Source organism: Chiloscyllium punctatum, chromosome 44 (assembly GCF_047496795.1).
Source record: "Chiloscyllium punctatum isolate Juve2018m chromosome 44, sChiPun1.3, whole genome shotgun sequence".
NCBI classification, from domain to species: domain Eukaryota; kingdom Metazoa; phylum Chordata; class Chondrichthyes; order Orectolobiformes; family Hemiscylliidae; genus Chiloscyllium; species Chiloscyllium punctatum.
The window spans coordinates 56,664,467-56,725,414 of record NC_092782.1 but is presented as its reverse complement, the minus strand read 5'-3'; the positions used below and the strand labels follow the sequence as shown (position 1 = coordinate 56,725,414).

Below are 60,948 nucleotides of genomic sequence, written 5' to 3'. Positions count from 1 at the left end.
ACGCTAATTAAGATTGCTAATTCGATGTTTATTGCACTACACGATTACAGACTCGTACAACAGGTCACTAGGCGGTTAGACTTTTTTTGGGGAGATTTCCTTATTGTAAAACCAAACTGTTTCTCCCGGTTCCAGGTTGATTATTATGAACGAGCTTACTTAAACTGCCGTTCTGTGCTGGCTTCAAACGATTGTCGCTCTTATTTATTGAAAAGATGTAAAGTGTATTTTTACTGGAAGGGTTTTGTGTGTGTGTGTGTGTGTGTGTGTGTGAAAGGGAGAGAGAGAGAGACATGGGGCGGGGGGGGGGGTGTTAAAATAAGACCCAAAGTGGAAACCTGTTCAGTGGCCGATGACTTTGTGGCGACCTTTTTGAGAATGGCCTATGCATGCGGAATAATGGTCTCCTTACAGACATGGAAATGGCTTAGTCCTATCGCTTTCTCCATGGCAACGATCAAAGTCATAATCTAGGAGGGATAAATGAGTTATGAAAACGCAGAAGTGAAGACGGGATTAACCCGATCCGTGGTGCAGGATGTCAATCAAGGAACCTCGCGTCGTTATTAGCTTTTTTCCCTAACTCGTCTGGTTTTAGTTAGTTATTTGGGGGGGGGGGGGGGGGGGGGGATCCTCACGATCCCAAAGGATCGTGCACTCATCCCTCCCGAATGCACGGTGTCAGGGCCCGGGGTGCTGTCAAAGCCCTTACAATCTCCCATATGAGCCTTTTACAAACCAGTATACCGACAGATTCGCCCTTTATTTATTGGAGATTCTTTAGATCATTTAAAGCTTACGGCGCTGGGAGCCCACCATATCCCCACACTCTGAGGGAAATTCTCGGAGCTCTGCAGTCGGATCTTGCTCCAGCTAAGTCAAGAGAGTGCCTTGTGTAAAACAAAACCCGGCCCATCCACATAGGATGCGTTGCCCTAAATGAAGTTCTCCCCGTTACCAGTGCCAGTCCTGGGTTTTAGTATGTTGATTGAATGTGAATCATTGACTGATGATCGGTAATACATGCCTGTTGGGGGGAGGACTGACCGGCAGTGAAACACTCAGAAAGCTAATTGAGTGGATCTGCAAAGGAATTATTGTCTGTGTGCCCCCTCGATGGTCACCGTGATCCACACACAGGGTGTGCTTTACGCTTGGCAAAGCGAATTCTTTGCTTGCCCTGTCCTGTTATTTGTGTATCATTCCCGCCAGAGGACCCTATCCGCTTCTGAGATAAATTGGGACGTTCGGTCGACACGCCAGTAATGAATTCATCTATTAAATCGATGAAGATATTTAAACCAGACAGAAGTCTGCACATGTTTTCCCGATTTTTAAAATCTCCTTTAAAAAATGCGTGTTCCAGTAGAGTGTGTGTAGAATGTAGTTGCAGCAATCCCAGTGAATAAGCGTGCAATCCTATCACTGGGTAAAACTATATGAAGCAGAAAAGTGTGGGGGTTTACTCCAATAATTTATATCCAGATGAAAAAAAATCAAACTCAGATAAAATTCCTGCTTCCTTGTCAAGAATCAAATCATAAACTTCCAATAATGTCAAAGATACCATGTCAGTACGTAAACATTCCTCTTTCCAAATTTGTCGTAGAACGGGAATTTCGAATGTGCGATGTTCACTTACAGTAAATGAGACCAATTAAAATACTGACGAGTCTATCTCTTTCAACGTAAATCATTCTGTTTATTTAAAGGAGTTCCAATTTAAGACAGAGCCACGCACAGGCAAAAAAAAAGGAATTAGTTTAACCCCCCCCCCCCCCCAATTTGATATTGGGGTCTTTGACTCTCATAAAGGATTTCACAGCGGTAAGTGAAATTCGGACAAGCCACGTCTGTAACCAAAACCTCGTGAAATGGGGGCCATCAGTAAAATCTGATAGCCTCCAAGTTTGTTTCTGTAAAGAGTTGAGGACATTTTAGCCGTGTGGAAAGGCAGATTCCGAGCAAACCACCGACAAGACGTCGCCAATTGGGGTGTAAACGCTAAACGACCTGTATTTGTTCCAGCGATTGCAGTGAAACCGAGTCCCTTTTCAGTGGAGTTTCCCGACTCTCCACAAACAGCCATTCACTAAGCCGCTTAAATACTCTCTAATAATACTTTAATGAATTCCCGAATGGAGTAAAACTGAAAGCAGCCAGCACTGTGCGGACAGCAGCAACATCAAAATCACAGCATTGTTAGTGCTGCACCAATCACAATTAGTCTATTAATTTTAAATGTTGAATATTTAAACTTCTTTTCCAAACTTAGTTTATCAACACAGGGCTACGTGAGCTTTTGTAAACAAAAAAGTACCTATATCACTTTGTGCAATTCTAATGTTACTACATCCTATTTAAATTCGTGAGAATTATGTAAAGGCATTTCAGATAAAGCGAGATTATACGACGATGAAATATTGATCTAGTTATCTCGTGTTTGAGCTTTAATAATGTTTTCCTTTTCATTCCAGTGTGAACACTGCATTTATCTGCCTCTGTGTATTAAAGTTGAGTGTCCCCGTTAGCCTGTGCGTGATGCAAACTTTTCTTGAAACGTACTGTCCAACATTAGCAATATGTTAGTGGGGGGTGGGTGAGTAATTGCTGCACATAATTGCATTGTCCTGTTTGTCCCTACGGTTACCATTACACCTAGGGTATATTGGTCAGTTTTCGTTACATAGGATGGGCATGGTAATAAAACGACCACCTCATTTGGTAAAGAATCTAACTTTGGGATGCCCCTCAATGCTGAGATCAACAACTCTGCCAGCCCCATATGGAGGAGAAACCAACCAACCAGCGACTCCAGTGCAATCAGTCTGATTTGGACGCGGGTCTGTCAATTAATAGATTGTCATCGGGAGTGTGGTGCTGGAAAAGCACAGCAGGTCAGGCAGCATCCGAGGTGCAGGAGAATCGATGTTTCAGGCCAAAGCCCTTCATCAGGAATGGATTGTCACACTTTGGGGTTAACCTCCCCCACACCATCCCCATGTAGGATTGGGGGAAGGATATCCAGTATTGAGATGACGAGAAGCCCACCCTACAGCTCGAACTGGGACAATGTACTGAAGTCTTGAGGTTCTCGCTTAGCTGAGATCTAATTCACCCCCGGATTCCCTCTGTGACTTTCACACAACTATATATAAAACCAGTTGTAGCACCGTATTCAATGACCGACTTGGTGCAATAGTTGCTCGCACCTGCTGGGACATCTCCTTAAGACAGTCCACAGCGGTGATCTGATAATGCTCAGGGCGAAATAAAAGTCCTTTGTCCCTTGATTTTGTGAAATTAAAATCAAATGCAGTGAAAACTTTGGTGTCAAATACCCCAATTGCTGAGAGATTATTGTCACGGAAGCTCGCCTTTGTTTTAAATGCATACACGCTCTCGTGTGTCTGGGGAGGGTTCCGGGGGAACAACAAACGCTGGGATTTTAAAGAGGAGGAGAGGGAAACTGGAAGGTGTGCTTCCAATAATTAAAGTTGCAAATACCATGCAAATTTATTGCTGGCGGAGGGACGAAAATGCGGGTTAAATATGTGGAACTAATGTTAAAAACGGGGCATGGACAATGAATAAACATTTTCTCCTTTGTGGGGGTCGCGGGAGGTGGTGTTTGTGTGGTCCAGGGTTCGAGCGACTCTCCTCAGCTCTGACAAACTGATGGGAGACGGTAACCGAAATGGGCCAGATAGATCTCAGAATCTTCCTTCCTCTGCATCTTCCTAAAGTCGGTGCTGATGTTAGCGAACAGAAAGCACTGGAGTGTGCAGTTTGTGTGCATTAGCGTTGAACCGCACAGTCAATGCGACAACCCGAAACGGGCAAATACTGTGCGGATGTAATGTTTAAACTCGCTTGGAGCTGCTGGAATAAATGCCTTCATGATGTAGGGGAGAGAGCTGCATGTTCTAAACCCAACCCCTGTTGCCCGGGATTGCTTTTGTTTTCACAGGTCGTGCCAGCCTTTTTATCCATAACCACCAGTCAATCAGACAAGAAATTGTCAGCACACCGTTTGAAAATGTGCCCATAAACGAAAACTTTACATTTTTAATTAAAAAAAATCAAACCGAGACAAAATTTCTCTGGGAGCTTGGCACCAAAAACATTCAGTGTAATGGAAAACGCCGCTTCCTCCACAGGGATCAATAGATTAAGAAACAATGATTTTGGCAGTGCGTTTCCTACAGTAAGTGCGGCTAGACTTGTCCAATTTTTTTGACAAAACCTATCTCCAGATCTCGCCTGTATTTTGACATATATGTCTCACAATGATCACCGAAATGGTACAAGATAGGTCTATAGACATTTAACGATTTTAAGAGTCGAGATTCTATACATTTTCATTCTATATATGCGCTTATATATCGAGTCCATAATTAATTTGTGGAGCATCAGATAGATTTTATGCCGTTTTATGGGAATGTAGATGTGATGATATTTGTGTAGGTTTATTCCTGAACACTAAAAGCCGATCAATGTGAATAAATAAACGCTGGAGTTTGGGGGTGGGGTGGGGGTGGGGGGGGGGGGGGGGGCGGGAGAGAGAAAATATATTTAGAAAGTTAGCCAACCCTTTATTTTAAAGTTCAAATTATGTGCGCGCGATCTTTTAATGGTGCGCCCTATCCCCAATGCTTAAGATAATAATCATCTTTTTTATTCTTCATTTTTGTAAAAGCGCCAGTATTCTCGACATCCAATTTGATGAAAATATCTTGCGGTGTTTTGGGGAAAGGGGGAAAGGCGCACAATTTCAGGTCGATCTTGTTAATTTCAGGTTGGAAATTGACACACTAATTAAACAGCACTAGACCACTCAAAGCTAGATTATTGGCCTTATCAGATCGACTATATTTTCCCAATTAAAATCGTAAGGCATTTCACTAGCCTGTGGATGAAAAATAGGAGACTTTACAACGGTGACCATCGTATTTTTACATCAGATTCATTGTGATGTATTAGATGCAATAAATTACCCGATGTAACAAAACATTGGGAGTTGAAAGGCTGATTATCTGCAGCACAGAGATAAGGCTGCATTATTCGAAATCATTATGAAACCGACGTTGGCGCTGACTTCTTTCTTAATCAGACCTTCTTATCCTGGCTCCGTGAGCAGCACCGATAAGGAGCAAGTAATTTATAATTCGCCACCTTCACTAATATTTAAAAAGTCAAACCCAAGAACGCCATAAAAAAAATCCGAACGCAGCCCAGATGAAAAATTGTCGGTATTAACACAATTTAATTAAATTTGCAGCTTCGGTATTACGGAGGGAGGTGTGGAGGAGGGGGGGAGGGCGGGAGAGAAAAAAAATGACTTATTTTTGAAGATGTGACTGTGATCATTTTAGTTGTGCCTGGGTGCTGTTTGGAGAGACTTTCAGACCATATTAACATTTTCATAAATCAGATGCCCACGGTTTATTACATCACTGGGCACGGTGTTAGATCAAGATAAAATAAATTGGAAGCTAAGATATCCGTGGTGTCTTACCTTTATGGGGGACTTTATCTTTCCTACTCTCCCCCGTGCCTGTTAAACCCATTTGGTTTTGGTTGTAAAATTGAGTGCTATTAAGGATGAATTGTTTAAATAAAATTATAAAAGCTTCTATTTTTAAGGGTAGTTGCAAATGATTATCAATCATAAAACTGCTGATATCGAAGCCTTTCCAAACATTGCTAATTGTTTCCGCTTAGCAGACCTGGTCATTTTGTTATCGCTGGTTGTGTTTCATTGATTTAATAATAAAATTGTTAATCAGCTCGTACAGAAAAACGTGTTCTTCCTTTTGGAGTAAACCGCCTGATCTAAACAGTGGGACGATTATTATAGTACTTTTTAAAAGAGTAGAATTCTATATTGAAGCAAATCTGATATGTGGTTACACATTATAAGTGTATAATCTTAATCCATCCTGTCCCAGCCCCGTTTGCTTCGTTGTTATATCCCTCTATAATATGAATTTGCACCAAGCGGTGTATCTATGAGAGAGAACTCGAAATGTGTTTCTGATTCCATTCTGTCTCTCTCGTGAGTCATGTAATGTCCACTGGAAACACCCAGAATGTTTATTTCTCAAAAAGCAGATAAAAAGCAAACAAGACTGACGGATTAGTGGGCGGTTGTCACAACATCAAGGAGCGGTGCCTGGTGTATTGGATACACTGTCTAAAATCTTACCCATATTAATATATGTCAACTGGTATTAGTCAGATAGCCCAAATTGGATTTTTTTTTCACAAAAACGACATATTGTATTGGCAAAGTAAAATTCTTCACTGCCTCTGTCTCCGTTTGCAACCAAAGAAAGGGGTTTTTTTTTCGCAGTTTCCTCACCCATGCGTTCAAGCACCGGTCTTCTACTGCATTCCCATTTGGTCTCCAGAGATAGTACTGATAGCTCCACCGATCGATTAAGGGAGAATGGGACCGCGATAAATGGCAAACGCCTCAAACTCCTGCCAGTTCCATCCAGGTTGACGGAAACAAAATTATTTGCGAAAAGGTGTTGCAGAAAATGAATATTCAGTCAAATGAACACAGATTGAAACGCTGTTGTTTCCCTCCCCCCCCCCCCCCACCCCCAAATATGTTTATTTGTTTGGCTCTTAGAACCTCACTGTGATTCTGTGAGATCAATTTAAAGTGGACAATTATGATAAATAAAGATATTGTGTATACTTGCTAACAATGGAATCGGGAGAATAGTGCCCGTGTAACGGAGCCCGTCACTAGACGCGTCATCTATTTTATCCAGCATAATTGAGGAGGAGGGAAACAGATATTTCCTTCATTGTAATATACCCTACAATAAACATAGTCAGTTTCTTCCATGTCAGCTCCTCACTTCCTCGGAATTATTTCTTTTTTTTGGAGGGGCAGAAAGAGAATCAGTAACTCGTCCTTATTGTTTCTGAATGTTACCATGTCATGTTAGTGACTTAATTATCTTGAATCTATTAGCTTGATTGAATTCGCTCAGCGAAGATAGAAATTGTAGCGATCAGTTTACAAGCAGATACAATGAATGATATTAAAGTCCCTTTCATCAGTCCAGTGCGGTTTTAACCATCACCCCCCTCTCCCGCCCCATTTATACAAGCCTTATATAAAGTAACAAACACTAGGAGGGAGTGAGCCCGTGTTTGTCGGGGGGGGGGCGGGGGTAGTGGTGTAACCAGGTCCAAAACCAATATTTAATTAATCGTTTTATTAATCAAGGGGAGGTGAGATCATGTCCCCCTCAAAATTCAGTTTGAATATCGTGTAGAAAAACCAAATCCCTACTCTCACTGTAACAAAATCGTCACTTTTTTTTCTTTGCAAAGATACCATCAGTCAGCAACACTTTTGAAAGATTATCTTTTCATTAAAGACATCGATTCCAAAGCAGTGCATTTAGGAGCATTCCCCTGTCCGTTTGACGGATACCTCCAAGAACACTGTTAGCTTAAAGGGCTCTGCCTTCTCAAACACGGTCACACTCCCAGTATCTGAACATGCTCCCTCAGAAAGTTTGGTGTGAATAGTCAGGTAAAATCCTGCAAATACTAAGGACCGGCCCGTGTATTTCATTCACTCGTGTCTTCGTTTAAGGTAGAGTGAGATTTATGCTCGAGAGCAGGTAAGTGATGTAGAGATTACATTAAATAATCAAAAGCATCAATGTGGATTTGGTGAGAAGGTAGATTCCGCTAATAGAACTGACAAGACCTTTCGCTCCTGGACATTTTAAACCCTGTCTTTCTGCTTTTGCAACATTGAAATGACAGTAAACAAGCAGCGTGAAATTATTTGCATTTGGAAGATACCAGTTCTTACATCACCAACGCGTTTATAAAACGACATGTTTGCTGGATTTTTTTCTCTCTGCACCAACAGCTCCCCCCGCCAACCCTTCCCCGCCCCCGTCTATTTGAATACCATTTAACTGTGAATTTAGTCGTTTTTCGTGGATGGTCAGTCAGCGACTTGACCTGGGCTACCTTAACAACCCGGAAGAGAACTCGAGAGGCTGGCTTTACGGCTGAATGCAGAGTTTGGTCTGATTGAAATAGCGAGTCGAGCTATAATTGCACATTGCTCGTCTGTCTGTCACGAGGCGATAAGTTTTGGGAGAGGGATCAGGGGAGAAAAAAAACACAGCGAGTTGCTAGCGCCAGACTCCACACAAGAGCTCAAGAGGTCAGTAAATATTTATATTTTTTCAACGTCTTCCCCACGTGGAGTGAGGCCGAACTCCACAGGCACTCAAACGGAGGGATGACATTCATGAACAGTTCGTTAAATCGTGAATAATATAATCGAGAATAAGGTCCCTGACAACGACTGAGATCGCACTGTATTCTGTTCCTCTGAGCGTCAGGAACACCCCCCCCCCACCGCCTCGTCCCCACTTGCTGTATTGTTGCTATTGCTGTGAATTCCGTTCAGAATTAAATTGTCAGTCCAAGGTCGATTTCACAGTTTGATTCGGGAGTCAGTTCAGGATATCAATTACTTTGCAAACCAACCAAATGATGCGATTTACACCTAAGTGGGTTTGGTTGGAATTAAGGCGCCAATACTCAAAGCTAACAGTGAAAATACGCTCAGAGTGCAATTAATCTGGGACAACACGGCATTATGTGTCTTCCACCTCCCCCCCCCACCCTCCTCCAGAAATAAAAGCAGCGTTTGAGTAATTATGTGCGTTAGGCGAAACTCATGGGAATGAATTTCTGATTTTGACCTTCGAATTAAATCTCGTCAGAACTTCATTTGAATCCAGCAATGAATACCTTTCCCCAACATAACTGATCTCATCAATATCCATTGCCGAACTGCAGTGGGCGAAAATAGCCTATATTTGTTCATATTTGCTCGAAACTACTCGAATTGGGACGCTCTAGAAATTGCTCTCGTATTAAATAAATATTATACAGTACGTGCATATGAGAAAGCGGGGTAACTGCTGCGGAGTGGAGGCGGGGATTGGGGGTTAGACCACATTCTCCTGTTTTGGAAGGGACCACCATTAATGAACATTGAGGGGTGAGATAAACAAAGTTGCAGATAACAAAAAAATCCACTGTTAGAACAGCACGGGGGTAAGGAACAGCTTAATTAACTTGGCCTCTAACCTGAAAGATACAGCAAAACGCTCATAAGGCATTGACTGTCGCCCGTGCTGGTGTTACTTAACATACGAGTCATTCATTTTAACTCCATCTCGAAACTATCCTCAGATTAGAACCTCGGCAAATTGTTTTTTTTTGTGGATGATGAATATTAGAGTCTGATTGATCCTAATGGTATCCCACGGCGGAATTTATGAACCGGAATTAAATCTAATTTGGGAGGGGGGTGGTGGGGGAGACGGTTAGCAGGTAAATTGCGCTGCCTGTCGCCAGGCACGCTGTCAGCGAATGGTAAAATCCACTGCGGCTTGTTCAGGAGCCTTCCTGCTGTGTGACAATGAGACATTTTCTGTTAAATGCTCCTCAGACTGGGAGCTGCTCCGGACTGGGCCAGTAGCCCTGACGGAGCAAGAGAAACTGGAGGTTGAGGGTCACGCTGCAAGGTCGTCACCTCACAGCCGTACTGTCTCCTTGCAAACAAAAATATACTGATCAATTTCATGTTCATTTCACTCTTTCAGAAAAGCGCTCTCTACCTCCTCGTTGCAGACTTGTCAGCGGGAACATCTGTAAGTGGACTTTACATTTATTCTGTATCTGCTTGTGTATGTGACTTGTCGACAATCCTCATGTGTGTGCATTGACGGATGGATTTTGGATTCCTCGGTGTTAAAATGTGTACACATAATGTGCGGAGACAAACATGTCCATTTGCATGTGTGTAACTTTTGAAATATCATTCCTGAGGATAAAATAATATGGTAATGGGGCATATAGATTTGAATTGCTATCGGGGATTTCAATTTATCATCATTTAGGGCAATCGTGGTTCATCGAATTTAACAAAACGTTCCTCGTTTATCTGGTTAGTTTGGAAAGAATGAAGCCATTGGAATGGAAGGCAGTGTATCTGGTTATTCCCCCGCTCCCGTCTCTTTCTGAAGTCTCACACACAGCTATCTCTGCACTTCCACCTTCGACTCAGCCTTTTATCTCTCTCTCTCAGCTGCTGTTCTTCTGACATTACAGGAGTAACACTTGTGTGTGTGTGTAAGTGTGTGTGTGAGTGGGAGATGCTGTTTGTGAAACTGCAAACTTACTGTGGCGTACAGATCAAAATAAGGGGGAAATGAATGAGCACAGACACATAACAGAGTTTTTTTTCTTTGAAATCTAACCCAGAACAGATAAACGATCAGTTCGCCGTGCTCCTGATCTGGCCGGCAATCTGACCGCTTATCCTTTAAATGTATTAAGTATTTCTGGTTAGTTTATTTTTAAAATTGGACGCTGTTAAAATGTCATTGCTTAAATGGCTGTCTTGGGAAACAGCAAAGAATCCCGTGAATAGACTGCGGAGTCCCAGCGCATCTGGAGAGAATGTGGAAAAAGACTGAGACAGATGCAGCTTTAAGTCAAAACCACCGAAATTGCTGGCGAAAGTCAGCATTTACAGATGTTGCCAGACCTGCTGAGTTTCTTCAGCAATTTCTGTTTTTGTTTCAGATCTCCAATATCCGCAGTTCTTTTGTTTGCTGGTAGCGCGAGCTCATTCACCAGTCAAACTTTACGATAAACCGTGCAAAGTCTGCGGAATAATAGAGCGTGCACTTCTCTCTTGCCATTCGGTCGAACTTCTTAAAATTGAGGATAAATTAAAAACGGAGAGAGAGGTGGGGGTGGGGGTGGGGGGGGGAATGTTCCAATTCTAACTGTCGGCGCTTTCATTCTCTAACCTGCCACATTAAACATACACCGTGTCACCTGTGAGAGGCGATAGGTCCTTCCGAATACTCAAGGGGGGGAACACTTGAGTTCAGAATCGACTGTCGGAGTTATCTCCGCGCAGTCATTGGCCGCTATCTCAGTATATGCCAGGTCGAGTCTTCTACCTGACAAAGCCAGAGAGATGTCAATAGCTCCGACCAGCTCCCCTCCATCGCTCATTCTGTCAAAAGGAAACACAATGACGAGCTGCCCCGTGACAGTAAACCGGACAACTTAAAACAAAACATCAGCTCAAATACGTATTAAGTGTTTCAGGGAGGGCGAGAGACAATGCTGGGACACAATATTAATGCCATATGTTGGGACTTAGGACGAAGTATTTGTTTTTCCGAGAATGCTCGTCTTTCAACAGAGAGTCAAGAGTTGTTCTGGACGCAGGCAGCCACTAGAACAATTCTATTGTCTTTTAAGACAATATGGTGAAGAAGGAGCTGACACATCCTGGCTCCATTCTCACACAGAACGTAGTTCTGCTTTTGGTTTAAAGCACTTGCAAAATTGTAAATTGATTATTCTGGAAAATTGTGGAAGGTTGTGACTCAACGCGATTCTTCGCCCTCCTCGGTCCAAACTGATCCAATACCAAAAAGATACCATCGTGTGTGGGTTAGTTCAGCTTCCAGCAGGATTTCCAGACTTCTACCCAATTTCTCAGGCACTGCTCACCAAACTTTGAGAATATCAATGACTTTAGCAACGCTCCCATCAGCACAATGAACATGGTCAGATCTGCTCTTTTATATCACTGATAGGACAAAGAACTGTGGCTAGATTTCCCTTTACCAACACGTTACTCAATCCAAAATCGAACTGACCTCAAAACTCCCCCTTCTTGTTTCTTAAATTTACTTCTTTAGATGAGAGAGGCTGTCTTTCTCTTCGCGTTAAAAAAGCAACACTTTTTGTTTTAACAAAGAGAAACTGTTATTAGGAATCTGCGGTAAATCCAACCTAAGTTGGTATTAATAGAACGCTCGCTACCTTAAGATAGAAACAAGTCGGAGTGAATCAAAGAGTGAAACTCACCGGAACTTACCAACGTGAAACCTGAAATTGACAAGTCATTGCTTTGAACGTTCACATGCACAGGGAAGGGGTTTACACACACACATAGATACGCACATAGATACGCATATAGTCTCACACATTCCCCTCCTTATGCACACATAGACAAACGCAAGTATATGTACAGGCACATAGAGTCACACAGCTAATCACACACACACGCACATATATACACAGATACGTACACGCAGGCACACGGACACAGGCTTACACAGCCATACACGCGCATATACACACAAACATACACACGGGTGGATTCAAACGGGCACACATACACATAGACACACACATACACTCTCCCTCACACACACAGGCACACGTGTGTACACACACAAACGCACTCACCCTGGATCCAGACGGTAACTCATCATTATAGGCACATTTTCACAATATCTCGAACATTTCTTTCTCTCTGTGAAACTATGGTACAATCACCGATTAGTCATTTTGCGCTGCTCCTTTTTTTATTTCGTCTGAACATCGCGTTGATCAATTTTCTGATGAAAACGCGTTTCTCCTGTGTGTCACCCATTTAAGTATAAATCTATCAGCATGGTAACACCTTTACTCCCTCTGTTAGTGATAAATCTGATAAGAATTGAATTAGCACTTAAATAAGAATGTTCTGGCGAAGTGAGGTGGACAATAAATAACAGCCTGTCCTTTGTGCCTACAGATGTCTCGTTTTCTTTAACCAAACCGTTCGCTTGTGAATGTCAGATCAGTTCTATAAATCTAGAAAACCCCTGGTTTATATCATTGGTCGCTTTAGAAAGAGATGTGCCACTGAACAAACTAACGAAAGGACGCTGTAATTAAAATCCGAAAGAGAATATATGACACTCAGGGAAGGACTAACGAATTGTACGATCTCATTTTGTTTTAAAAAGCTTTACATATATTAAAAAACACTTTAAAAGAGATACTGATTATAATCTGTCAGTTATATCAATAACTGGTTTTAAAGTATTCCACCCTGTATCTTAGATGCCAACTAAGCCCATTCATTGGTTTGAACGGATCTCAGTCATTAATATAAGTTAGCCTCCACGCCTGAAGTTTTTCTTGCTAGTTAACTCTGCCTTGAGGCCAGGCTCTGTGTCCCCAGTATAACCCTGTGCGTTCGCCACGGGCTATTTTTATAACTTTACCTGTACGGGGAGCGGTGATTGAACCGAGTATCAGAGGAAGATTGAGACAGAAGATCAAATCCGACCGCAAACAGCACAGGGCAACTGTGAGTCGGTTAATTAAACAGTCATTTCTGACGAGTCAGGATCGGCCCCGGTTTACACGTGGTCTATCTCCGCTACGGTGCCTGATCACAACCCAACAATAAACATGCTGCTCAGGTTTTACGAAAAGATCGATGTGAATCGAAGAATAATGTTCCCAAGGCGTCTTGTGTGTGTGTGTGTGTGTGTTCTTTGGAGTGGGAGATATCACCGGTATCAATTGCAGTGGCGCGCCTTTTCAAATTCAAATCAAAATGAAGCATTTCCTCCCCCCAAAAATACACAATTGTATGTTTTTTTTGCGCTTAATTGTTGAAACAATGGCGCACATTAACTCTGCTTCTGTCAATCAGCACACACCATGTAACTGGGCGGGATTTCAGAGACAGCGAAAGCATATTAACCAAAGACACACACACACAAAGGTCTTCTTCAGAGACTTGTTAAAGTTATAATTGCAATGAGAGTTCAAAAAACACGGGGAAATGCAACATTTCCTGGTCGCGAGCCACCGAAATGACCAAATTTGTTTGTCTTGCCCAAATGGTGTGTGGTCGCCTCAATAAATTATGGTCCATAGATTGTAATTACAGTACCGGCTGTTCCCGTTGACAAAACTCATCCATAAACCTCTCCTTTAACTACTAGGGGCTTGCTAACTTTACTGAGCTACTACCTGCAGCGTGAGGATGGGCAGGAGGTTAAACAGATCCCCCACACAATGGTCAGCATTCAGTGAGGAAGTGGTGCATTAGGGAACGGGTAGATTCACTCGTCCCGAACCCTGGGCTGGACTCGGGTTTATAGAATCCATTTAACTTACACTCGACACACAAGGGGGCATGAGCAAGTTAACACAAACGTGACAACTTTACGGGCATCTGTTTGGCCTGTGGAGCGCTTCGCGAGATCTTTAGCTTCACTCGGTACCATTTGCTGGCCTGGGAAGGTTTCTGAAAACACGATAGAGAGGTGCGGCGGGGGATACACAAAAGATCATAATGAAAAAGAAAAGCTCACTAGTGCGAAGACCTCTTGGCAAATAGAGCAGCGGTCCCTTTACTAAAACAGACCTTTGAGAGCATAGGCAGTAAAGATGCACTGTTTGTAACGGTGTATCACGGGTAAAATCAACCGTGATATTAATCACCTTCCAAAGGGTTATTCAAATTAATTAAAAAAGGAATGTAAAGATTTTTTTGAGAGGACAAAATGGTGACATGGTCACGCGAGTTTTGAATGATGATTTTGAAAATTGGTTGAAATAAATGGCATTTATGTAAACATTTTTTGTTGGCTGACCGGGCCCTCTGTGCAGTGACTGAATTCGAACTGGGTGTTATTTGTGTTCGCCACTCACTGTACAGTGAAGTTCACATGTCTCAGAAGGGACAGGGGGGCGGGGTGGTGGGGGAAAAAAAAAGCACCAGTGCATTTTCGGCTCCTAAATTGTCCCCCGTTGGTTCTTAATCAGTGAATTGCAATCTGGTCAAATGATTGTGGTTGGTTAACAAATGATGCATGTCAGAATCTCCAGATGCCGGTGCGTTAAGGGGGCTTGTGGACACAAGTCAACTTTGGGAAAGTAAAATCCCACTACCCCCCACGAAAAAAAAGAGAAATCTTTGATCCAAGTGAAGAATATTCGCTCTCTGACCTAAACAAATTTTTGTTATATGTTCTGTGTCATGTCGCTTCCGCTGGCCCTTCTGACTGAAATTCCCTCTTCACTGCCTCATTTCCTGGCTATTTATTCAGCTAATGACGTCACGGCAAGTGGCGTCGGCATGGCTGGCCATTTCAGTAAAATGCAGAGCATCAAAAGAACAACCTCCCATTTCCCCAATTACATACTGTCAGCCCGTGCAGCCGGCCTGGGAATTAGACTCTAAATACCAGCCCGCGGCCCTCCTATTCTGATGCAGTCAACTGGAATGATTCCCCCATTGCTAGGCACTGTGCCTACCTGACACGATTCAATCCCGAGAGAACAGTGGGCTCCCAATCACCTGTCATTTCATATACGGACCTTCAGTGCCTTTCCCAATTTCGAAATAAAGTGATTTTCCCTCTCATTCCCGATGCCTTGATTCTGTCTGTCGCTACCTACTCCTGTTGGCGCAGTGTCCCTACCTTTGAACCAGGAGGTCTGCGTTCACCTGCTCCAGACACGTGTCACAATATCTCCGCATCAGGTTGGCGAGGGAGTCTATCTCTCCCCGCAGCATTTACGGCTTGGTATTCCATCTCTTTCCCCTCGCCCCTCCCCCCCCCCATCCCCCTTCTAAGTCCTTCCATCAAACCTACCTCATTGACCAAGATGTTGGTTACCTGCCGTAATGTCGTTTCACGTGGAGGTCTCTCTGTCGATCTTGTGCTTGACAAAGCTCCCGCCAGGCACAATGGGACGCTTATCGGCTGAAAGGCGCTACATAAATGCAAGTTGCTGTCGCTCTCCCGATTTCTGACAGGCAGAATCTGACCTTTGCCTGTACGACAGTTACCTGCCATTTACAGTGCGTCTGTTCACACGTGAATTAATATTTTATTACTTTCTTCACATGTGAATGTATACTTGTCTTTTTGTGTCGGACCTGAATTCTCATGGATTTTAAAGCGCCCAGATGCTGCTCATTATAACTGGAGAGATTTAAAGAGATTTAAATCTCTACGTGTTCGGAGTACATCTCCGATAAGAAAAAAATCCCAGAACGAACAGTCTCTTCTTTTTTTAAAAAGGTCTTTTAAATTAAAGATGATCATTTTTGAATGACTTTTTGGTGGGGGGTGTAGAGGACGTTGGGACAATGTTACATTGCGGAAGCGGTTTGATTGGCATTTGTAGTTTACCAATAAACTCTGACTTCTGTAGCCACCCCACCGTCCCCAACACGCCACAAACCTTTTCCATTAATCAACTCTGCCTCTGGAGGAGGAGACTTCCTCTGATTGTTCAAAGGGAGAGGGGGAAAAAAAACCCTCCATTCGGCCCCTCCTCATTCCAACCCTCTGACAGTAGCTGCCAAGGAGTAGCCAATGGGTGGGCTTGGAGGGGGAAAGGGGGCGGGCCTTTCCTTCCACCAATGGGGAGGGCCCGTGGACGGACCAATCAGGAATGGGGTTGTGCGTGGGTGGGCGGGGCCTGAACCCCCAAGATGCTTGAGGAGGGGGGGTGTAGGAGGGCTGTGATTGGCCGCGAGGGGGTGGGTTGTTTTTAAGATCCGACGCGCCGTGCATTGAGAGCCGACTGGCGCCATCCGCCAGTTCAGAGAGAATGCCTTCACTGTGAAAAAAAAACTGGGACATAAACACCATCTGATCAGCTCAGGCTCCTCCAGCCCTAGCTCATGTGCGCGACTGACACAACCTCCTGAGAGACAGCGAAGGAGCAGCTAAGGTTCGTTCTCCGCTTCTTACTCGTCCTTTTGAAAACCCCCAAAATAACAGAACCAACCAGCCCATCTCTCGAAAGGGCGAATGCGTTGCGGAATGGTTCATTTATTGGGAAAAAAAGAATCAAATATTACAGCACAAAACTGGAATTAAACAGCGTTAAGGCTTAAATTTAGCAGCCCCTTATTGATTAGGGATTTACATGGTTAATGTTTGGTTAAAGGTGTTTAGGGGCTGTATTGGATACCAAGTGGATTCAGGCAATGGAACTAATGACATTTTTTTAATGTTCCTTGTTCAGTTAATAACTTTATTCGCATTCAGCGATGCGGGACCTTCAGTGTTCTCGGTCGTTTTAAATTAGTTTCGATTTTAGACTTACTTGTTTTTCTCTGCCCCCCCCCCCAACACTTTAGGAAGGGTCAGGTGTCAGTTTCGAATAAAGTAACCTTCGCTTTTCTCTCGTCTCTCTCTTTCTCTCTTCCACCCCTCCCCACCCCACCCCACTGTACAGGTGTATGAGAAAGCAGCGCCGAAGGATCTAATTTAAGTGGATTCTGTAAACTGAAAAAAAAAGAGAGACTTGGAAAGGGGACCGGGACTGTAATCACAGAGAGAGACACGCCAAAGGCACAAAAAGGGGTTGCGTTCGAAGGTTCACCGCGATGGAAGTGGATCAGCCTCGCTGGATGACTCACCATCATCCCGCCGTGTTGAATGGACAACATCCTGACTCTCACCACCCCGGCTTGGGGCATGGGTATGTGGACTCTGCGCCCTATCTCCCGTCCGAAGAAGTGGATGTACTTTTCAACATTGATGGCCAAGCGAATCACGTCGCATCTTACTATGGAAACTCGGTCCGGGCCACCGTGCAGAGATATCCACCACCGCACCACGGTGAGAAGTTAGCAGTTTACGCGTTAACTGTCGGGCTGCATTGTCCCTGTAGCCACACACACGTTTCAGTGTAGAGAAGAGCAGACGCATCAGTTTGCCTTTTGAGTGAGATTTATTTTTGAAGGCCTCCACTGATAACTTGCAAACTGACACCTCTGACAAGTTTTTTTTAATTCGCTTTCCAACTTTATTCCAGCAACTTTTGCTAATCACTGAGGATATAGAAACAAAATGAATTGTGCTGCCCTTTCTTGATCCGAACGGTCGAAATGTTTAGAAAGAGGGGCGAGTTTAGTGCGAGTTCTTCCCGGATGTAATAGTCTTTGAGACTCTACACAAACATCCCATTCCCAAGTTTTCCAGTCGCCTGGGGATTATTCCATTTAGTGTTACTTATCTCGAAATTTGACATTTCTGAGCTTGTAATGTGCTTTTTTTTTTGCGACCATTTTTGCAGCGTGGGCGTTCATTCCGTGACTTGTTGAATACGTTTAAATAGTTGCGGTGTTTGTCCGTAACAGGTTTAGTTGTGGCTGGGTGAAAACTGTGTACATTGTAAACTGAAGGTACTCTTTCTGTCTACCCTCCATCCTCATCAGCCTCCCTGTCAGCAGGACACTCCAGCCCTCACCTCTTCACCTTCCTTCCTACCCCTCCCAAGGATGGGCTTTTATTTCTGAGTTCCCACTTTGAGTGTTTTTTGTGTGTGTGTGACGCGCACACCAAATATTATACAAACGGCATTTGGATCTAAAATGATATATCTGGATTTCACATTGGTCAGTTCTTCCCAAGCGAGTGAACGACCATAGTCGGTGCAGTACACTGTATAAAAGAATGCTTATGGTCAAACAGAATGCAATACAAAGTGCTTAGCTTTGTTCAAAATGAAGCAAAAATGCTTCTTTGTGTCAACTCATTGTGCTTGATTTCTTTTTTGAAAATGTAGTTAAGGATGAATTTGGGATAATGAAAACCAAGTAGTGAAAAAGGCTGACTAATTTTAATGGAGAAAGTGAGGACTGCAGATGCTGGAGATCAGAGCTGAAAATGTGTTGCTGGAAAAGCGCAGCAGGTCAGGCAGCATCCAAGGAGCAGGAGAATCGACGTTTCGGGCATGAGCCCTTCTTCAGGGATTCCTGAAGAAGGGCTCATGCCTGAAACGTCGCTTCTCCTGCTCCGTGACTAATTTTAATATAAACTATCAAAAGCTAAACCATTTATAGGTGCAAGAATTGAAAAAGAAGTTGCTAAACTTGGAATTGTGCTGTCAATGATATGTCAGTTTAGGGGTTTGGATGAAATGCTATGTTTACTGATCCACAATTTTATTTTGTCATTTTAGGGAGTCAGGTTTGCCGCCCTCCTCTGCTTCATGGCTCTCTGTCCTGGCTTGATGGAGGAAAAGCCCTGGCCTCCCATCATAATGCTTCTCCGTGGAATCTGAGTGCATTCAGCAAGGCTCCACTCCACCACGGCTCCCCAGGAGCTCTTTCTGTCTACCCTCCATCCTCATCAGCCTCCCTGTCAGCAGGACACTCCAGCCCTCACCTCTTCACCTTCCCTCCTACCCCTCCCAAGGATGTCTCCCCTGACCCAACCATCTCTACCCCTGGGTCAACCAGTTCCAGCCGCCAGGAGGACAAGGAGTGCATCAAGTACCAGGTGTCCCTGGCTGAGGGCATGAAGTTAGAGACAGGATCCTCTCACCCCAGAAGCAGCATGGCACTAGGAGGGTGCTCATCCTCAGCCCATCACCCTCTGGCCTCTTACCCACCTTACGTCCCTGAATACAGTTCCAGCCTCTTCTCATCTGGCAGCCTGCTAGGAGGATCTCCCCCGGGCTTTCCTTCCAAATCAAGACCAAAAGCACGTTCCAGCACAGGTAAGCTTTACTCTGTTTCTTACCGAACAAGACATCTAGCTATGTGGTGCTCACAGAAACATCTGGAGGCACTGTGAAATCAAGGTTACTATATCAAATTGATCAACTTTCTTGCATGCTTATCACGTAGAAATTTAGTTAGATAATTATGAGCTAGATATTAATCCAGAATTATTTAAGATAATGTGAACTCATGATTGGAAGAACAAGTGTTTAACCATTGGAAAAGGGTGCACAAACAGATGTCAATCGCTTAGAAAGCTACACTGGCGTGATTCAATAAATGCATGCAATGTGTAAAATACCTGCCACTTTAAGGGACCTAAAGTCCCAATCTGACTTACTTTTGAATTAAACTGATTATTTTTTTAACCAATTGAAAATTTCCTTTGAATTTGTAACAAGTAAACCATTACACTCACCAATAGGGGTTAGTGTTCACTTACAATTAAAAGGAAATAGGGCACATTTGCAGTAATACAAATCATCCTGTGATTATATCATTATTAGTAATAAAACCTAGAAAGGAACAATCTTGTTCTGAATGGCTAGAAGTTGAATCCTAAAATTCCTCCAAATACTTCCACAAATGCACACACGAAAACTTATGCACATGTAAATACTAAACTATTTTAGTGTGGAATACAATAATGAATATTATTGTATTGATCCAACTTTCAAACCTCAACACTGAAAATAAATAAGCTATCTGTGCTAAAATCAAGTCACACCTCCCATTTCCTGATTGAGCAGCACAGGTATAGTCAATCACAGATTGGTTGTCAATTGTAATGGGCGCTCAGATGTCAGTTTGTTACTCGACCAACCTGAAGACTTTGAAACAGAAAAAACGTCTTTCCCATTAAACTTTGCACCTTGCAAAAAAAAAAACAAAACCGCAGCCGGTGATTTTTAGCAAGCCTATTCTATGATGTGCCTTTTTACTGCTGGATTTAATCTAGTGCTGGTTTTGCTGTGAGCCAGCGATCCTGGTGATTTCGATCGGGCTTCCCTGAACTCTATCCGCGGAGCAGTTAATGGGACTGGGACAAGCAGACTGGCCCTTTTCGGGTTTCTGTGTTTTAGTTAATCCAATTATTTTCAGACTGATGCACGCGACAGTTTCATTGTTTATCCAGAGCTGTGAACTTTAATAGATTCCGCCCGCTACAGGCACAGGCCAAACTGCAAAGCAGTTAAAGAGAGAGAGAGAGAGGGAGAGGTGGATGTGGGTTGGTGGGGGGGGGGGAAGACTTATACAACTATTAACTGCCATACTGTCGGTGATTGAATAATCAACTGAGCCTCAGATCATGCAGGCGGCTATTGACATTTGCTGTAATTAAGGCAGGAACCAGACATTGAGAGTGAAAGAACAAAGTAGAAAAATGAGCATTTATGGGCGAAATTGAATGCTACATGTCTCCATTAAGACCTCTACTTGTTAAGTAATAACGCGTTAGGCAATGGGTAGAGAAACCACAGTAGATCCCACAGAAGAACATAGAAGTGGTTTTTCTGCTCAGCAACTTTTTTTTTAGGTATTGTTATTTCTTTAGCGATATGAGGAGTTTGTCAAAACACGAATTGGAACAATGTTTCAGAGCGTTGTCCGGAGGGTGTCACCAACATGTTCCTCAACAGTCCTACAATGGACGTTGCTGGGATAACTATGAGATTAATATCTATTTGTCTGGGAGATTAGATCCTGGGGCTAATTTATTGAAAATGACTTGCATCAGCAGCATTTCGACAAAGCCGTTCTTGTCGTGTTGTATGTGGCAGCAGACAGGCGTAAGTTGATACACACTAGGAGAGAAAAAAACATGTTTAAAAATAGGTCACTTTTGTCCTCAGTCTGATGTATTTTTTTTTCACAGTGCTTATGGGAGACTTTTAAAATGCATAGGTTAGGTATTTGCGGTTTGGAAAAACCAAATCGAGAGCAGGTTTTTTGCGCAACAACATTCTCTTCCTTTTTTTTCTTTAAAGAAAATGGATGCTAATAGTTGAAGGTAAAAGACCAGGAGTGTTTTTTTTTGGTTCAAAGTAGGGTGCCTTACGTCTGTATTCTTCTGTAGAAAGAGTGTGTCAAGCTGCAACTTTTGGAAAAACGGTTAGAGCTTGCGGTTAGGGTGCGGATGCCTCTTTTCAACGTCTTTACTCAATACTCTGTGCACAGTCTGTAACGATTCACTGTGATGCGAAAGAGTGACAAGGCCCGAAGAGACACGATCAGGGGGCAAAATGAGGAGAGAGAAAGTTTGCGACTTATAAGTTGAAGGACAAAAATATCTGTAGCTGTGATATTACCAATTAACTTTTGTGGTTGACACCGCGTACACGCGCCAAGTGGAACTTAGAAGCATTGGTACTAAGACAACGGGACGTGTTCATTTCCTCCTCCTCCCCCCCCCCTCCCCCTCCATACAGCCCTTACTACACACCAATCCTTCAAAAAATACACCTCTGCACTGTCCCCTCTAGCTGCCAGTTCTGTTCGTTCATGCTCGCTTTATTTTCAGTCTGACAGTGTTCAATAATAACCCCCAAACTAGCCAATTACTGACTCATGTCTTTAACGTTCTGCTCAGCTCCAAGTGGGTCTTGATTTGCAGCGAAGTTTGGACTTGTGAAAATGATAATGTTTTGAATTTGAAGACACCTCAGGATTGATCCCGATAATCCTTCCCCCCTCCCTTTTTTTGAATGTTTATTAAAAAATCTAATGCACAAAAGTCCCTTTTAATGTGTCTGAGTCCATTCTTCAGACTGACATACAGAATAAATAAGCAATGCATTGACCGTTCCCCTTCTGTTTTTTCAGGGGATCGCGAAAAAATACTTCGTGACTGTAAATTGCACCATTTGGAAGTTGACCGATCAAGCTGTAGTGAACTGGGGATATGTGCATTCGACATTTTAATAGGTGTGCGACTTTATGTAGGTCAGGACATTGTCCAGTCAATGGCATATGATTGTCAAAAAAAAGATGTCAACTGTCAACAGCTAGGAGTGCTCACATAGTGTCACAATGGTTGATGTGCATTTTTTGCTATACTGATGGAGACAGCCAGCGTTAGCACAGTTGACATTTTTGCATCTCAAAATTTTTCCAGTATCCATGGCATTTTATTGTCTTGCAATTTATTGAAAACTGTGAAATGTACAAATATCCACTGTTTTATTTTTTTGTGCGTGTTGGTATGTACATTCATCATATTGTTAACATTATTAATATAACCTGTTCACGCTGACAACACACACATTGCTCATTCCCATGAAGTTGGCTAATATAAGACTGACAAATATTCCGTTACGCCATTTTTGTGCATTATAGCAATCCGCCAATGTCTGTAAATTACTCATTTATTTACCTATTGGCCTTGCAATAAACAGCAGACATTAAAGTTTAGAAAATAACCTTTCGCGAGCGTTTACAAATAGTTTTAACAAGCTATCCTAAGCTACAAGTTAAAGACTGCACTCAGCCTAATGTAATTTTGGGCTTATTGCATTGCAAATATTTGCCTAAAAAGTGAGTTAGAATCAGCTCTTCCGTACTTTGATGTCCTCTGTGGCGCCAGGCACATTATGTAGAAATTAAATAAAGGATCATTTTAAAAGAGCAATGAAAAGTACTAACGGCTAGAAGTAATGCTAAATCATTTCACAAGGACTTTTATCATGTGATGAGTCCAAAGATAAACAAAAACAAAGGGCCCGATCGCTTACACTGGGAGCAAGCAACTGTGAGATTACCATGAGATAGCAGAAAGCAGGAAGATTTCAACTTGGGTTACAGAGGTGGCTTTGATAAAGGGGCTATTCCACTTTTGACTTTCAATATTATAACATAACCTTTATCATTTTACAAACGCAATAATCAAAAGCAGTCACTTTGTCTATCTAACAGTTATGAAAAGTGTCCAACTGTATAATCCATACACGTAAAGTAAAAAAATGTATAAACTTACAATATGCGCATTGTATTTGGTATATACAACTAAATATACATTTAGACACAGTACTTAGGCAGTTGTTGATACTGTTGTAAAGGGATGTACTGCATACAGTGATATGGGTTGGAAGTTACTGATGCACCTTTTTTAAAAAAAAGATAAATTTAAACCTCTGCACGTACACTGTAAATTAGAATTGCTGACTGGGCAACGTTGTCACATGCAATAATTTTAGCACAAAATACGTGAATACACACACAGACACACATACTTCATATGTGTATATTTACTTAACAAACATCTGCTTACACTTATAAACTAGGGATGTTAATTAGTCAGAAAAACTAAATTAGTCAGAAGGACGAAAACACACAGACACCTTTTTTGCTTTTCGCTTTTTTTCCCCACCAACAAACGCACAAAAAGGTTAAAACATTCATGAATGTGGAGCTCACATGTCCAAGAACGGTACCTATTATTCATGTTTTATTTACTAAGTAGAAAGGCAATTAGCCACATCTGGATTTCCAATTAGCCACATGTGGCTATTGGTTTAATCCAATGGACAGCGTTGCTGTAAAGTGACACAAATACAGCATGCATTTCCAGCCGAATTAAACAAACAAAGCAAAAAATCATCTCATCAACTGTGGTGTGTTAAAGTGACTGCAAGTAACTGGCTTGTGATTTTGTTTTAGAAGGTCGAGAATGCGTGAACTGTGGAGCCACCTCTACCCCCTTGTGGAGGAGGGACGGCACTGGGCACTATCTGTGCAATGCTTGCGGTCTGTACCACAAAATGAACGGCCAGAACCGACCTCTCATCAAACCCAAGAGGAGACTGGTGCGTAGCAGGGGATCGAATGATCAAACAGCAGCTTTTCATTTCCTGATCTAGAGTAAGATGTTTCTTTGGGGGGGGGGGGGGAAGGGTGAGTTGCGGAAATTGACACGATACCTCGAGTACTGCAAATAGTTCTTCAAATATTTTGAAAGGAAAGGCGGCTGTGAAAGCGCGCGGGTATTTCTAGCTCTCTTTCTGACACCCTGAAAGAAGACAGAATATTCACCTTTTTGTCAGCATCCAACGCTTTGCATACATTCCCCTCACACAGACACACACGCAGACATACACACAGATACACACTAACCCACACAGACACACATACACAGACATACACACAGACACACATACACAGACATACAAACAGACACACACACAGATACACACACACTAACCCACACAGACGCACATACAAAGACACACACACACACACAGACATAAACACACAGATACACACACATTGACCCACACAGATACACACACAGGCATACACATAGACACACAGTCACACACACAAATACACACACACATACACAGCAGACATACACAGATACACACATAGATGCACAGACAGACAGACACAGATGCATACACGACACACACAGACACGCTCACACAGATACACATTTTAATTATCAGAACTTTTAATTCATGATTGGACACGTCTCAAATTCGAAAGCAAATGGAATGGAAGTAAAATTATTTTAAATGAAATTCAACTGAAGTCTTAGTCAGTAACACATTCCCCAACGTGATATTTTTAATGTGACTTCCTGAATGGTTCTCAGAGAATGTGTTCATTGGTTTTCTGTTGATAATATTATTGTATCGCCTTTTATTTCAACGCGTTGCATCCACGCCATGTAACAGGAGTCACCCAAAAAATGCCCTTTGATTATAGTTCACAACATACCCAGACCAGCGTTTGACCATCTGATATCCCTTCCTGTTTGTTCAGAAATGTTATGACACACCTCTGGAACAGGTGGGACTTGAACCTGAACTCCTAGCTCAGAGCTAGGGACGTTACCACGTTATCTACCTTCTCGCCAGGTATTTTTACTCCAGCCTAGTCAGAGATGTAATGACACGAACCGGGGCCTCCTGCCTCAGTGGTAAGGACACTACCACACTGCCCTTCCCGCTAGCCTCCAGCCAGTCATTGCTGACGTCTGAACCAAAGACGGTGAGAGATTGGCCATTAGATTCCTTCCAACCTGCCTTACAGAAGTCAGTCTGAAATCTCTTTCCAAGGGTTCCCCCCCTTCCTATCGCCGTAATTACAAAAAATGTTCCTTTCATTAGTTGCAAATCAGTCAGCATGCATTTAACATTGTATCAATTCTATCCCCTTGTCCAGACCATTCCCGCTCCCAGGGTAGTCCTTTGTCCTCTTGTCAAAATGGTGTTTGTAACGACTGAGCCCCCCCCCCCCCCCCCCACTAATGGGATTCCAATCTTTCATTGCCTCGTTAGGATCGGAAAGCCTTTTGAGGGAGGGAAATATTTGCACTCCACTTATTTGGCAGCAGGTCGCCCTTTCTTTATACTCCCCCCACCCCTGCCCCCATCCTATCCCTGATCTCTTAATTTAAAAAGCTGACTTCCTATGCTAAGGCGGCCGGATATCTGCCGGCTCGAGATAACTGCTTTCCACAACAATATCACTTCCCGACCTCAAAACACAAAGGTGTTTGAACAAGAAATCAGGAGGGTGAGGGGGTGGCTGGTTGGGAGTAGGGGGGATGTTTTGAAATATGGAATGATTAAAGTTTGGTGCAAGGAGTTTCGGGTGTCTGTCTAAACAGGATCAGCTTGAAGTCTATGTCATCAGCAAAGAAATATGTGGCAGTTTCTTACTGCAGACTCGTGGGTCTGTGTTCTTATTACAATAACACGTCTTAAGAAATATATATTCCAGGCGTCTTCTGAATTGTGTCTGTCGCTTCTTTATATTAAAAAAAGTGGATCGGTGTATGTCCTAAAAAACACACTTGGCATTCCGCTGCTGGGAAAATGAAATCGAGATTAATAGCAGAAAACGCTGGGTCCCAGCAAGAGAGCTTTATTGCAAACCAGGGAAAGACCACCACACCTCGATTGTTAGAAAGATACAAGAGTTTCATCCCCTAATCTCCCAGCCTAAATCCACTCGTTAGAGATCCCATCCGAAAGAGACACAAGACACGCTCCTGCCGAAACATGCCCAAACATTTCAGACAAATTGGCATTGTCTTTTCATATGTTCTATTCAAGACAATGACTCGCTCGCCAGTGCACACAGGGATCGTGTAGAGCTGGCTCATTCCAAACGGCGCAGTTTAACTGAGTGATTCTGGTATAAAATTTAAATTCAGTGTCGATTTAAAACAATAACAAGGCAGCCTTGTGTTTAATAGGAAAAAAAAGGCACAAAGTGCGCTCAGGCACACACACAAAATGTAGCATTTACAAATCTTAAGTTCAGTCCTTGCCCTCCAATTGTTTCATGATTTGTGGAACGTTTGACAGGCTCTGTTTAATAAGTTTCTGTTCAGTTGCCTGGGTGTTACTCATCCATTTCAGGGGTTTGTAAGAGCATCAAAGTCACAAATATTTGTGCAGAATTCGTTTCGGCTCCACTGAGCAGATCCTTATCCATCCATCTACCTGGTGGGATGTAGTGAACTTGTGTCTGCATTCCCAAGACAGTAAGAAAAAAAGGGCCGCATTTAAGCCACAAATTTAGAATAGCAAAACATCATTTTTAAAAAAAATCGAGTTATATGGAGCGACCTCCCGCAGCATTATGCGGTAAATGTAAGTTTGAATGGAGGAAACATAATTAAATATTTGACGTAAGATTTTTAGAAGAATAGTTTTTCAGCTCCGGATCGCTCAAGAAAATGGCTTGAGAAACAACAGTAAAATCACACAACAGCAGGTTGTAGTTCAACAGATACCTGATGAAGGAGCAGGGCTCTGAAAACTTGTGTTTCTGAATAAAGCTGTTGGACTATAACCTGGTGTTGTGCGATTTTTAACAATGTCCACCCCAGTCCAACACCGGCTCCTCCACACCTTGAAGAACAATGTGTATGACGAGTTGTTTGTTTACTAAAAGAGTTGCACTCACACCTTTGATTGTGTGGACATATTTCGTGTGTGTGTGTTTTTTTTTAAAGAAGGACCCTTTGTGCTTTGTTATTGTAGTCCGCGGCCAGACGGGCAGGGACGTCCTGTGCTAACTGTCAGACGACCACCACCACACTGTGGAGACGGAATGCCAATGGAGACCCCGTCTGCAACGCTTGTGGACTCTACTATAAACTCCACAACGTGAGTGCTTCACCTAACCAACCAGGGAGATAGGGTCCGCTGTCTGTCCCTTCCCCAGGCAACTTCCGACGATCGGAGAAGTTCAGCAAGTCTGGCAGCACCCGTGGAGAGAAAAAAAAAGAGAATTGACATTTCTGGTGCAGTGACCCTTCTTCAGAGCTCAGTGGGGAGAGGGAGATTGAACTCTAAAGGCTTGATTCTCTCTCCACAGATGCTGCCAGACCTGCCTGAGTTTTCTTTTCCCAGCTTTTTCTGTTTTTCTTTCAGATTTCCATTATCCGACGTTTACCTATCTATTTTGGGGGGGGGGGGGGGGGTGGTAGTGCCTGGGTTTCTATTGACCTATAGACTGTAAATGCTGATTCTTGGCACGGAAACGGTGGATCAATTGGTTTCTTTCTGTAAGAGAAATGAAAAATGGCGGATGCTGAAAATCTGAAACAAAGTCCAAGCGCTGGAGGAACTCAGCAGGTCTGGCAGCATTGGTGTTGAGAGAAACAGAGTTTATTTTGGGGGTCCAGTCACCCATCTTCAGGGCTGGGGTGGCAACCAGTTTAATTTAATCAATTAATCCATCAGTTCTGAAGAAAGATCGTTAAAGGTTAACTCTGTTTCTCTCTGCCTGTTGTGTCTTGACTTAACAATGTCTGGTTTTGCCTCTTTCTGTACCATTTCATTCTGCTATATGTATCTTTAATTCCAAATACGTAGCGAATTATTAGGTGAATGAACATGGTGATAAAAGACTACAGGATGCTGGAGATTAGGGGGATAAAAACAGAATATCTCAGCAAAATAGGCAGTTCTGGATGAGGAGGTGGTGTACTGGTGGGGAGAGGAGAGGAAACTGGATTTCCTAGATTCATGGTCTGTACAGATATGACAGATTTAGGTGGTTGCAGAGAGGCACCGAGAGGCTGTGGTGGGGTAAAAAGTAGAGGAGGGATTGAAAAGGATGTGAGGCAAAATGAGACGAGAAGTGAAAACAACCAAGGAGGTGGATTTCCAGCGAAATCTCACCCGATTGAATAAAGCCTCTGATGACGGTCAAGGTGCAGTTTATTAGAATTACCCTGTTGTGGGCTTGTCGTAAACTTGCGAAATCACAATTACACTGGCATGATTTTTTTTAAAATCGGAAATTGCTGGAAAACACAGCAGGTCTGGCAACATCAGTGCAGAGAGAAAGCAGAGTTAAGGTTTCGGGTCGACTGATGCTTCTTTAAAACAAAACTTGAGCGTAGCATGAATAACAGAATTCCAAGAAAGAGAGAGAAATAAAATTAGGAAAATACCTCCCAGCGCGCAATATTTTCGGGGCTGCTACCCGGCAGCATTTTGGTAAAAGGAAAATCGCAAGGAATATAGTTGGAATCGAACAGGTTACTAAAACAAAAGGTGCTGATCGATGAGGCAAGAAGGAGATTGATAATTGGCATTTTGAAAGATAAAGATGTAGGAAACCGTGAGCTGTTAGGTTAAACGAATGTACAGTCTCACGTATACACGGCTATGGGTGTCATAACAAGTCAAATTCAATAACACCCTAAAGTTTCATTTTGACATGGGCATTTCGTTGACAGACGCCAGAGAGAGAAAAAAAAGTATAACGTGAAAAATCCTGCAGTAAACACACCACTTAAACCTATTAATATATAAATTAATCTCCGGGGGGAGGTGGTGGTGGGAAGGTAAAATTGCAGAAACTTTGCAGGTTAACGATGTGGAATAAATCTAGCCAGTCAAAGTAGGTGAGCGATGCTAAACCTGAAATTGAAGGCAATTCAGTTGTAAATGAGCTGGGACTGAATGGCCGCACCAGTGTAATTGACTTGAATTAGTTCACGTGTTAATGTGTGCGCCGTGGACTTTTAATCTAATTCTATGGAGTGAAGGTTGACAAAAGGGCGAAGTCATGAGTGCATGGTTTAAATTGGAACCGATACCTTTTTGATTGTGTTACTCGTGAAATATGAGCAGGTTTGTTCTGCCGGGGAGGTGGGAATGTGTGGGAGAGACCACCTCTGTTGTCAGTTTATTGGGGAGGATTTAAGGGCCTGTAGTAATTGTCACGTGAGTGGCGCCAGTCTAATTTAATCAATTAATCCTTACGGTACATCAGTGTGGACAGACTTCATCTGGTGTGCATTTCTCTGGCAGCTGCCAATAAACTTTAGCCCACAGGCTTTTGAGTCATGTTTGTTGATTTAGGCGCTTGCCCCTCTCTGTCCAGTCTTATTATGAGCAAGTTTACAAGAATGTTGCAAAGTGTTACACTGGAAAAAAGATAATGACTAGCCTCCAGTTACACATTTATGAGAGAGTTGAAGCAATTGCATCAGTCCTTGCATCTCTGCTAATCTTTAATGCATTTGGTACTATGTTCAAACAGGTATAGCACGCAAAATCTGACTGATCATTTGCAGATAAACAATTTCTGTTAAATAAACAGTTGTTTGCTCTCCAATAATATGCAGTGGCGATAGGTTTAAGGGGCAAAGAGTGGCTTGCTTGTCCCTAATGTCTTTATTTAATCATTTTGTGATGTGCTTGGTAACTGTATATTTGTTCTCCATTATTCATCTTTGTATTATGAAATATAGCCTCGCCACCGCATTAAGCCATAGTACCACTTACCCCATTGTCTATGCCATGTTGTGTGGTCCACTCTAGGGGCAACCGATGGTATTTGAATTAAATTGTGATAAGCTTCCATTAGTATTAAGTCTCCATTACAAAATTCGGACATCAATAAAATGTTCCAGATATCATGATTAGTTTGTAAAAAAAAATTCTTGGCTACCATTTTAGTTGCAGTTCAACAAGTTTGAGAGTTATTGTAATAACAAGTAGATGGAGGAGGTAGAGACTGAATTTCTGAGCATGAATATGTTTTATTCAAGCAGCACGTTTGCTCAATTGCTGATTTAAGTTAAACTAATAGAACTTACCAACATTCAGTCATCATTAAATGGGAAGAAAGGTACTAGTTAACTTTGAATTAGACTAGACTCCCTACAGTATAGAAACAGGCCCTTTGGCCCAACAAGTCCACACTGACCCTCCGAAGAGTAACCCACCTAGATCATTTCCCTACCCTATATTTACCCCTGACTAATACACCTAACACTATGGGCAATTTAGCTTAACCAATTCACCTGACCTGCACATCTTTTGGAATGTGGGAAGAAACCGGAGCACCTGGAGGAAACCCATGCAGACACGGGGAGTTGCTCAAGGCTGGAATCAAACCCGGGTCTCTGGTGCTGCGAGGCAGCAGTACTCACCACTGAGCCACCATGCTCAGGGAGCTTAGGGAGGCTCAGTACAAATTTGACAGCTGGAAATGAACTCAATAAGACTAGGTGTAGTGCCTGGGTAACATTGCCTACCTCGGTGACACAGTGAATGAAGAGAACATGCTCTGCAGAGGGGTGGGACAAGGGCTAATGATTACACAATTTTGACATGGCAAAAAGAAAATCATCAACATTGTTTTTAAAAAACTCAATGATTTCTTATGATTAATCATATTCCTTTTAGGTCAATCAAAGGCACATGTAGAAATGCAGCCATGCCATTTTAATGTATTCACTGTGCTATAAGGGGAAAAGATAACATATATGATCACATATGTATTCTAGACAGCTCAAAGCACTTTTCACAGAAGGAGGAATTTGTTTGGAACAAAAGCACATTATTATGTGGACATTTATTTATTTGGATCTTCCCCCAAGGATCCATTAGACATTTTTCTTAGTTTGATCATTGTAATAAAATAAACTTAAGTGCTGTGTCAGAATTTTAACTATGTAAAGAAGTTTGTTTATACTGTAATAGCTATTTTTGGTCACACTTAGGTAAGGGTTGACCATCATTATTTGGCTTGATTTGATAGATTACGGCCCATATATAAGGTTCGTTTGAGAATTCACTACTTGCTTCTCAGTCCGATCACTATGGCAATCTTCCTGGTTGTGTTTAGGGAAGGAGAGATGAGGTCCAACCAAAAGTTTATCTGCAACCACTTTAGAAGGCTGGAAGGTGAAAGCTTGTTCTTTGCTGGCACTGTGGAGGAGCTGCTTTCAGCTTTGTGCCAGGACCGAGAGTATTTTAGAAAAGTGAATGCAGAAAGTAGACAGCTGCCTCGCCTTGTCTGTGAAGGCACACACCTTTCACAAAGAATGAAGTTGGAAGTCATGGGATGCCATTTCAAAGAAGATTTTATGTTGAGGAAGGAGAGATAGATTAGGCTAAACTGATAACAAAATTAATACATTCAGAGATTTGGGGGAATCTGTTTAAAATAGGAGTGGCTTGGGTCTTTCTTATCCGAGACAGTGAGAACTTTTAAAAACTTTTCAATTGTGCTGACGTGTCAGTTAAGTCCATTCTCTCTCCTTAATAAGGAACATTCCACAGTCTATTGATCAGTCTTTATTTTCTTTGCTAACTAATTGGCCAGGAAGGTGTCGTAGTCAGGACTGGGTGGAGAGGAATAAAGATGATATGTTTACCTACTGGCTCACATGCAAAAGAGTTCAAATATTATACATTGAAAACTGAAGCTTGTTTCAAAACAATAGCTTAATGTGTCTAGCAGGCAGAGAGAAACATGTAGTTTTGATGTTGACTTTCTGTTTCTTAGTAATAGGTAATTGTGTTTTTCCAGGAAGTGGTGTAGTTTCAGCCATGGGACTATGCTTAGTTAGCAGATTTCAACAAGGACAGTTTTTGGGTTGCTGAAGCTGGGTTCAGCAGCCCTGGACTGGGGATTGGGAAAGTATCAGCAAAGATTCCGGCTTGTAATCAACACTCCATGCCCCCAGCCCCTTCCCCGTAAAGTGTTTTAACAAAGGTGAATTCAGGATTTGGTAATGTTACAGTGAATGGATAGCAACTAGCTAAGGCTTACTTATAGGCGTCAGCTCAGTTACCAGAAGTTGTAGAGAATTCACACCCAGTAGGAACTGATACCTTTAAGGAATAGAAAGGAAAATTAGTAAGTTTTGGAAGTTAAAATCAATTCAAGTTGGCTGAATAGATTTCACTGAGCTTACTTTCTTTTAATCATAACTTCAATTTGATCTGATCTGCTTAAGCAATTTATTTACTTAGTTTGTCAAAACAGAAGTTGAACTTAGAATGCTTTGAAGACGCAATTGTAAGCTTAACTTTTGCTGTCTTAGCCATTTAACAGTCATGTAGTGTACAGTGTAATGTTGTAGTATGTAGTGTGCAATGTTTGACAGCTATGCTGGTTATACTGTTGCAGAACTGCAGACATGCCCCAAGGGTGTGAAGGAATAAAAGTATTCTAAGATCTGTGGAGTACAGTGCTGGAGGGAGTGTTGAGATCAGCACTTTGACCAATCTAGTGGGTTGACTTGTGTGTGATCGCAGTGTCTACATGCATTCAGTTCTGTATCAGCAATTTATACGGTTTAGGTGAAGAAAGAAACTATTTAAAGGAATTAAAAATAAACCAAAAGTTGAAATAATAGCTTTTGAGGGTGATGATTCTGTTTTAAGTGTTAAGTTATTGCCTTGGTTGATGGGTCAATCATGAGCGGGCACAGTTTTTGGGAAGGGGCCAGAGATTCAGAGGGGATTTGGGGGAAAAAAAACTTTTCACTCAGGAGGTATTGGGAATTTGAAGTGCCCTGCCCGGGAAGGTAGTTGGGGCTGGAAACCTTACAACCTTTAAAAATGATTTAGACGAGTACTTTAAATATCATGACATTTAAAGATCTTGTACAAATGCCGGAAATTGGAATTAGCGCACTTTTAGTGGTAGTAATGTCGGTGCAGACTCAATGGGTTGAAGGGTCTTTTCCGCACTGTATGAATCTATAAGTGCACAATATGCATCCTGAGTTTTTAATAAACAGAGTTTAATTGGAATTGAGCATAGTTACAGCACAGAAAGGTGCCATTCAGTCCCAATGTTTCCATGCTGGCTCATTTCACTCCCACCAAACCATCTATAACTAGGTTCTGATTGCATGAAAATGCACACAGCAAAACAGTAAACTCTGTCACTGATACTTCGTGGCAGTCAAAGACTCTTACCAGTTAATTTTGCACATTTGCATAATGTGTCACTGTAGATGGCCTAATCGGCTTGTCAGAACCAATTTGGAAAATGAAGGGAAGGCAACAGTTGATTGTGTTTTGGAAAAGAAGTGTTCTGTGCATTTCTTTTTGATGCTGCACCAGTTATCCAGGGAAGTGTTTAAAATGTACAATCATCTCCTGATGTTTAACCACAAGAAGTATTATTGTTTGTGACTGGATGTTGTAAATTTGCTTAATGTCTGAAAATTAGTGCTGCAATTCCCTGCAGTGTGATGTCTTGAAGGTGTTAGTTTCTACTTAAAATCTGACTAACAGCTGTTGAAGTTACCATAGGATCTAAAGACTGGAATTAAGTAATGGAACTGTTAATGAGAATGAGTTAGATAGTACTCGCAGAATCTTGAAAACATTCCTTTTCTCGTACTCATTTATCATATTGTGTTCCTTTTACACACATAAAAGAAACTGATAACTGAAAATAGAATCACCTCAGGTTTAGACAGTAAATGTTTTTATTTTGATTGCAAATAGTGAAGTATTTATTTTGAGGCTCTTTGTTCATATGTACAATACATAGAATGCCTTATTGAAAACAGAATTCAGCAAACTGTGCTTTCTTTGCTGTAGCATATATATAAATATGTAAGCCTTTCATTGACAAAGAGATTGCATACTGTTGAGTTCCAAGTCCCAAGAATAGTGTGTTAACTCTTCTTAACCAGGAAAGCACTGGGGCTCCTAGGGACAAGCTAAGAGATCTGGTGTTGGGGAAAAATGAAGAAAGATCTGGTGGTTTTGCTTCTCATCCTACTTGAACACACAAATTATGAGCTCCTGAAGCCTATTCCTCTAATTAATAAGATCATGGCTGGTCTGATTACTCCACATTCATGCCTGCCTCTGATAACTTTTCACCCTCTTGCTTGTCCAGCTGAAGTGAAAGCTACTGGAAAGTTGTCCTGTGCTAGTGTGTGAGTCTGTATCTGTGTGGGCTGGCTGAGAAAAGGATTGTACTGAGCCAGTAGTAGTTGGACAATCATCTCAGCCTAGACTTGCACATGAAGGCTAGCTTCTCTCTTGGGAAACCAAGTTGCTGCCGGTCTCTTTGGTATCTTGCCTCAGCACAAATCAGAGCTTAAAAGAGAGAAAATTGTAAGTTTTGGGGGAGTGGAGCAGAAAAGAGAGAAAATATCATAAAATATTTCCTTTCTTTATCTGTAGATTAACCGACCACTGACCATGAAGAAAGAAGGAATCCAGACTCGGAACAGGAAAATGTCCAGTAAATCTAAGAAAAGCAAAAAGACCCACGATGGTCTGGATGAGTTTTCAAAGAGCCTCATGGACAAGGCCAGTTCTTTCAGCCCCACAGCTCTCACGAGACACGTGTCGCCAATTCATCATATTCCACCCTTCAGCCACTCAGGCCACATGCTGACGACACCGACACCGATGCATCCACCTTCCAGCCTGTCCTTTGGACCTCACCACCCCTCTAGTATGGTCACTGCGATGGGCTAGAGGTCTCCCACTCAAAGCTTGGGGATTCGGGCTGCAGAGCAAGCCTGCTTTGCATTAACATTTTCCAAATGAAACAAAAAAAAAACAAAACGAGCACCGTCAACCCATTTTCAGATGATAGGAAGCCTCTGAGACTGGACGACCACAAACTATACTACTGTTAGTCAGCTTCGTTCAGATAAAGGGTTTCCCTAGACATCACCTCTAAGGAGCTCATTATGCTGTGTATGTATTGCTCCACCACTGACTCCTCAACCACCATTTGTGAATACGTCATTGTAGACTCATCACCTGTTTATTTGTGAGACAGGATCTTGTGCTGTGAAATATAATTTTAAACAAGCTACCGCCCAACTTCCCTCCCTTTACCCCTCCATCTCCAATCTTGCAAATACCTGTAAAATATACAATGATGAATAGGTCAACTGTGAGACTGCGTGGGGCTTATTGTATGTACCCTGGTCAGCCATGGATGGTTGAGGACCCTCAAACCAAGAGGGAGATGAACAAGAGTTTGAAAGAGGAGACAGCAAACTGACAGAAGAGAGCCAGAGGACTCCTCTCTGCTCGTAAAACTGCCGAAAACAAACTCCCAGATCTACTGCCTCACACCAGCGGAAGTTGTTTGATGCATTACCTTGTAGACAGACCATTTATCTGGCTTTAGCCTCCACATAGGAAGTACTATCAGTTGCAGGCAATCAGTGTTATACACGGATATTGCCAATGAGGACTCTGGACAGCTATTGTCCTTGACTGAAATGCATTGTGAACAAGTTCCTGTAACTGTTGTTTGTATGTAAGTAATTCAGACTACCAGAAGATGATGTAGAAGAATTATTTCATTACACGCTATACAGACTGAATGGTTGTATACATTTAACAGAATTATTAATGCTAGTGGAAAAAAAAAGACTGCTACAGTTTTGTTCAATAATCTTCTTTCTTTTTAAAAAAATAAACTAGATTTAATTTTGTTGATCTAATGCAGTTCTGCTTGAGAGGGTTTTTAATTTTGTTTTGGGTTGCTAATGTTTGGATGGTTTCCTGGCACCACAGCGTCTGTTTTTGCTTGTCCCTCTCACCACAAAATTTCTGCTTTTGTGGGTGTACAGGAAATATAAAAATTGCATGTTAGCACTATTGGCTTCATAGCCTGAGGCCTAGTGACAAAATACTGTGGTTCTGGTAATGTGTACCTCCTGTGATCTTCAGGTCTTACTCTAAGGGATTTTGTAGCTTTGAGAGTCAAGTACTGTAACTGTTGTCTCCTTAACTTCACATAAAACATTAAAATAATTATTACAAAAAACTTTAGCTCCATGTACAACTTGTAACTGCTACAGTCTATTTTATTTTTTTTTTGAAAGAGATGTGAATAAAACATTTACAGCTTCTATGGTCTATTTACAAGCCCTTTCTTAAAAGGAAAAAAAAAAGTCTCTTTTGCTTTCAACTTGTCCAATATCTTCTACCTCAACCACATGAAGTTAATAAAAGACTAAATAACTGTAAAAACTCGTTAAATTCAGCACATCTGGGAGTTAACAAGCAAGTGTAATGCCAGTAAACCACCCAAAAACACTGATGGTGCAGTGCACCCTTATCCAGGGTGCAAAGCATACATATTATACAATAACCACTTGTGCATCTTTTCAGTGGCTGATTTCAAACATATCATCCATTGAACATTTAAATTTCCTTTATTTTTTGTTGTAAAATAATTCCTGTCTTGTTCTCATAATTTTCAAGGTACTGACAAAGCCAAAAAGGATGTGCAATATGACATAGAAAACTGGCGGCATAGACAAAAGTAACAGGTTCTAAGTTATTTGTACATTATGCAGTACCTTTCAGATGTGGAGCTTTAAGGATACAGTATTTCTCTTTTTTTCTAGTAAAGTAAGTTATTGGTGAATAGATATGACCTGACCTGTTCCTATCTCTTGTAAAGAATGGAATACTATGCTACTTGTATTAATAAATGAACAAAGTGTATCAGTTTGAATCTGTTGTCTTATGTGGTGATCTGGCCTTTTGAATTCAAAACGCTGCTGGATAAAATCTGCTGATTGTCCATGAGGAGTGGGTAGGTCATACATTTGAGTTTGAGTTACCTGCCATTGTTTCAGTTGAGAGACAGAACGCCTGGCTTGTCAACACTTGACACGTGAACAGCTATATGCAAGTGTGTACATGTGTTTTAAAATGTACATGTTGCACTGTGTCAATATACTATCTACAGCATTGATTCTCAACAGTTTCTGTTTGAAGGGTCTCCTTCAAAATTGATGCACTGTCCTGGATTGCACACAAATGTTGACACACTTCCAGGTACTCCTTGTCCTCGGGTCTGAAAGCTGATGTCAAAGCTGCTGAGAGGAATGACAGTGCTATCACTGTAGAAGGATATCATACAGCAACATACCAAATGCATTAGTTAGAAAACACAGAAAAATACAGAATTCTGCCCAATGCTTTTGCACCATGTGTTAATTTGCAAGGGTGTAGAAAACATCCTTCCTGAAAACCTGAGTAGGAATAAAGTATTAAAACTGTTGGATTAAATTCAGTTACAGCTTCCTTGGCTCTAAATCTTGAAAATTGCCATATAATTGATAGTATGCTGTTTAATCTGGTGTGGGTTCTTGACCAGTCGGAGAATTAAGGGTTATGGAGAAAGGGCAGGAAAGTGGACATGAGGAATTTCGGAAAGGCCATGATCCTGTTGAATGGCCAAACTGGCTCAAGGGGTTTACTGGCCTACTCCCGTTCCTATTTCTTGTGGTCTTATTAGGCCATACAAATTTCCAAGGCAAAGTTTATTGTCACAGATTTATAATGGTTTCTGAGAACAGTGAGTTGAAATTAAACTATTCTCAGAGGACTGAAGCCATTTTAAATTAATGTAATTGACTTAGCAACCTGAAACTGACAGATGTTATTTTAATATCTCAGGGGACACCAACATCTCAACCATTACATTGAACTTCACTGGAATGATCCTTGCTTAACTTTGACAAATTTTGAAGGAAGAGATCCATCTGATCATCGAGGTCTGTGCTTTATGTGCTGATGTCTGCCAGGCAAAGATGCCTGCTGACAATTAACATGTGTGACAAAGACCCCACAGCAAAAGGCTCATGGAGGAACACTCATTCTCCGGACAGCTTTTGTTTGGGGATGGGTGTTTAGGAGCTGTAAAGAGGACCCCACATACATTCCATCCTGGGTTGACTCCAGTACATTACTCTGGCAATGCCGCAACTCAATTGACAAGTCATTTCCGAAAGCCCTTTAACGTACAATTCTTTTATTTGTAATATTTTGTAATCATCGCCATTTTGCTGCTTAGATTCCAGACACAATCTAAATGGAAACAAACTAGTGATTTGGAATCTCCCCAAGTTTTCTATCTGTCATTGAATTCATACTTTGCAGATCTTCTGTTACTGGAGGTTCATTTCCATCCATGAAGTTTAATATGCTGGTCCCAGGGAAGGCCATGGTTGTGGAAGAGGGATCAACACAAGTGGCTTACATCTAAAATTTAACTTCTCTACGCCTTAGTGACAACTGCAAATTTTAACATATTAATGTTTACTAAGTCAATGGTTCTAAAGGGGTTAGTGTTCATCTTATGTCAACACCACCTATTTTCCTGATGTTATTAGGAGGTCAGTGGGCTTGAATAGCTGGTGTGTGAAGCACAGTGATAACAACAGTGCAGGTCCAATTCCTGGACTGACTGAGGTCAACATGAAGTTCCTGCTTTCTCAACCTTGCCTCACATATGAGATGTGGTGACTCCCAGCTTAAACACAATACCAGCCATCTCTCTCTAATGGGGGAATGGTTCTATGGTGACTTTACTGATGTTAATTAATTGTTTGTTGAGATGAGAAGTACAATCTGGCTTTCAGGGGCAGCAGATGTATCTGTACCAGCTCCCTTAAGGCCTAGACATTATGTCTGACCAAATGTAGCTGTACCTTTTACCATCATGCAATAAAACTTCTTGTTATTGAAGAACATTGCCTCTTCTGAAGATACTGAAGGTATATCCTCTACCAGTAATCATATGATAGCCCATGACAAAGGAGGATTGGTGGCAGTAACCTATCTCAGACAACCCAGTACCTCAAACTGAGATCAGATTTAACCTGCCTGGTTTAACATTTAAAGAAAACCTGATACTTATCTGCAATTCTCTTTAATTTGTGCACTCTCCATGGCAAAGCCACTGCCAATAAACGTTCATTCTGCAACTAATCATCACTCCCCTTGAATTGGCGTTTATGAAAATTGTCGTAATGATTAGAAGACAAAAAGCTCCAGCAAAATGTGTTCTTTTACAGCAAAAGTCAAAGACTTAAAAGGACTGTATTCAATTCTAGTCCCCCTACTGTAAGAAAAATGTTGTTAACCTTGAAAGGGTTCAGAAAAGATTTACCAGGATGGTGCCAGGGTTGGAAGTTTGAGCCATATGTAGAGGCTGAATAAGCTGGGGCTATTTTCCCGGAAGTGTCAGAGGCTGAGTTTATAAAATCATGAGGGGTGTGGATAGCCTGAATAGTTAAAGTTTTTTCCCTGGGGTGGGGGAGTCCAAAACTTATAGTGCATAGGTTTAAGGTGAGAGGGGAAGATTTAAAAGGGACCTAAGAGGGCAACGTTTTCATAGAGAGGGTGGTGTGTGTATGGGATGAGCTGCCAGAGGAAGTGGTGGAGGCTGGTACAATTACAACATTTAAAAGGGAACTGGACAGATATATGAATAGGAAGGGTTTAGAGGGATATGGGCCAAATGCAGCAAATGGGACTAGATTTATTTAAGATATCTGGTGGGCATGGACGATTTGGACTGAAGGGTCTGTTTCCATGCTGTATATCTCTATGACTCAGTGACTGAGACTCAGTAATTAAGCCATAATCCTATGGGGAAGATACATAAAGGCTGCAGTCAGGGAAATGTATTTAGAAATTTGTGTAGAAGAAAGCACTTGGCATTTTACATGATGAAGATTGTGAAAATATCCGTTTTACCTGGGAAAAAGTAAGCCAACTCAATCTTGGCTCAGAGAGTGAGAAAGGTCTGTAAAAAATGGATATCCACCATTTCAACCATTGAAACAGGTAGGAACACCTTGAAATAAGTGGTGCAGAGATACAGTATTACAAACCATTTAAAAATATTGAAAAGAGTAAATGACTACAGAACAGCCAGTAATACATTTTAAGCCTTTATTGAAATTTTAACACAGAAATACAAAATTGGAAAGACTGGCAAACAGCAAATATCGCTGTGATATAGAAACTAGCAAACCTGACAGAAACAGTGCCATTACACCATTGATTGGTGCAAGAATACAAACTAAAAGACAGCAGATTGAAATGGTGGCTTCCATGAGACAGTACTAACGCTGTGGAACAACAAAATTTCACTTGTGTAAAGGATATCCAACTAAGATAAAAGAATACTATTTCTATAATACCAAAACATCATTTTCATAAAATTTGCAGGAACAGAACATAATTCTAGAACAGTAATAAGACAAACATGTATTCCTGCAGAGATGTAATACTGTCAACCTCTTGCTTTTAATAATCATACCTAAGGCATTTATGAGGGAAGCTGACATTCCAAATGATCTCAATTGTTCTGAACTTGCTTCTATCAACGGATGTCCTGTCAATTTTAAGCTTGATGCAGGAGCATGTATCAAATTCAATGGCTAAAGTAGCAGAGTTTACAACTTATGAGGCTGCATGGAGTAGGAGGAATGTCTCTCAACATTAAAGGTGTGCTAAGGACTTAAACAAAAACAGAAATTGCTGGAAAAGCTCAGCAGGACTAGCTGCATCTGTGGAGAGGAATCAGAATTAACATTTCTTCTGAGGAAGTGTCACTTAACCCGAAACATTAATTCTACTTTCTTCCACAGATGCTGCCAGACCTGCTGAGCCTCTCCAAAAACTTCTGTTTTGCTTCTGATTTACAGCATTCACAGGTTTTTTTCGATTTTTGCTCAGATCTTGAGTTCTTCTTAAGTCAGAGGTTCTGTGTTGCTCTAAATATTGTTTGAAAATTAGAATTGCTACAATGTCACACTAGTAAATGTTCCTTCAAGGTAAGTATCCTAATTGTTAACTGAATTGGACAAATTCAATACTGAACACACAGCATCATGTTCGTCAAAGAGCGAGTGCAGATGAACACATAGTTGCAGGGCTGGTGTAGGAGGGAGGGCTTCAGTTATGTGGATCATTGGGATACCCAGACTCAACAGAGACATGAACGAGTAATTTGGGAGACAGATTTTAGAAGGGTGCAGAAATAACAGCATTGTTGTCATAGGTGACTTCAACTTCCCTAATATTGATTGTAACTTCCTTAGTGCAAATATTTTGCCAGGTGTGTCCAGGAAGGATTTCTGACTCAGTATGTAGATAGGCCAACTGCAGGGGAGGCCATATTGGATTTGGTGTTTGGCAACAAACCGGGTCAGGTGTCAAACCTCTCGATGGGAGAGCGTTTCAGTGATAGTGATCACAACTCCCTGACCTTTACTATAGTCAAGAAGAGGGACAGGAGTAGATGATATGGGGAAGTTTTTAATTGGAGGAGGGGGCATTATAATGTTATTAGGCAAGAACTGGAGCACCTAAATTGGGAACAGTTGTTCTCAGGAAAATATACAATAGAAATGTGGAGGTTATTTAGGGAGCATTTGCTGATAGTGCTAGATAGGTTTGTACCACTGAGGCAAGGAAGGGATGATAATCTGAAGTAACCTTGGATGACAAGGGATGTAGAACATCTAGTCAAGGGGAAGAAAGAGGGCTACGTGAGGTCGTGGAGACAAGGATCAGACAGGAGTCTGGAGAGTTACAGGGTAGCCAGGAAGGAACTGAAGAATGGACTCAGGAGAACTAGACAGGGGCATGAAAAAGTGTTATGGGGTAGAATGAAGGAAAGCCCTAAGGCATTCTACACTTATGTGAGGAACAAGAGGATGGCCAGAGTGAGGATAGGGCCGATCAGGCATACTGAAGGGAATTTGTGCCTGGAGTTGGAGGAGGTAGGGAAAGTCCTCAATGAATACTTTTCTTGAGTACTCACTACTCACCTTGTCATTGTGAGGACAGCGTGAAACAGATTGATATGCTCGAACAGGTTGACGTTAAGTAGGAGGATGAGCTGAAAATTTTGAAAAACATAAGGATCGATAAGTCCACTGGGTCAGACAGGATATACCCAAGGTTACTGTAGGAAGCAAGGGAAGACATTGCTGCACATTTGGTGTTGATCTTTGCAGTCTCACTGTCCACTGGAGTAGTGCTAGATGATTGGAGGGTGGCATATGTTATTCTCTTGTTCAAGAAAGGGAATAGGGATAATCCTGAGAATTACAGATCGTGCGACTGTGGTGGCCAAGTTATTGGAGAGGCTTCTGAGAGACATGATTTATGAGTACTTGGAAAACCATAGTTTGATGAGAGATAAGGCAGCATGGCTTTGTGAGGGGCAGATCATGCCTCAAAAGCCTTATTGAATTGTTTGAGGATGTGACAAAACACATTAATGAAGGTGGAGCAGTGGATCTGGTGTACGAGGATTTTAGCAAGGTATTTGATAAGATTCCCCATGGTAGGCTCATTCAGAAAGTAAGGATGCTTGGGATGCAGGTAATTTTGGCTGCCTGGATACAGAATTGGTTGGCCCGTAGAAGACATATAGTGGTAGTAGATAGAAAGTATTTAGCCTGGAGCTCGGTGACTAGCAGTGTTCCACAGGCATATGTTCTAGGATCTCTGCTCTTTGACATTTTTATAAATAACTTGGATGAGGAAGTGGAAGAGTTAGTAAGTTTGCTGATGACACAAAGTTTGGTGGAGTGGTGGATAGTGTGGAGGGATTCTATAGGTGACAATGGGATGCAGAGCTGGGCTTAGAAGTGGCAGATGGCGTTCAACCTGGAAAAGTGTGAAGTGATTCAGTTTGGAAAAGTCAAATTTGAATGCAGAATGCAGAGTTAAAGAGAGGATTCTTGGCAGTGTGGAGGAACAGAGGAATCTTGGGGTCCATGTCCATAAATCCCTAAAACATGCCATCCAAAATGATAGGGTTGTTACGAAGATGTTTGGTGTCCTGGCTTTCATTAGCAGGGGGATTGCGTTTAAGAGCTGTGAGGTTATGCTGCAGCTCTATAGGGCCCTGGTTAGACCTTACTAGGAATATTGTGTTCAGTTTTGATCGCCTCATTGTAGTAAGAATATGGAAGCTTGAGAGAGGATGCAGAGGAGATTTGCCAGGATGCTGCCTGGACTGGAGGGCATGTTTTATGAAGAAAGGCTGAGGGAGCTAAGTCTTTTATCATTGGAGTGAAGAAGGGTGAGAGGTGAATTGATAGACGTCTATAAGGTGATGCGAGGCTTAGAGTGAATAGTCAGAGACTTTTTCCCAGGGCAGAAATGGCTATCACAAGGGGACATAATTTTAAGGTGATTGGAGGAAGGTTTAGGGGAGATGTCAGAGGTTGGATCTTTACACAGAGAGTGGTGGGTGCATGGAATGCACTGTATGGAATGCATTGTCACCTATAGCATCCCTCCACACTATCCACCACTCCACCAAACTTTGTGTCATCAGCAAACTTACTAACTCTTCCACTTCCTCATCCAAGTTATTTATAAAAATGTCAAGGGTGGTAGTAGAGTCAGATACATTAGGGACATTTAAGTGATTCTTGGATAGGTACTTGGATAATAGTACGATCAAGGGTATGGAGGTTAGTTTAATCATGGAGTACGATAAAAGGTTGGCACAACATTAAGGGCTGAACTGTACTGTCCTGTACTGTTCTATGTTGTAAAATGCTAAGACAATACATCTCTACACATCCAGGAAGGTTTCACAGGTCTTAATGAATCAAATTCAGAAATGACTTGAAGTAATGACTGGAATGGCATGTTTCCCTGATGGCCAAATCAACTGAGTAGTGCTTTGATATGTTTACTGTGCCTGAACCCATTAGAAGACTCCACTAGACTATGTGTTGAGCTAACACAGCTCAATAAATCAGTAACGATAGGAATAACCATACTTTCTCTACAGATGACACAAGTTTCACTGAATTGTCCAGAAGCAAGCATCTTTTCCAAATTTGATGCGAACAGTGGCTTCTGATGGGTGCCATTTGATAAACAATCAGGACTGCTTACTAAATTTATCACTCCATTTGGATAATATTATTTCAACAGACTACCATTTGGCACCTCCTCAGTCCCAGAAATCTTCCAGTGTATTATGACTACAATGTTACCATGTTTAGAAGGGGTCATAAACCACATAGACAATAGACAATAGACAATAGACAATAGATGCAGGAGTAGGCCATTCTGCCCTTCGAGCCTGCACCGCCATTCAATATGATCATGGCTGATCATTCCTAATCAGTATCCTGTTCCAGCCTTATCTCCATACCCCTTGACTCCACTATCTTTAAGAGCTCTATCCAATTCTTTCTTAAATGAATCCAGAGACTGGGCCTCCACTGCCCTCTGGGGCAGAGCATTCCACACAGCCACCACTCTCTGGGTGAAGTAGTTTCTCCTCATCTCTGTCCTAAATGGTCTACCCCGTATTTTTAAGTTGTGCCTCTGGTTCGGCACTCCCCCATCAGCGGAAATATGTTCCCTCCTGCCAGAGTGTCCAGTCCTTTCATAATCCTATACGTTTCAATCAGATCCCCTCTCAGTCTTCTAAACTCAAGGGTATACAAGCCCAGTCGCTTCAGTCTTTCCGTGTAAGGCAATCCTGCCATTCCAGGAATTGACCTCGTGAACCTACGCTGCACTCCCTCAATAGCCAGAATGAGATAGCCATGGATGAGATAGTAATAGATGAGATAGCCATGGATGAGATAGTAATAGATGAGATAGTAATAGATGAGATAGCCATGGATGAGATAGTAGTAGATGAGAAGATTGGCAAGGAGCATGACCTGGGGATTCATGTAGTTTTAAGATACCTATAGGTTGAAGGCTTTACTCTCAATGAAAAGCATGTGTTATCCAAGGAACCCATTTGCTTCTTGCACATAGTGTTGACAAAGATGGAATGAGGCCAGATCCATAGAAAATGAGAACTGTTCAGGGTGATGTCTACAATTGGTTCATCACCAACAAAAGCTTTTAAGCATGGTAAACCAGCTGGCAATGAACTACTAGGCAACTACTGAAGGAGATGCAAGGGACTGGGGCTCTTATCAGGAATTTGCTTGGCAAAAGCTCGAGTATATATTGCTGTCCACAAGTGTCCTGGCCCACTATAATCCATCCTTTCCAGCTGACATAACTGCAGTTGCTTCAGCTACACACACACAGAACAGCAGTGCTCTTTCTGGGGCACCAAGCTGGATTGCAGAAACATGTGTACTATGCCTGCAGAGCATCGTTAGATACAGCAGCATATTGTGTATTTATAGAGAAGGATGTTCTCTTTGTTATTTAGGTGTATTCTTTGCATACAACATCCTTGGTCTGAAACCACTCATAAGGACAGACCTTAATCGATTGGTCTCTAAATTAGATGAGAAAGATTTAGTGAAGGTGCCTCCGTGGTTAAAGAGATTCGAACTCCTTCTTATAAGGTTTGCCGAGAAGATGAAAGGAAGTGCTACTAATGACATTGGATGTGATCTCCGGAGTGATAGTCAACAATCTTACAATGAATTGTAAGGAATTTATTGGTGTGGATGAATTGTATACTCAGGCTTCATCAGTACCTCAAAATAGGCTCAAGCAAATATGACAGGAACAAAAGAAAAACTGAGAATCTCTTGCATTGTTGACATTGTGCCATAGGATGGCCAGACCAGAGACCTGTGAAGACATATTTTGATTGTTGACAGCATTTCCTAATTGTGAACAACCTATCAGAGTTTGCTGAAATACTGCTCATTCCAGCTTTGGGGTGGTGAGATATCTTAGACAAGGATACTATGGGCATTTGGGATTTGCCAAGTGGAGAGCAAGGTCCACTCATCAACGTGATGGCCAGTACGCTCCTTCCATATTTGCTGACAGCAATGGAAAGGATATGGAATGGTACAATTGTCTGAGAGACCGTGAGGAAACATCTTTTGTATATTGAAAGTTGGAAAGAGGAACTGCAGGTGCTTTGTCTCATTGCGAACAACCTTAAACAACCCTTACCTAGAACAACATGGGAAGGCAATGGGCTAATGCTATTATTTTTAGATTAGCAATCCAGCAACCAAGGGACCTAGCTTTGAATTGTACCAAGGAACTTGAATCCAATAAAAATCTGGAATTAAGTGGCTAATGATGGCCACGAAACTGTTATCAATTGTCAAGAAAAATCTACCTGGTTCACTCATGTCCTTCAGGGAAGGAACTGCTGTCCTTACGCAGTTTGGCCTACATGTGACTTGACCAACAGTAATGTGGTTGACTTTCAACTGCATGGACAATTAGAGATGGATAATAAAAGCAGGCCTAGCAAGTGTGCCCACATGTTGTGAATGATTTAAAAAAAATACTGGCAATGATCGCAAATACCGCAAAATACTGAGATGGTCATCTGGTAAAATAACCACAACTTGTAGCATGTTAATGTTAATAACACATGTTCAATTGAGCATTTTAACTGGCACATTAAGGTCTGAACATACTTGATCAATATTCAATTAAGCAACTACCTACCCCTCCCATCTTTCCAAGTGGAAAAATATGTTAGTGTTGCTGTTTTAATCCCTATCCTGTAGTCCTTGCTCGAGGGCCTAGAATGTGAAGACTTTGCAATGAATGGCTTGCCAATACTGTCCAGGCACCCATCCAGAAGATTCAATGGAGCAACAGAACTAACACTGGCTATGGACCCATTCCCCAGCAAGAATTGCTATTCTCAGTGATGGAGATGGAGAGAAATCTGAAAGAGTAAAAAGAAAGGGACTTTACATTCTTAAATACTAAAAATAATCTGAATACTGTGATCACAAGATTGATATTGATGAGACACGCTTTCCGGTTTCTGTTGGCTGGGGAATCCAAACCATGAAGGCACAGTCTCAGAATAAGAGGCAGGTCATTGAAAATTGTTTTTGCCCTTAGGCTGGTGAGCCTGTATACTTCTTTAACAAAGAAAGTAGTTGAAGCTGATACATTGAAGGGAGCTAGATGTAGTTGCTAGGGCTAAAGGAATCAAAGGCTATAGAGAGAAATTGGGAACAGTACTGAGTTTGATAATCAGCCATGGTCATATGGAATGGCTGGGCATGGAGGGCCAAATGATCTACTCCTGGTCATATTTTCTATGTCTACATATTTCTATGACTGTGTTACTTCACTCAAAAGCTTTTGGAATTCTTCACATCAGTGAATGCTGCATCGTTGAATAGGTCTGGGATAGATAAAACGTTAGTCCCTCAGGGACTCATGAGGATTGGGTGGGAAAGTAGGATTGAAACCCAAGATTATGCCAATTGGAAGAGCAGAATTAACGCAATATCTGGTCTACTTCTGCGTGTTCTCGTGTTAATCTATCCATTCAGAAATGTGTTACAGTGCCGCTAGTGACACAAATATCTTGAATATTATCAATTGTGCTGAATTTCGATACTAAATGTTACCGTTCAATGTAAATGATCAAAAGGGATTTTCTTATTGCAGCATTTAATGATTAACTTTTGGTAGTTTGGGATAAACACTGGCAAGCTGGTTGTGGCAAATAGTGAGAAGTGGACTGATATTCACAAAATCTCATGTTTTAAAATCATGCAAAAATAGCATTCATATGTTATGACTTGTGCGGTCAAAAAGTTAACAACGTCACAAAAGATACACTTGCACTGCTTGTCACATTAGTAGCACCCAGCTTTATTCTGTTATCAAAATGCTCATTTTTCTCTCTAAACAAGGGCATTGCAGTGCTGGATTACATATCCAAATTTGTTATGTTTGCCCTGTTGGCCTAACGTTGCACTTGCTATTGTGAGTGATGGGAATTATTTTCAGTGTTGTCAGAGAAAGCTCCACTTTAGATAACACAAGAACCAGCTCTTCAGTAATGCAGTATGTGTCATAGACACCAGTTAGAGGTACATATTGCCATTTTTGGAGTAGAATACAGTCTGGCATGTGGAAACTCTTTCCAGAGCCAAAGCTCTGATTTTCACTTCAAACTCTGTTTTGTAATAGCTAAGTAAAACATTCGTTTTTTAACTCATGGTGAATCTTTAGGAGTAGAAAGGGGCCCTTGTGACCTAAGAAGTCTTATCGATATATTGAACCTGAGATTGACTCAATTCACCCAAACTTTTCTCAGTTATTGATTGAAAATTTTGATGATGTTTTTCCTCCAAAATCATGTCTGATTGTCCCTTAATTCTGCTCAGGTCAGTAAGAATTTTATGAGCTTTTACTGTTCCTACTTGTAAGCAAATAAATTGAATGCAAATTTTGAATTCAAATGAGTGGAACTAGTACAGAATTTTCTATTCTCAGAATAGTCTCTGTTCTGCCACAGAGTGAGATTGTTTGATCTGTTCAAGGGAGTAGATGATAATTTTCTTATGGGGAAACTATCACTGGGAATGATTGCAGCACTGTATAAGTGTTTTTACCTTGCACTAACCTGCTCCCTCCATACAGCAGATAGATTGGTCTGGGGCTGTTTTTTTAATATTTATCCATGTGTTGAGAACAAGGCATATATTTCCCAGAGGGTAGTTAAGAATCAACCAGATTGCTGTGGGTCTGGAGTCACATGTAGGCCAGACCAGGTAGAAATGACAGTTTTCTTCCCTTAAAGTGAACCAGCTGTGCTTTCCCTGATAATTGGCAGTTGATTAATGGTCATCATTAGACCCTTAATTCTATATTTTTTCTAGATTGGATTCAAAATTCCACCATCTGCTATGGCAGCTTTTGAAACCAAGCCCACAGAACATGACTTGGATCTCTGGATTAACAGTCCACTGATAATACTAGTAGGCCATCAGCTCCCTCTGTTTGGAAATAGTTTCAAGCAAGGCCTTATTCCTGCATCGTCTGTCATGGAGCTTATGGACTGCATTTTCTCAGATTAATTTCAGAACACACAGTGTTTCAACAAATGAGGCCTTAAGTTGAATGAGACACTCAACTTAGGGGAGCTTCATTGATCATGTATCCTGTTGAAATAGAAGGCTGTGTGAATATAAAAAGACAAGAGCTGAAGCTCATGCATGTCTTTATAGCCTAGGATTTCTCCATGTTGGTGGACTTGTGGCACTGTGAATAGGGCCATTTTAATAAACTCACACATGAGAAATACATTCATTGAAGGGTGATGTTAATGATACCGATAAAAGGCCTGCTTCCTATGAAGTTATTTTGTTTAATACTGGGGAATCAAAATAACAATGAAAAATGCTGGAATTTGTCTAACATTGATCACAGACCTGAAACACTGGACAAAATTTAATTACTTCCCTTGACCCTGATGAATTTGGTGGAGGAGGTCATTTACTCAGGCTTGGGAGATGGAGATGTTACCACCTTCTTGCATTCACCCTGATTAAATCCATGGCAGGAAGGCAATCACTGCCCACATAAAGGACATCATTTCACCTATCACTGGCATTAACCCAGCAGTGGGCATTGGGGGGAGCACCATCCTGAAAGCATGACATGCAAGCCCATATGCTATTGTGGGTTCCTGGGAGTGTGTGATGTCAGGGCTGACCTTCCATCAAGGGAATGGCCTGACTGAGGGAAGTGGCATCAGGGAGAGGGTGAGTCCACTAGCAGCTACCATTCTGTCCTTGCTGTCGACCCTTTACCACCATGACCTGGCTTGGCCGGACCTGCCCACCCAATCATTCAACTATTGCCTTGGTATTGACTCTCGTCCTTCACTGGATGTCTTACTAGAAGCAGCCACTGCTCACCAGTGGCACTGTTGTTCAATAGAGCTGCGGATCTCTGATTGGTCAGAAGCTCTCAGTGGACAGGAGTTCTGTCCTTGATCCTGGAATAGGTGTGTAGCTGCCCAGTGAAATGTCTGTGGTACAAAGGGTAATGTGATAGGCCCTCTGCCTCTCAGCTAGCTGATGAGGTCCCTTTCACTTCCATTAAATCCTGCCATTGAGTCTACTTCTCTTGTCACAGATCTGGAGGCTAGCGAGTGTTTCCAAAATATTGTTCTTTCTTTCAGATTTTCAGTATCCACAGTATTTTGCTATTGTGTGGAAACATAACTAGCTGTGTTACTGTGTCTTTTAAAATAAATTTTTATCACTACTGTCACTGAATTGGTTATAGGACTGGCCCATTCAATCCTTGAATGTGTTCTGCCATTTAGTTTGATCATGGCTGCTGCTCCATGTTCCTTGATCACCTCACCTGACAAAAAAAAGTCCATCAATCTCACTCTTAAAAACTCAATTGATCCTTGTGTGTGCCCGCCCGCTCCAAATTTTCACTCTTCTTTGTGATTTCTTATTAGATGTGTTCTAGAAACACAGAAACATAGAAAATAGGAGCAGAAGTGGGCTATTTAGTCCACTAAGCCTGATCTGCTGATCATCCAAATCAGCACCCAGTTCCTGCTATCTCCTCACGCCCTTTGATCCCTTTATCCTTAAGAATTATATGTATTTGGGCAGGTAATTCAAAATATAACATGGTGTGGTGAAAAGATAGTGATGATAGAGTCAAACATAATGTCAGATACTACCAAGACATATGTGCAAGCCAAACATCTTATTTCTGTATCTCTCCTGAAAGAATCATCAGTATCAATGAGATGTCAAAGAAGAAACAATCTTCACACACAGCATGGAAATAGACCCTTCGGTCTAACGAATCCACATCCCAAACTAAACTAGTCCCACTTACCTGCATTTGGCCAGTATCCCTCCAAGCCTTTCCTATTCTTGAATGTATCCAAATTACTTTTAAATGTTGTAACTGTACCTGCATCTACCACTTCCTCTGATTGTTCATTCCACACACTAACCACTGTTTGTGTGAAAAAACTTGACCCCATGTCCTTTTTAAATCTTTCTCCTCTCACCTTAAAAAATGTGCTCTCTACTTTTGAACTCCTCCCACCCTTGGGAATATACCCTTGCTATTCACCTTATCTGTGCCCCTCATGATTTTATAAACCTTTGTAAGGTCACTCCTCAATCTCCCACGCTTCAGTGAAAAGAGTCCAAGCAGATCCAGCCTATTTTTATAACACAAACCTTCCATTCCCACTAATATCCTGGTAAATATTTTCTGAATGCTCTTCAGTTTAATAATATCCTGCCATCAATTGAAGAAGTGAATATGTTGGTTTCACCACATTGCCCAACTTGAAATGTAAATCTGAAAATGCAGGCAACTTTCCTTTTGTTCCCCAACAGCACCTTCCTACTGCCCAAATTACTTGTTCCACCCGACAGCCAGACAAGTGATTTCTCCCAAGCACACAGGTGCTGAGTCTGAGTCTGACACCAGGCCTTGGGGCTAACCTTTTCTCCAGATTATGACATGCCAGCTTGCTGTTTATCCAGCTTCTGAAGCTCTCACTGATGCTGCCCTCGACCGGCCATGTTTCCAACTCTGTACTCACACCAAAACAAACAGGATTGTACCACCAGCAGCGGGGGCATCCCAGGACCATGTGAGGTTATGACAACAGAAGAAGGGAACATCCCTTGAAATCATGGAGAAATTACATAATGGAAATAGCCTTTGGACTATCATGACTGACTGGGTTAGGGCACTGAAAAGCAAGCTAATCCCAAAGTTGTCACAAATTTATAGATTGTAAAATTAGTGCGCACAATTCTCAACTTTACCTGATTATTGGACCCAGGTTGATAGAAAGCACACACCAGGTTTCTGTATGTACCAAAAATTACTATTTATTTTGTGTAATTAAAGTCTAACAAAAGCTAAACAATTATTACCTATTGGCATATAACACAACTAATTAGAATTCTAATCCCGTTATAAACATCACACACACACACACACACACACATACAATTGGCAGAGGAGAACAGGAAGATAGTGCACTGGTTCCTAGGCACAGAATAATGAGATGATCCTGATAATTCTTCTGCTGATCGGAACATGGCTTTTCAGTCATCTTGCTCTGGATACTTCCAATGGTTTGGAAGAGACAAAAAATGGCTGATTTGCTTATAAAAGGTCTCTGACATATTAGTTAAAAGTTACAGATTACAAAACTGCTGAGAGAAAGATTAACTGGATTTTTTCAGGTTTAAAATGGGTTTTAACTGCAGTGAGCAGAGAGACAGCTTCTGGACTTGTGGAGATCAAAGCACTTCTCTCTCTATATCTAGTTCCCAGCACCAAGCTGCTCAGTTACCTGTGAATGAGTCACATAGTTGTTGGTAGGCAAAGAACTTTTGACATCGATAACTGGTACATAAGCTAATTAGACTCTTGTCACCCAGCAACACCTATACTCAGAACCCCTTAGCTCCAAGTTGTCTGCAACCACATTAGTTACTACTTAAAATACTGGTTTTTAAAACAGTTCTTTCTCATTTCATTCCAGAATTTTTTTAAAAGTGCAAAAATAAAAAGAGATGGGTCCAAATGCTCGGAGTTGGAACTTACTTTTTAATGATTAGTTGTAATCTCAAGTGCACATCTTGTTTCATACCCTTTAACCCTTTTGTTCAATACCTATCCTGCACAGTGGCTCAGTGGTTAGCACTGCCATCTCACAGCACCAGTGACCCAGGTTTGATTCCAGCAGTGGGTGACTGTCTGTGTGTAGATCTCCCTGTTTCTCCATGAGTTTCCTCCGGGTGCTCTGTTTTCCTACCACAATCCAATGATGTGCAGGTTAGGTGAATTGGCCGTGTTAAATTGCCCATAGTGTTCAGGGATGTGTAGGTCAGGTGCATTAGTCAGGGCTAAAGGCAGAGTAACCGGGTAGGGAATGAGTCTGGATAGGTTACTCTCCAGAGGGTCTATGTGGACTTGTTGGGCCAAATCGCCTGTTTCCACACTCTAGGGATCCTATGATCTTATCGTGAAATGTTGGCAGACTTTGCTTCAATCACTAAATCCCATTAAGAGAAGGTTTACATTTCTATAGCGTCTTTTACAACCTCGGGATATCCCAAAGCACTAGAGGACAAATGATGTACTTTTCACATATAGCCATTGTAACAGTATGGAAGTCAATCTGCTCAGACCAAGGTATGAGATAACAACTAGCTTAAGTGTCTTTTTAATTACATTGATTGAGGGATCAGAATTGACAAGGGACGATAAGAGGTAAAAATGCAACTTAAAAAAAACAGAAAAAATGGAATATGAACCTGCTGGTTGTATTGGAGTTCCATTTTCATGTAAACGAGTAAGTTCAGATAAGACTGCATCATTTCTAAGTTCTGCTGTTGCTGCGCTCTCCTTTGGTGGGAACTTTTATATCTACGTGTACGGAGGGATTGAGCGTCCATTTAATTTCTCATCTAAAATGGATTACCTTCAAAGCAGCTGCAGCTATACCACTTAGATTGCAGTGGTTCAGGAAGATGGCTCACCAACATTTTCTCAAGGATAATTAGGGATTAGCAATTAACGGTGACCTTAGCAGTGAAAGTCACATCTCAAGAACAAACATTTAAAAAAAGTTTAGGCTGCAAAAGAACTCAGTAACTTCTAGAACTGCATTTTCCTTGTAAATATTCCCACAGTTAATACACAATCTGCCATTTTATATTTATTTACAATGCTTTGCTACACCTTACGCACTTGGCTTATTAAATAACCTTAAAGCTAACAATGAAAATTTCAACGATTACAGTTAAAAGAAATACATATAATCTCAAGGGAATGGTGGCGAGGTACACGCCTTAAAAAGAAAGAAAATAAGCATAAGGGAGCGATTGCAAAAACTCAAACAATTAACTTTGATTCTGCTGTACAATTCAGCATGGGGTTGTTGAGCAAGGAAAGGAAAATAGACATTACAAGCATAAACTATGTACATACAGCCCTTTATACAGAAGAGTTTGGAAAGTAAACATTATGATTGCCTAATAGCTGCTGCAAAACTTTGGAATTTTTGTTTCCTGCCCTTCTGTAGACTGCAGATTCCAAAACTCTTTGATTGCTACAATTAGACAGGGGAAGCGCCTAAAACTACAGGCACTGAGCCTTCGCAAAAGGGCTTCTTTACCTCTTGGTGACCTTTCCTGGCACAGGATGCTGAGTATCAAGGCTGGGAGGCAGGTAGGGTGCCTCAGCTAAGTTTGTTGACAGATGGGGTGATAAAAAGTGGCAGACTGTATTTTTCTACACTGCCGCAGAGGCTACAACCAAGTGCCTCAGGTAGTGACTGCAGAGTGTGTGATTCATGATGCTTGCTGGCTGCTACTCACTGCAAGATTTTTTACTACATCAGAGACTGTAAGGTTTCGTGGAGGTAGGGCGATGCACACCTGAGGACAGGTGCAGAGTGAAAAATAAAATGACTCAAGCATTGCCTCAAGTCAGCTCCTGTTTCAAATGACAGGTTTGCAGAAATATAGGTACCTACATCCATGCATTTAAAGAGGCTCTGCTTTTATTTCTTGGCATGCACAACCAAGATTCATATCAAAAATAAAATCTTTGGTAGCATTACATTTAATGGACACTTTCTTTACAAGTGACACATGTAAAAAAGGACTCATTTGTATCATCTGACAACACTAAACTGTGCAGTATTCCTGTACAGTAGATCTCCTGCTTGATAATCATATGATTCCCGTATATGTAGTTGTGGAGATGACAGCCATTTTGCAACTCTGCTCATATTTTTAGGCTTGTTAAGACAGGGAAATACTGAAATGTTGAGGTGCACACTACAGCAGTGAGTCTCAGTTTTCTTTTCAAGTCCACACTGCCCAAACTCTGTAACTTTTCCATCTGAAAGTTCTGCCATCCTCCAACTCTTGCACTTAATGATTTGCTCAATTATTTTCCTGACAAATTAGCACCTGCAGCTTCTGCTGTGTCGGCCCTCTCCACCTCCCTCTACTCATTTAACATTCTGCTTAAGTCTGACCTCTGACTTGGAAGAAAGAAAAAAAATCATATTTATGCAGCAATTAACCGGAAATAGATGTCTCCAGGTGCTTTACAGTGATAAAGTAGATTTTAAAGGTGTTGTGGAATGTAGGAAACATAGCAGGTACTTTGTCAACAGCAAGATCCCACAAAAAGAAATGTGACCATGAGCAGGCCATCAGTTTTTGTGATTTGAAATACAGAAGGTGGAGGAGAATCTCAGCAGGCCTAGCGGTATCTTTAGAGAGAGAGAGAGAGAGAGAATTGAAGTTTTGAGTCCATTGGACTTGAGCATTTTCTGCTTTTATTTCGGATTTCCAACATCTGTGGGACTTTCTTTTCATTTTATCTGCTTTCATGATGTCATTTGGGACATTAATAATGTCCAGGAAACTCACCCTCCTGCTCATCTCCATAAAAGGAGCAGGGTCTTTTTTTTCAATTCATTCGCAGGATAAGGGCATCAGTGAGGATTCAAGGACACTAGTGAACCAGATTGGTTTTGCCCAACAATCATCAATGGATCCATGTTTATCATCAGACTCTTCATTCCATAATTTTATTGAATGCAAATTCCACCACCTGCCATCGAAGGATGCAAACCCAGGTCTCCAGAGCATTACCTGGGCCTCTGGATTAATAGTCTAGTAATAATGCCACTAGATCATCACCTCTCCACGTCCCCTCGAAATAGCAGATAGGGCTGTAGTTCAAAGCTTCATTCAAAAGATATCCCTAACAGTGCAACACTCCCTTAATCCTCCACAGAATGTTAATTTTGTTCTTTGAGTTTGAGTCCTGGACTAAGATTTCAACTTTCTTTGCATGGGTATCAATTTTTCTTTGATATTGATCATGTGAAGAAGCTTGTAATATTTGGCTATATAAGGCTTGAAGGTAGAAGACAGAGGCTAGTGGTGGAGGGTTGTTTTTCAGACTGGAGGCCTGTGACCAGTGGAGTGCCACAAGGATCGGTGCTGGCTCCACTACTCTTTGTCATTTATATAATTGATCTGCATGTAAACACAGGAGGTAGAGTTAGTAAGCTTGCAGATGACAACAAAATTGGAGTTACAGTGGACAATGAAGAAGGTTACCTCAGATTACAATGGGATCTTGATTAGATGCACCAGTGGGCCAAGGAATGGCAGATGGAGTTTAATTTAGATAAATGTAAGGTGCTGCATTTTGGAAAAGCAAATCAGAAGAGGACCTATACACTTAATGGTAAGGTTCTAGGGAGTGTTGCTGAACAAAGAGACCTTGGAGAGACCTTGCAGGTTCATAGTTCCTTGAAAGTAGAGTTGCAGGTAGATAGGATAGTGAAGAAAGCGTTTGGCATGCTTTCCTTTATTGGTCAAAGTACTGAGTATTTGAGTTGGGACGTCATGTTCCAGCAGACGGGATGTTGATTAGGCCACTGTTGGAATATTACATGCAATTCTGGCCTCCTTCCTATCGGAAGGAAGTTGTGAATCTTGAAAGGGTTCAGAAAAGATTTCCAAGAATATTGCCAGGGCTGGAGGATTTGAGCTATAGAGAGAGGCTGAATAGACTGGGGCTGTTTTCCCAGAGTGTTGGAGGCTAAGGGGTGAGCTTATACAGGTTCATAAAATCACGACGGATATGAATAGGGAAATAGACAAAGTATTTTTCCTGGGTGGGGTAGTCCAGAACTAGAGGGCATAGGTTTAGGGTGAGAGGGGAAAGATATAAAAGGGACCTAAGGGGCAACTTTTCATGCAGAGGTTGGTGCATGTATGGAATGAGCTGCCAGAGGAAGTGGTAGAGGCTGGTACAATTGCAACATTTAAAAGGCATCTGGATGGGTGTATGAATAGGAAGGTTGAGAGGGATATGGGTCAAGTGCTGGCAAATGAGACTAGATTAAGTTAAGATATCTGGTCAGCATGGACGAATTGGATTGAAAGGTCTGATTCCATGCTGTACATCTCTATGACTCTCTGGCTCTACATGTAGGTTGTTGTTGACATTCACTGAGGTCAGCTTGAATAGCGTTAGGGACACAACTGAGCCAGACCGGGAATATCACATTTAATGTTCCACTCATACTTGCTATCAACTGATTTCTGATGAGAAACATGCAGGTAAGGGTATTGTGCCAGAACGTGATCATTCAAGCCAAGATGCAGTCACTTGCCAGCACTCAGACACTGACACAAGCCTGACTGCACCCGAGCCCAGGGGCTAAATGTGAAATAAACTCTGGTCAGCGGAAGACAATTCCAAATAGCAACTCGCCACAATTCAGCTATCTTCCAGAATTGGTGAATTGACACAAAGATCCTAACTGGTATCACAGAATTTCCAAGCTCTGGACCATCATGAAACAAATGTAAACTGCTGGAATTAGAGAGCCTTTTTTGGCCCTAGTCCTCCGGCTATTCATTTGCATTTTAGTAACTCCGAAAAAGATCAATTTTGCATTTACCTTCCAGCTAAGTGCATGAGGCTCAGGCTTTGAGAAACTGGCAGCATGCGATCTGAAAATATTTAACAACTGAAATCTTTGCGAACATTCTGTATTTCCATTCAATACAGAAACCGTCCACTTCTAAATGGGAGTTGCTGAGCAAAATTATATGCAACTACAAACATTCTGGAACTTTAATCTAAATTGGAAGCCTTTGCTCATGTGTAAATTTTATCTTTTCAGCTGCTCTGTGCTATTTGTACTTTAATTAATCTGAATGCATTTGCTTGTACTGTAAGGTGGGTAGGGATTGTGATCTATTTGGCAGAAGATGTCTTTATTTGCCCCTTGACCTAAAAACACAGAGGAAATTGGTAAGACCCTGGAGAACATCCAACTCTGATAATTTGCAACGTGACAATGAAGTGAAATTTACTGCCTAGAAGCTCGGTCAGAATTTTCACAGCTTTCTCCTTAGCCACTTTTGCCATATTGATTGCTTGTTTTATACTGCAGCTCTGTACTCACAAGTGAGCAGCACATTCATATTACAGTGTATTGCATGTCCGGCTGCAGGGAACTACATCCAGGCCCAGCCTCAATTCTGACCATCTTTCCACCTTGAAACCAACTTAATGGGATCAAGAGGCAAAGATAGACGTTTACCGAATGAATTCTCAACAGTGACAAGGTGGCTTAGTGGTTAGCAGTGCTGCCTCACAACGCCAGGGACCTGAGTTTGATTCTAGCCTCGGGTAACTGTGTGTCAGGAGTTTGCAGGTTCTCCCTGTGTCAGCATGGGTTTCCTCTGGGTGCTCCAGTTTCCTCCCATAGTTCAAAGATGTGCATTTCAGGTGCATTGACCATGCTAAGTTGCCCATAATGTGTGGGTTAGCCGTGGGAAATGCAGGGTTCTGGGTAAGGTAGGGGGTTGGGATGCTCTTTGGAAGGACAGTGAGGACTTGATGGGCAGAATGGTCTGCTTACACACTGTAGGGATTCGATGAGCGCATGTGCCTTTCTCTAACTGAGGCATTTCAAGAAGCCAGTTCACCACTCCACCTTTTAAAGGACAAATTGTGTCAAACAACAGATACTGGTCTGGCCAGGGCAGCTCACATCCTGTGAATGACTAAATAAAAATGTAGGAGAAAATGTTGTTTCATAAAAACATAAGACAAAAGAGCTGTCAACCCTTTGGGCATATTTAAACCATTAATGAAATCAGGGTTGATCTTTCTATTTCATTTTCCTGCATTATCCTGTATCCCTTGATGTTTTTAATATGTAAAAATCTAGCGATCTTAGTCTTGAATACATTCAACAACTGAACCTCACATTCCTCCAGGGCAGAACCTTCCATAGATTCACTACCTTCCGAGTGAAGGATACATTTTCTGACAGAAAGATTGAGTGTGATAGCACTGTCCTGTGCAAAGACAGATGATTAAATTCAAAGGAGCCACCAGGGTATCCTTCAATTTTATCTTTTTACAGTGAATTGTTACAAAAACTATTAACACGCGTTTGGAAAGTGCTATTAAAACCTACAATTGCATTGGCTCCAAATTTGTTAGGAGAAAGTGAGGACTGCAGATGCTGGAGAGTCAGAGTCGAAAGGTTGGCTCTAGAAAAGCACAGCAGGTGAGGCAACATCCGGGGATCAGGAGTTTGTTATTCTGTTTCAAAGGATCTGGTGTTCACAGGTCATAGTCATACAGTCATAGAGATATACAGCATGGAAACAGACCCTTTGGTCCAACTCGTCCATGCCGACCAGATATTCTACATTCATTTACTCCCATTTGCCAGTATTTGGCACATATTCCTCTCAACCCTTCCGATTCATATACCCATCCAGATGCCTTTTAAGTCCTATGTCGTTGCATCTAAAGTTGGAAGCTAGCTATCACCCCTGCCAGTGACACTACCACTCTCTTTATGACCATGATGAGTTATCATGCAAGTTTTCATGTTAGACTGGAAGGTACCATCATTCTGTTTACTAGCTCAATTAATTCAAGTCCTTCTGTGATTTACCTTAATATTCCTCACAGTTTATTATTATACATCCAGGCTTAATATCGTCAGCCAGCACAGGTATGTTTCTATCTGCTCTGTCACTTATATGTTTATATCGAGTGAAATGTGAAATGTGATACTACAATATTTCTGATATTCTGTGGCTCACCACCCAGCATATTATGAACACAATAGGTCCAGGATATTAAGACATAAGCTCAAATGTCAAATAGGAAATGCATGAGTAAGATAACATTCTGTTTCCAATAATATTTCATTTTTCAAAGTCAATAGTGCAGACCCTGGGAATAGAAAATATTTGGACATTTTGGTCATTGTCCAATTTGGCTTCTTTGCTTTGGACTTTGGCAATAAAGAAGCAACACTTTCTTTTGAACTAAAAAGAGCAGTAGAGCGAGACAAAAATGACAGAAATAAAAAGATTTAGCAGATCTTGGTACATCTCCAAGGTCAAAGTCTGATTCTGAACTGCTGACCCAATCTAACCTGATAGCCAATGAGATTTCACCACTGCTAAAGACACACCCAGCTTCAACCTGGAAGATTTCATGATTTTTGTTTTATTCACTTATAAAGGCTGGGCCAGCTTGTATTGCCCATCCTTAGTTGCTGTTGAGTAGGGAGGCTGGTGAGCTGCCTTCCCTACAGCAGTCCGTAAAGTATAAAACCATAAGATGTAGGAGCAGAATTAGCTCATTCAGCCCATTGAGACTGCTTTGCCATTTGATTATAACTGTGTTTCTCAACCCCATTCTCCTGTCTTCTCCTCTCAATCTTAATCCCCTCACTAATCAAGGATCTATTTCCCTCTTTCTTAAAAACACCCAGTGACTTGGCCTCCACAGTTTTTTCTGACAATAAGTCTCTAGCTGAAGAAATTCTTCCTCATCTCAGTTGCAAAGGATTGCCCTTTCACTCTGAGGCAATGCCTTTAGGTCCTAGACTCCCTTACTAGTGGAAAATCATCTCCATGTCCACTCTATCCAGGCCTTTAGGTGTTCTGTAAGATCCACCCCCACGCCCCTCCCCCCACCACACACCCCTCATCCTTCTAAACTCTGTTGAGTACAGATCCAGAGTTCTCTACTGCTCCTTATATGACAAACCCTTTATTCCTGGGATCATAATTGTAAACCTCCTCTGACCCCTCCAACATCAGCACATACTTCTTTAGATACAGGGCCCAAAATTGCTAAAATATTTCAAATGCAGTCTGATGTGAGCGTTTTACAGCCTCAGCA

At 41.7% G+C, this 60,948-nt stretch overlaps 1 protein-coding gene across 5 annotated transcripts; it reads left to right on the top strand.

The window, feature by feature from the left end:
* Positions 1-7,991: 7,991 nt before the first annotated feature.
* On the top strand, positions 7,992-37,134 carry gata3 (GATA binding protein 3). Of its 5 annotated transcripts, XM_072562992.1 has the most exons (8): positions 7,992-8,212; positions 9,669-9,716; positions 17,143-17,528; positions 18,874-19,413; positions 22,241-22,342; positions 24,074-24,219; positions 27,412-27,537; positions 34,837-37,134. In XM_072562992.1, exons 3-8 carry the CDS (start codon positions 17,294-17,296, stop codon positions 35,134-35,136), a joined length of 1,449 nt encoding a protein of 482 aa, XP_072419093.1. In that variant the 5' UTR covers positions 7,992-8,212; positions 9,669-9,716; positions 17,143-17,293; the 3' UTR covers positions 35,137-37,134. The 5 variants fall into 5 exon arrangements, with proteins under 5 accessions (XP_072419093.1, XP_072419095.1, XP_072419092.1 ...); XM_072562994.1 differs by lacking the exons at positions 7,992-8,212; positions 9,669-9,716 and adding an exon at positions 16,457-16,632 and having other exon boundaries at positions 24,077-24,219; XM_072562991.1 differs by lacking the exons at positions 7,992-8,212; positions 9,669-9,716 and adding an exon at positions 16,457-16,632.
* Positions 37,135-60,948: the final 23,814 nt, after the last annotated feature.

Excerpts from the sequence above, each read along its gene's own strand:
- gata3 (XM_072562992.1), top strand. The coding sequence starts at position 17,294 with ATGGAAGTGGATCAGCCTCGCTGGATGACTCACCATCATCCCGCCGTG. Across the intron at positions 19,414-22,240 it reads AAAAGCACGTTCCAGCACAG|GGGATCGCGAAAAAATACTT; the intron begins GTAAGCTTTACT and ends CTGTTTTTTCAG. Across the intron at positions 22,343-24,073 it reads TGCATTCGACATTTTAATAG|AAGGTCGAGAATGCGTGAAC; the intron begins GTGTGCGACTTT and ends ATTTTGTTTTAG.